The sequence below is a fragment of the Lycium barbarum genome, chromosome 7, assembly GCF_019175385.1.
Source record: "Lycium barbarum isolate Lr01 chromosome 7, ASM1917538v2, whole genome shotgun sequence".
Taxonomy (NCBI): domain Eukaryota; kingdom Viridiplantae; phylum Streptophyta; class Magnoliopsida; order Solanales; family Solanaceae; genus Lycium; species Lycium barbarum.
Window position 1 is genome coordinate 127,849,209 of NC_083343.1, and position 72,089 is coordinate 127,921,297.

General features: G+C 35.0%; 5 protein-coding genes and 1 pseudogene across 5 annotated transcripts; 3 read left to right on the forward strand and 3 right to left on the reverse strand.

The window, feature by feature from the left end:
* Positions 1 to 8,832: 8,832 nt before the first annotated feature.
* LOC132604316 (acetyl-CoA-benzylalcohol acetyltransferase-like) lies at positions 8,833 to 10,496 on the reverse strand. The gene has a single exon (XM_060317772.1). The coding sequence runs from the start codon at positions 10,355 to 10,357 to the stop codon at positions 9,026 to 9,028; it is 1,332 nt and encodes a 443-aa protein (XP_060173755.1). The 5' UTR covers positions 10,358 to 10,496; the 3' UTR covers positions 8,833 to 9,025.
* A 14,751-nt stretch (positions 10,497 to 25,247) lies between these two features.
* LOC132604317 (uncharacterized) lies at positions 25,248 to 36,742 on the forward strand. Its single transcript, XM_060317773.1, has 2 exons — positions 25,248 to 25,386; positions 35,716 to 36,742. Exon 2 carries the CDS (start codon positions 36,127 to 36,129, stop codon positions 36,736 to 36,738), a length of 612 nt encoding a protein of 203 aa, XP_060173756.1. The 5' UTR covers positions 25,248 to 25,386; positions 35,716 to 36,126; the 3' UTR covers positions 36,739 to 36,742.
* Positions 33,296 to 33,811, forward strand: LOC132601930 (uncharacterized). The gene has a single exon (XM_060314977.1). It carries the CDS (start codon positions 33,296 to 33,298, stop codon positions 33,809 to 33,811), a length of 516 nt encoding a protein of 171 aa, XP_060170960.1.
* Positions 36,743 to 41,260: 4,518 nt separating the features above from the next.
* Positions 41,261 to 41,980, reverse strand: LOC132602619 (uncharacterized). The gene is made up of 3 exons (XM_060315430.1): positions 41,613 to 41,980; positions 41,440 to 41,532; positions 41,261 to 41,360 (listed from the first exon to the last, which is right to left on the reverse strand). The coding sequence occupies exons 1-3, from the start codon at positions 41,796 to 41,798 to the stop codon at positions 41,313 to 41,315; spliced, it is 327 nt and encodes a 108-aa protein (XP_060171413.1). The 5' UTR covers positions 41,799 to 41,980; the 3' UTR covers positions 41,261 to 41,312.
* Positions 41,981 to 49,249: 7,269 nt separating this feature from the next.
* On the reverse strand, positions 49,250 to 50,895 carry LOC132602620 (acetyl-CoA-benzylalcohol acetyltransferase-like; annotated as a pseudogene).
* Positions 50,896 to 66,639: 15,744 nt separating this feature from the next.
* Positions 66,640 to 68,173, forward strand: LOC132604318 (vinorine synthase-like). Its single transcript, XM_060317774.1, has one exon. The coding sequence runs from the start codon at positions 66,726 to 66,728 to the stop codon at positions 68,058 to 68,060; it is 1,335 nt and encodes a 444-aa protein (XP_060173757.1). The 5' UTR covers positions 66,640 to 66,725; the 3' UTR covers positions 68,061 to 68,173.
* Positions 68,174 to 72,089: the final 3,916 nt, after the last annotated feature.

The following is a 72,089-nucleotide window of genomic DNA, read 5'->3' on the forward strand; positions in this document are numbered from 1 at the left end:
ACACCCCTATGAATAAATGTTTACCTTTAATTAGATAAGAATGAATTGATAAGCCCGTGGCCAAGGCAACAATGACTAGGCAAAAGGGAACTTTTTTTTTTTTAAAAATCACGACCACGAAGGCTAATTTTATCTATTCAAAAAACAGAAAGCGATCTTTCCTCGAACCCTTCTAACACGGGATGTTATGAGCTCTCCTTTTTAAATATATATAGATTTTGAATCAGTGGGTTAAGAGAATTCAAAATTCACCTTGAGGTTTCAAGTTCAAATCTCAGACACTACATTTTGAACTTTCTCCTTATTGGGTGTTGATTCCCCACTTTGTAAACTTCTTCCCCATTTTCCCTTCCGTATGTAATAATACTATTTTTTTAATACAAATTGCAAGAAAATATCTACAATCTGAGCTTCCATTTAACAATATGGGGTCAAAATTGAAAAGGGTACAAAATGAGTACTGTACTTTAAATTTGACAATGGTCAATTTTAAAAAAATGTACTTTGGTACCTTGCACTTGAGTTAATAATTTGTTAAATTAGTATTTGAAAAGAGGAAGTTTGTCGCTCGTGAGTAAATTAAAACAAGAAGTTATTTAGAAGTGTGTTATCTGATAACGTCCAAATCCACTCCTCAAAGAGAAGTGTACACGGTCGTATGCAATATAATTTACCCAACTATGAGTCGGGATCGATCCCACATGGAACAATATGCTAGGCGATTAAGAAAGTAAGGAACTTTCACCAACTAAGCTAAAGCCAAACGATGGATAATATTTTGGTATTTTGAGAAAATTATAACTAATGCGAAAATGTAAACTAACCTAGAAAGCAAGTAAAATGATCAATGACCACAAGTTTGGATACAAAGGAAATTACACTCAAGTAACGATCCAATGTATTTCATGATTTTACAACTAAGAGCGGGTTTGTGTTAATAGATAATGATTTCTAAAATCTCATTGAAAGTCTTCCAACCAAATCAATGAATTTCACTCTAAGCTTTTCCAAGCCTTAGAGTGTGATATTAGGCACAATCAATTTAACCTCAAGTAACTATCCTCTTCCGAGCTCAAGTTATTAGGTGGGTTTAATGACCCAAATTCTTGTTAATCAATCTTTCCCAACCTAGATTTCCTCTTCCGAGCTCAATCAAAGTAAATGGGCGAGTCTTAGGGTTAGCTACTCCCTTAGGAATCATTTAAAACGAGATTAATTAAAGAAACAAAGACCCACTTCATTAGAAATAAAAATCATTCAATACATAAGCAAAATAAGAGTTTCAATTCAAACTTTAATCAAGAATATTTTCATAAACAAGATTCAAGTAATGGAATAACTACTACACACTTAGATATACAATACAAAACAAGGAATTGAAGAAAGGTTTAAGAATTATCTCATTAAAGTGCTCCAATCTTCTCCTCCACTGGTGTAGGTGAAACCCTAGCCTCCAAAACTTGTAGAAAACTGCCAAAGATGTCTATTACAAACCCTAAAAGAGTATTTATATAATTCCAAAAACGGGAACAAAATCTGGACAATAATACCCTCATGCATAACATGCTACTCGCATGTTGTGTCGCAGGTGCAACATGCTAGTCGCATGTTGTGCCAAACCCGTAGCAGGTTGTGCCAATTTCTCTGTCACCATGTGCTGCACCAAGTGCTACTCGCGGGTTCAACATGCTGCACCAAGTGCTATTCGCAGATGCTGCATGCACAACATGTTGCACCAAGTGCTACTCGCGGGTTCAACATGCTGCAGCATGTGCTATTAGCAGATGCTGCCAGAAAGTGTAGATTGTTCTATTTTTGCTCCGTTATGCTCTCCGGGCATCTTATTCTACAAAACAACATAAATACACAAAAAAGTAACAACAAAAGTGCTTAAAGAGTCATAAAAGCTTAAGGAATTAGCATCGAATATCCCGTAATTTCACGACTCATCAACACCCCCAACTTAAAGCCTTTGCTTGTCCTCAAGCAAATCAAAACAAAAATCTCAATGAGGATCCACTTTAAGCACAAAAACATGACTTTGGTTGGTACCAACAATTAGGCTACAAGCATGTGAAGCTTCAACCAAATAACTCCCTCATTTCAAAATACAATTTCACAAATGCAATAGAGATTTAAATCATCAAGCAACAACACTCAAGCCTCAATAAGTGACTCAAAACCACTAGCTTACTAGATATGCTCAATTGACTTAACTTTGAATTTTTCAACATCACCAATCTATCGTAATCCATATGCCCTCACAAGAAAGAAAGTCTCAAAATCACTATATTCACAACAACGACGCAACGGACAAATACACAAAAGTCGCTCACACTCAACAAAGAAGTTCTAGTGCTAACAAATATCACACCATAAGCTTGCCATTATTTTCGTTCGTCACTAACTCAAAAACATTCGGTTGGAGATCACATAGGGACTTTTTAAGCTTGTAATGTAGGCTTAGGGAAGGGTAGGCTAAGTATTTGGGATACAAGTGACTACGTCCTCCTTGAACACTACACAATACCCTTTGTCCACTTTCCTCTTCATTTCAAAACATCACTCCTTCCTTTGCATACTAGTTTCCCCAATTATTCCACTTTTTTTTTTTGGCACAAAAAGTTTGCAACCTTTTTGTATTTTTTAAATTTTCTTCCTTTTGACTTTTCCACAACACCAACCTTCACCACTCTCCAGCAACACTAACACCCCCAACTTAGGCTTTTGGCCTCAAATTCACAATTTCATGTTCAAGGAGGGAAAGGTTCAAAAGAGAGACTTTTCATCAAAAAGGGTAAAGGCTTGTAATGTGGCAATCAAAGAAAAGGTCATAGGCTCAAATGGGGTTATTAGCGATATTATTTATGCAATGGTAGGCTAGAAAGGCTAAAGAGGTTTTTTCAAAAATCACAAAGATAGCCCAAGGTCATCTCTCCAACCAACATAATCAAAATTAGCATTGAAAGACTAACCGGGCAAGTTCTAGATGATAAAAGTAAACACAAGAATTATTCAACAAACACTCACCACACATGGCATATGAACTAGTCAAGATGGATCAATTTTACTTCCTAAGCAAGAACAACTAGTGCAATATCTCATAATCCAAAGTAAGCACAACTAGTAGGTAAAGAGTCACCAAATGAGCCAAAAAGTTGTCACAAAGATCATTCTTTCCTATGCACCTTGCTTTTTAACTTTCACAAAACAATTTGGAGGGGTAGTCGCATTTCAATTTCACATGCAAGAGACTAACTCTATTAGTACCAAACAAGCCAAGTATTTTTCCTGAAAGGAGCACCTACACCTAAACTACAAAGATTAATGAAAGAAGCTAAGAAAGAAAATAAAATAATAAGAGTGACTAATCCACAACATGCCAAAAGAACGAAATTTTTAGAAATTTGAGCAAGTTCCATTTGTAACGTTTATTCACAGCCACACCAACAGTCACACAACAAACCCGGCAAGGGCACACAATATACATATATAAGACAAAAGCCCGACAAGGGCACAATTTATGCATAACCAAAATATAATGTGCTACCACATGCCACCCCTAACTACAAACATTGCAGTGTCCTCACTGCACATAATCAAAACAAAATAACAAAATAGTTTGAGGGCAATTAAATTTTTTATTTTTATTTTCACGACCTGCGACAGTACCTGCGACTCGCAGGTGATGTCACCTGATTTTTTTTTACTGTCAGCACCTGCGACTCGCAGGCATGACCTGCGATTCGCAGGTGATGTCACCTGAAACCATCTGTGGCTGCTCTGAAAACTCGACCTGCTCAAAACAACTCCAAAAATTCTAAAACTTTGTGGATTAGTCAAAAACCATAAACTAAACTATTCTAAAAAATAAATTTTCAAAAAAGATTTAAAATTTTGAAAACGATGGGTTGCCTCCCACCAAGAGCTTAATTTAACGTCGCGGCACGACGATTGCCAACTTTACCGCTTTTCTCGTCATTTGGAGCTTATGAATTGGGCACCCAACTTGGACTCAAGTTTGTGACCACGAGCGGTGGGGGGTGGTAAGTAGATGAACAAGCCAAACGTTAATTTCTTCATTTTGCACTTCTTGGATTTCAAATGAGGAATGTCATTTTGCCTTCTTATTCTTTCGAATTGCAAGATGTAAGGCACTTGTCTTTCTTCTTCACCATCCAACATGGATGTATGTGGCTCAATTCCCATATCACCATACAAATCCAATGTTGAAAAATGCTTGGAGTGAGACTTCAACCTCCCAATTTGCAAATTTTTCGGATTTTGACATTCTCATTTTCCCCCAAACTAGAGTCAACTTCCACTATTTTTCTCAAGACAACGGTTGACTCTAATTTCTTTTCTTCTTTGGCATCTCTAGTGAAAATGGATTCGTTTGGAGGATTTTCAATTCTTGATTCCTCCTTTTCATGATTGGCCTCCAACATGGACATTCTCTCCTCATATTGAGCATTTGAGAATTCTTCTTGATTTTGTTCAAATGCCCACGGAAGATTTTTGTATTCATTCATCAAGCCATTTTGGAGACTAGTTTCCAAGTACTCCTCCAAGGCTTTTTGCTTTTCATTTCCTCCTTCAAGTAGGCATTCCATCATGAGCTTGAACTCTCCATTTTGTCCATTCTCAACTTCTTCCACTTCCATTTCCCTATCATTATCACAACAAAAAGTAGAATCATCATAGTGGGGGTTCAGGGAAGGGAAGGACACATAAGCACAATTAGCCCGATGACCATTTTGACCACCACATCTATCACATATGCTCCACTCATGGGTTCGAGATTGTGCGCACAATCCTACCCCGGGAGACTTTAAACAATTTTGCCAAGAGTGGGGTCCTCCACAATAGGGACAAGGGTCATCAAAGTATGAACAACTTCCATCCGACCCATTTTCATGGAATGATGCCATTTTTTTTTTAATTTTTTTTTATATATATAAGAATCAAATAAAACATTGAAACAACAACACAAATATTCACAAGTTTGGACCAAAGCAAGTAAGCTAAAATCCCAAACTAACTCAAATACGCCAAATTGTTCCCGGCAACGGCGCCATTTTTGATAACGTCCAAATCCACTCCTCAAAGAGAAGTGTACACGGTCGTATGCAATATAATTTACCCAACTATGAGTCGGGGTCGATCCCACAGGGAACAATATGCTAGGCGATTAAGAAAGTAAGGAACTTTTACCAACTAAGCTAAAGCCAAACGATGGATAATATTTTGGTATTTTGAGAAAATTATAACTAATGCGAAAATGTAAACTAACCTAGAAAGCAAGTAAAATGATCAATGGCCACAATTTTGGATACAAAGGAAATTACACTCAAGTAACGATCCAATGTATTTCATGATTTTACAACTAAGAGAGGGTTTGTGTTAATAGATAATGATTTCTAAAATCTCATTGAAAGTCTTCCAACCAAATCAATGAATTTCACTCTAAGCTTTTCCAAGCCTTAGAGTGTGATATTAGGCACAATCAATTTAACCTCAAGTAACTATCCTCTTCCGAGCTCAAGTTATTAGATGGGTTTAATGACCCAAATTCTTGTTAATCAATCTTTCCCAACCTAGATTTCCTCTTCCGAGCTCAATCAAAGTAAATGGGTGAGTCTTAGGGTTAGCTACTCCCTTAGGAATCATTTAAAACGAGATTAATTAAAGAAACAAAGACCCATTTCATTAGAAATAAAAATCATTCAATACATAAGCAAAACAAAAGTTTCAATCCAAACTTTAATCAAGAATATTTTCATAAACAAGATTCAAGTAATGGAATAACTACTACACACTTAGATATACAATACAAAACAAGGAATTGAAGAAAGGTTTAAGAATTATCTCATTAAAGTGCTCCAATCTTCTCCTCCAATGGTGTAGGTGAAACCCTAGCCTCCAAAACTTGTAGAAAACTGCCAAAGATGTCTATTACAAACCCTAAAAGAGTATTTATATCATTCCAAAAACGGGAATAAAATCTGGACAATAATACCCTCATGCATAACATGCTACTCGCATGTTGTGTCGCAGGTGCAACATGCTAGTCGCATGTTGTGCCAAAACCGTAGCAGGTTGTGCCAATTTCTCTGTCACCATGTGCTGCACCAAGTGTTATTCGCAGATGCTGCATGTACAACATGCTGCACCAAGTGCTACTCGCGGGTTCAACATGCTGCAGCATGTGCTATTAGCAGATGCTGCCAGAAAGTGTAGATTGTTCTATTTTTGCTCCGTTTTGCTCCGTTTTGCTCTCCGGGCATCTTATCCTACAAAACAACATAAATACACAGAAAATTAACAACAAAAGTGCTTAAAGAGTCACAAAAGCTTAAGGAATTAGCATCGAATATCCCGTAATTTCACGACTCATCATTATCTTACTTGCTTTGAATAATTTGAGAGAAATTTAGGAGGGAAATCAAAGTTCGACTATCTTATTAAATATTCAAATAAATAGTGCCCATTTATATATTTCAGTCATCTTTTAAATCTATATTTACTTTTAATAAAATGTTTTTATTATTCAAGCGAAACAAATTTAATAGTTTTAAATTTAAAACACATGACTATTATTTTAAAAAGAATTGAATTAGTTACGAACTTTGTCGCTAATTCGTTGTTAAATTGCTCGTGGCTAACATAATTTTTTTGATAATCTATCGTTAATCCGTCGCTAAATAGGATTAGCAACGGATTTTGTTGTTTCCCTCCAAAAAATTCTCTCTTACTACTTACTACAAATCCCCAAATTTTATTTTTATGAAAAATTCCGATTAATTGCTGAAACTCAAATTTCGTTGGTTTTGTAAGATTCAGGAGAGATTCTACCACAATTTTTGTAGCAATCTTCTGGAATACTTAAATTCCTTAAGAACGGTGAATACACTATCAAAGTCAGTTTATTACTTCCTAAATATTTTGCAACTATATTTTCTAACATAATATATGTATACGTACAAACGATTTCAACAGAAGAGAGTCGCATTGTTATTTTTTGCTCGAAGCATCCAATATCCGAAACCCAATGGCCCGACTATTGATAATAATTTGCACTAAATAGGTGCATTTGGTGTGGGGATAGATCAATGTCTTGTTCATATATAATTTTAATATGTTAGGCATAGTTAGTTTGCTTGCATGTCCATCATAGGTCGTATTAATCATAAAATAAGTGTATCTAAGTCAGTTCAAGTCTTTTAATAATTTCAAACTTCCTTTCCTCCTTTCTTTCTAATGAACTCGTTTATTCTACTCGCTCCCTACCTCTAAGACTTGAGAACAGAATAAAAAACAGGGAAACATAACAATCTCCCGAAGAGAGATATATATGCAGCTATATATGTTGGAAAGACAATGAAAGAGTATTTATTTATTTAATAATGTCTTCAGTTAACATGTACTTTCGCATGCTGTCCTAATTCTTTTCTTTTATATGTCGAACACATGGAATTGTTTTTCAATAATAGGTAGTAAGACTTGTACCTAGAACCTCTATCTTCTCCGTAATCACTATTATATTAAAAAATATGATCTAAAAATTTAAATTATCAAAGAAAATTATATTTATTTAATTATGTCTTAGCAATTTGACACTTTGTTTGAAAAGACTTTGGAAATTATAAACGTTAGTCCCACATTACAACTCAGCCGACCCTTCATTTGAAAGAAACTTGACAATGATAGTACGTACAATCCAATCTAAGTGGGGATGTGCTAGTTTATGTACGTACCCAAACATATATAACTCAAAGAAAAATTCTCATGTAGTTGTTCTTTTGTAGTCCTGGTCCCAATACCATAAAAATGAGTGGCATTAATATTGTACGAGTTTAAGTTATATGCATGGTATTGTTAAGTTATTCAAATGATATTTATAGGTAAATCTTCTTGAAATGTGGGATTTACAACCTTGAAAATAAACCATGTTACCTGCTATAACAAGTAAAAGCATATGCATATGATAGTGTAAAAATTACTTATACTGACGGTATATATAACTTATACTGGATTGTTAATAGTTGAAAGTTGTAGTAGCAGCAAAAGAAAAGTTTTTCGTTGTTACTCTACCCTAATTGCAACGTAGAGAATATCATAATCGCAGCAAGTCTTTACCACCAGAACATCAACTTACATATCAGAACTTACATATGTTATTCATAATTCGGTTTCATTTTATGTGACAACGTTTCTTATTAGTCTGTTATTAAAAGAATTATATCTTTTTATATTTGAAAATGATTTAAGTTTAAGGTACCACCGGCAACTTCCATGTCAGCCGTGAAGGATATGATAGTCAAGGAAAATTGAGGAGGCGAAGGGCCAGGAGGCAGTGGGTTTGAAAGAGGTGGGGGGAGGAAGAAAAGGGTGAAAACGGGATTATAGGGTAAAATACTTACCTGCATGATTGTTTACACTTATCTAAACAATTGACCTTCACCTATGTCCTTGGAGGTTAAGGTTTATGTCCTCCTTCGTGTGTACTCTTGGGATTAATCTATGGATGGGCACGTAAGGGTCATGGATGGCAAACCCCCAACTGTCTCCGGTTAATATCGCTTGGATGATGGATTGAATAAAAAGAACAATTGACCTTAAGAATCAGTAAATCAGAATGAAAATGCTTATTATTTCACCATGGCTAAGTATTTAAGTGTATATGTAAGAATGTTATACTATTGACGAAGATAGAAAATTTGGTGGTAGAAATATGAACCAAATTGTAAGAAACTGCAAAATGTACTAGAACAATGGCTATATTCCATTTGATCAAATTTAAACTCTATTTTCTAGGAGATCAGCATAATATGAACAAAATTAAATACCTTTATTAATCTGAATTATCCTTTTTCTTGAAATGATAAATTACACCAATCTTTGCTGATGTTTGTTTTATCAGGACAAAAAATAGTACTCTCAAAACAAATGAAGTTGTAACAAGATATATAACAGATGCAACTCATTACCAAAAATACCAAATAGAAAAAAGTACTTTACGAATCTAAAACTCAAAGAAAGCCTTGATATCACTGTCACGCTCAAATAAATGCATGTTAGTTTCCTTCAAGTCCGCTTGCACACAAATCCCATTTCCACATTCTGCATCATACAACCAGCAATACTGATTATGCCTCGACCCAAAATGCATCAAACATGGTTTTCCCCAACCAAAATCAGCTTCTTGTATGGGAAATCTACACAAACTTGAACTTGTGTACATATCAACTTCTTCATTTCCTCCCCATTCTTGTGCTACAAAACTTGCATTATATATATTTGCCACTGCGGACACTACGTCCTCCGTTGAAGTCTTGTCACAAGCAATAATAGTTTCCTTCACCGTGTCACGAATCAACGTTACAAAGTTGTGCAATTCCATCTTGTTCTCCCCAGGTATGAATTTTACAGGGGCGTCAATTACAAGATTCCCGAAAGATTTTTCTACTTGAGGTAAAGAAATCAACTTAGGTCGCAAGTTTATTGGGACGCCTATCAGGGAGCGTCTCAGATGCCCGTGCTTCTTCTCTGAAGCACGGATCAAAGCCCTCCATAGTAGGGCTATGATCATCTCAACTCTTGAGGGCTTAAAACATAAATCTCCGACTTCTTTTCTGAGACTTGAAATAGAATCCTCATCGATGTATAGCCTTTTGGCTACTAATTTAGTGTCCTTACGATTATCCTGGGGGAGACGAGGCAAGAGAAGTTTCGATAAATCTCTTGGTGGGAAAACGTCAGCCAAATTAAATCTCAGAAAATCGATCTTCTCTTTAGGAATCTCCAATCTGCACACTTTGGACCACTCGTGAACAAAAGTGAAAGTTGTGAAACCATCCATCGCAGTGTGCGTGTGGCTCATAGATAGAGCTAAGCCACCACACTCGAATTCCGTGATTTGCACAATGACAATTGGCATGATGAGTATGTTAGTATCATCCACATTCCAAGTATCTTCAGGCCAACAAAGCATAGCAAGGTTGACATCCTTGTGTGCTTTCTCAAGAAATTCATTGAGCTTACTATTTACCTTGGCCTTTACAAATTTAACCCCTTGGTCCTGGCAGTAAATCGAGTCATCCTCGGTAAATCTACCAGCAATTGGATATACATGAGTTAGAATTCGAGATAAGGATTGCTCAAGTTGTTCTTCATTATAAGTGTTGGTGTCGTTGGTAGGAGGATAGAAAAGAACAAGAGGCAAATGTGCTTCATCAGCTATTTGATCAAAGAATGATAACTTGTAATTTTGGAGGTGATTTGGAGTTGGTGAAGATGGTTTTATGAACTTTGTGGACAAGATTTTAACTTTCATGTTTTCTTTTTCAAAAGCCATATGGTATATAGATGTGGTGAAATTGCAAAAGAGAAATTAAACAAAGAACTGAAAGAAGATATGTAGAGGCAATACTTCACAATAGCTCATCAACAGCTTGAGTCTTACCCTCTATATATATAGGAAAAATTTATGGGTTCCACGAAATTATGGGGTATTGGATAATTATCATACAAAACTTTCGGTGTCGAGTTGGATAACAGTTTGTGTGTAACTAATCAGTTTGAAAACTTATTCATCAATATTAGAAAAACAATTTGTGCTTGGCCAAGATTCAGGAAAAATTACTTTTTTTCAATTTCTGAAGCATAAGTTCTGCTTTACTCAAAATACTTTTTTTTTTTAAAAAAAACTTGACCGAACACCTTAGCTCTTCAAATAAACACGTTTAACTTCCTAGAAGCTTGACAAGATGGGCTATTACTCACTATTGCACAATCCAAAATGCAAAAAACATGTTTATTGACATCTATTTTAACAAATAAATCCTATTAAATTGTGGACGAAAATCATATATAAAAAGGTATCCGAGTAGAGGAAGATTTAAAAGTTAATGGCATGAAATGATATTTGTCTCCACTTGGGTTCTGGGGACCCAAAAAGAAGACGAGCAAGTGGCCAATATAATTCCAATTTCCAACATTAGGGCTAGCTCACAGCTCTAATTTGTAATCTAACGTAAAAGCTCTAATTTGTAATGTAATGTAAAGTCCCTCTTGATTACTCCAGATTAGATACACTCACCTAAAACGTGAATAATTTATTTACACCACCAAAGGATGTGGTGCAGTGGATGAGGCTGCTCCTCGCTTAATCAGAGGTTTCGGATTCGAGCACTGGGTATGGAAAAATCCTTGCTAGAGAGCGCTCCCCCTGAACGGGCCCTACATGGTGCGAATCCAGATATAATCGAGCTCCAATGCAAGTATCGAACACCGGGCGGTAAATAAAAAAAGAATAATTTATTTAGATTCTAAAACTTGCTCTCTTCTTTGGTAAGTAGTTTTCACGGCCAATTTAAAACGTGAGTCATATATATTAGATTATCCAGAACCTGAATATCGCTTATATTGACTCTTTTTCCATGGTAAGTAATTTTCATAATCAACTTAACACGTGATTAATCTATATCTATATAATTGCAAGATATACGTCCAGCGACGTGGCACTCTCCTAAGCCAGGATCTCTATTTATCATTATTACCACCTACCATCTTTAATAGCGACCAACGTGTAAAATATGCCTGCACAATAGTACTACTACTTTGAGAATTGGTCGTGGGATTCACATGCATGCCTAATATACGTACTATGCCTAATATCATGTCCCCCATTTTCTTCGTGCATTAACATTTTTAATTAATGGACAAGGTAGGGTCAAGCCAAAGCCGAACAATGCTAGTGAAAGTAGACCACTGGAGATGACTTTAAAAAAAGAAAAAAAGAAAAAAAAAAGCAATTCTATGTTTGAGAGTCTCTTCTCATTTATAGTGAAGTTACATAAAATTGAGCTTACAAAAAGATAACAATTGAATTATTGAAGTCACATACTAGCTCCCTCCGTCTCAAAATACTTCTCATTTTTTATTTTTCGAAAGTCAGGCTGCATAAATTTTGACCAACATTGTAATTTTTTCATCATATTGATATGAGAAAAATGCAACTTATTACTCCCTCCGTATCATTTTATATGAGGGTGCTTGACCGGACACGAAATTTAAGAAATATAGGAAGACTTTTGAAACTTGTGGTCAAAATAAGTCAGATATTTGTGTGGCTACAATCATCTCATTAAGGGTAAAATGAGAAGTTTAAAGTTAACTTGTTATTAAATATAGAAATGTGTCATTCTTTTTTAGACTGACTAAAACGGAAAGAATGTCACATAAATTGAGACAGGGGGAGTAGTACTCTTCGTATAGTTTTTGAATATCTAAATTTTAATTTAAAATTAGTAAGTTCATAACTCAATTTAGCTCCAAGAATCAAATTGATTCTCAAGAAACGAAAACATGACACGTATTCTAGAATGGAGGGAATAAAATTTACCTCTTCGTTCAACACCTTTAACTCCCAGATGTATAGCTTGTTCCTTACCCAACCGGCTAAAACTATTTACCCGACGTACCCCCTCACCCAAAACCCTTCCTCCATGATATCATCGTAGTATATTTATATATCATGATGGTATCATTGAGGACTAAGAGAAGGACTGAAGCAGTCCTCCATGATACCATCTCAATTTATTTATATACCACGATGGTACCATGGTCCTAAGGAGTGTCTCATTGAAGGACTGAAGCAGTCCTCCATGATACCATCACAGTTTCTGTGTATAAGATGATGGTATCATAGAGGTTTTTTTCGAGAAAAGTGTGTCTTTTTTATTAAATGCACATGATCATCCATAATACCATCTCAGTATATTTATATACCATGATGGTATCATGGAGGACTAAGAGAAGGACTGAAGCAGTCTTCTATGATACCGCCTCATTATATTTATATTTCATGTTGGTATTATAATTTTGGGAACATCTTAGGTAAGTAGTTTTAATTTTTTCTGGGGGTACGAAAGTATGAGGGTATGAACGGGTAATTATTTTGAGTTAAGAGGGCACGCGTGTTCTTTCCTTTTTTTTTTTTTGTTTGAAAAAGAAGCCCAACTATGACAAGTCCAAAAAATAATCGAACCGTACCTTGAGAAAGCCTAATCGAACTGAAAATACGTTGATTCGGTTTGAATTTAATATTACAAAAACAAAAAATCGAATCAAATTTTGAAAAATGGGACTGAACCTTCCGACACCTGCCCCTAGAATTTAAGAAATGCAAAAATATAGTGCTAATCACATATGAGGAGGAATGAGGGAATAAAGTAAGAACTAATGGTAAAAAATAGACCCGACCTATCACTTTTTCGCGAGTTTTATACCCTAACTATTAATTACTCTCTTTTTCTACCTAAACGATCATCATCTATGTATTACTCCTTCTACCTCAATTTATTTGACTTTTTTTGCTTTTCGAGAGTCAATTTTGACTAAGTTTTAAAGCTAAATTGAATTAGATTAACTCAATATTTTAAGATTAAATTTTATATATTTTGAAAACTACATGAAAAGTAGTATAAGTTGCAACTTTTCTCATATCAATTTGATGAAAAAATACATCTTAAAATGTTATCAAAGTTCATGCAGTTTGAATCTTAAGAAGTGAAAAGTGTCACATAAATTAGGACAGAGGGAGTAAAACACACATAAGCCAATTATGAATTGTTCCCTTTTCTTACCTGAAATGTCACCCTCTACTCAATTAGATGTTTTTAATAGTGATAGTTAAGGTAGGAAAAAGAAACCATTGATAGTTAGTGTGAAATTAGAGTGATGTGTGCATTGCGCCGAGAATCGGTTCCAGGGTTTTCTCGTGCTTTCAGCGGAAAAAATGGACCCCCCTCTAAAATATTAAAGTGCTATCATTATTGGCATCTTAATCATGTCCTGATATGGAACATTAAAATAAAGAGAAAAAACATCATTTAACCCTTGAACTTGGCATGAAAATTCACTTTAGCAACTAAACTTAAGTTGTATTTATATGTCCCTTAACAACTTTCATCTTAATTAAATACAATCTCAAATGTTGACGTGGCAAAAATAAAAAAATTAAGAGAGTAAACAACACAAAAAGTGAATTCGCCTTTTTATTTTTTCTTTTCTTTAGTTATTGTCATTTTCAATAGAGAAGTCACCATTGTTGTCTCAGCAAGAAGAAAGAAAGAAAAAGAAAAGAAAACTAATTGGCTAAAATTGATCTCTTCAACATTCACGTATGAACAACATCCAAAATTAACACCAAATTGAAATACAACCATTTCTTCAATACCATCCCAATTCATAGCACAACTCATCACTAACCCACCCTATTCTTTTTTCATGGATTAATGACAGAGCAAGATAGTCACAGTCCTTCACCGGAAATACGAGATAGGAATGGTGGAAATGCTGAAGCACAGTAGCATGGATTTTAAATCTATGTGTCAAATCAAATCCATAAATTAAATCTATATACAAAGAAACAAAGAAGAAAAATGGTGTGAAGGGCCGAAACCCCTTCTATATTTGGATAGCTTGGTTTTTTTTGTCTTTTTTTTTTTTTTTTGGGGTATGATTTTTGAATTTGAGTCTTGCAGATTTTAAAATCTGAGATCAATCAAGCTCCTTGTGCTGAAGGAGATAGAAAGAAGCTCAAAAGTAGGTTTAGTGGGTTAGGGAGTTTAATTTATCATTGTTTTGGATTTTTACCAAATCCAGCAATAATCATTGTGTCAGGATGCACCTACAAGTAGACTAAGGAGGAGGAAGGAGAAGATATTTGGAGTTGGGTTCACTGGACGGCTGAAGTCAAATCGGGTAGCAAAATGGGAGAGAAGTGTAGGAATGGAGAAGGTGGGTTTGGTTGAGGGTGCGGGGTGTGAAGAAGAAGGTGGGTTTAATTAATTTTTTTAGTTTAAATTTGACCAAAACAATCAACTTGGACGAATTTGAGTGTAAGTGAGACTAATTTGAGAATGAATTGGATGAAATTTGGTGGGGGAGATAATGATGGTGGTGGTGGGTGTGGGTTAAAGACGATAGTGATGATTTTTTTTTTTTTGAAGGGCAGTTCATTCAATTTGGACTGATAATAATAATAATTTTTTTTTTTTGTGGCAGCAGCAACGACATAGTGGTTGCTACAAGTAGGGTGAGGATAGGGCTGTTCACAGTTTTGGTTAAAACCAAAATCAAACCGAAAATTTAACCAAACCGAATAAAATAATCGACATTTGGTTTAGTTTGGTTTGGTTTGGTTTGGTTTTAAATTTGAAAAACCGATAATATTTGGTTTGGTTATGGTTATAGTAAAAAATAACCGAATAAATAACCGAACCAAACCGATAATTATATACATAAAATTTATAATTATTTATATGTATAATATTAGCTTTTCATAAATAATTAAAGATATTTTATACCTTTTAATTATTAATTTAATTTTGGTCTACTTATTTTTAAGGCCCATGTCTTAAAAGAATATGTCCAACAATCCAAGCCCAACTCTAATAAGTCGTAAGCATAAGGGTTGTTTGTATTTTGAAACCTCTGTTTGACTTGTTCTTTTGAATCTAAACTGCGTTGCAAGTTTGGTCCACCTGATTCACCCTTGTGGGCTATGAGGAAAAAAGAGTTTCATAAGAAATTTGAAGAATGTAGAGAGAGAATATTTGAATTGTCACGGCTAGTCATAAACCGAAAAACCGAACCAAACTGACAATAACCAAACCGGTGATTATTATTTTACTTGGTTTGGTTATGGTTTTAGACATTTAAAAACCGACTAAATTGGTTTGGTTATGATTTTAACCAATAACCGACCCAAACCGAACCATGAACACCCCTACGTGAGGATGAGGAGAAAGAAGAAGAAAGAGAAAGAAAAAATAATAAAGGAAAAATAAAAAATAAAGTGTTGGTAATTTTTTACATAGCAATGACATGGCGCGAGTGTAATATACCTCACATTGTGAGAGTGGTATTATTTTTTTAAGGTGAAAAATAATTGAAATAAAAATTATTAAGGGGTATATAAATACAACTTAAGCTTAGTTACTAAAATAAAATTGTGCTAAATTTAAAAATTAAATAATGTCTTTTCTCTAAAATAAAACTCATCGTGTTTAGTGATATAAAAGGCTTTGTCATACTGTATTAAAATATCCCATGCCTTTCAGGCTTTGTCATATTAAAATATCCCATCACTTCTTAAGATAATACTCGCAGAGGGCGGAGCCAAGTTTACAGTTTTATAAGTTCTGAAATTTAACTTTCATAATCACTGAGTTCTAAATTTAATATTTATGTATATTAAATATTATTTTAAACACAAATATAAAATTTGATCAGAAAAAGCAACAATATTAAATTTGGTCGAACACATATTCAGGTTTCTAGCGCTCTCGAATCTCGTCATAATGGCGCTCTCTCTCTACCCCTACGTCCCAATTTATGTGGCATCGGGAAAAAAAATTATTTTCTTATTTTTGTTTTTATCTTCCTTCTTTTAGGGCCTGTTTGGCCATGAAATTTTTCAATTTTTTTCGTATAACGTTTTCACTTTATTTGGAAATCAACGTTTGGTCATGGAAATTCTAAATACAACTTCAAGTTGTATTTGGAATTTGAAAAACACCAAAAAACTAATTTTCACTTTCAATACATTCAAACAACCAAATATTGTTTGCAAAAACTATAACCAAACACAACTCCATCTTCAACTCCAACTCCAAAATACCAAATAAAGTGAAAAATATTTGATTTTCATGGCCAAACGCCTACTTATTTTCATTCATTCCTTACCTATATGCCTGTCAACCGGTTCCGTGTAACCGGTTTTAACCGGTAACCGGACCGGTTAAACCGGAACCGGAACCGGAACCGGTATAACCGGTTAACCGGTTCCGGTTAACCGGATATTAGTTAACCGGTCCGGTTTCAAATTTTTCTTAACCGGAACCGGACCGGTTAAACCGGTTAAACCGGTTAAAATAAAAAAAAATAAAAAAAAGAAAAGAGCCGTTGGACTTGGGCCTCGGTAATGGACCGTTGGCAACGGTCCATTTGCAAAAATGGCCGTTGCCAAACGGTCATTTTCTTAATTTTTGGCCCCCAATTTTTTTTTTTAACACTTTAACCCCTCCCCCACCCCTATATAAACCCTTCTTCATTTTCATTTCAATTCACTCTTCTTCATCTTTCTCTCAAATCTCAATCTCTCAATTATAGTTACTTTGCAATAATTAGCCACAAAGTCTTATTATAGTTTGAACTTTCAATTATTAATTTTGCAATTATAATATTGTTGGTGGAGTTGGTGATTTTGCAACAATCCGAAGTAGCTTTGGTGGATTTGCAATTCTAGCCGCCTTCGCTTTGTTGGAAATTATTCCGGCAATTTGGTACCTTCGTTCCAACTCTATCTTTAATTTTTGCAATTTAATTCTAGCAATTTATTTTTCGAAATTTAATTTACGCAATTTAATTCTAGCAATTTATTTTTTGAAATTTAATTTACGCAATTTAATTCTAGCAATTTAATTTGTTGTAATTTATTTTATTGTGATTTAAATTATTTCTATTTAATAATGTCAAAGAGATTAAGACGTGGTGCCGGTAGTAGTAGTCGTACTGTTAGGGGTGCGCTTAATGAGGAAACATTTGTGGAAGAAACACCTAATTTAGGTATTGATGTTGGTGGAAATAATCCACTTTTAGGTCATGAGGCAATGCAACAACATTTTACCGACACTTTTAATGAAGACTTAGATGATGATGATGATGATGAAACACAACCCCCCGAAAATCCTATAGGAGATACAGGTCCTGCACAATCACATACACAAGACAAACCGCCTAGAACTCGTAGGCCAACAGCTAAAGTTTGGAAATTTATGACTAAGGATAGGGAAAATCAATCAGTTACATGTACCCTATGTGGACAAGTATTTAGTTTTAAGCAAGGAACTGGTAAGGATGGTGGAACGGGTACACTAAATGCTCATATGAGAACCAAACATATGGATGTTTGGGGAGAGCAAACGGGTTCAAATGTGGGGGGGATTCAAATGACGATAGACCCACGAACTGGTAGAAATTTTAAGTATGACAAGAAAAAAGAACGCGTAGAAGTAGCTAAAATGGTAGCTTATGATTGTTTACCATTTTCCTTTCCCTCGGGTTTAGGGTTTGTTACTTACATTCAACGTTGTTATAACCCGTTATTTGAGGGTATTCCTAGAAGTACTTGTAGAGCCGATGTTATAGATTTGTTTAAAAAATATAGATTTTATTTGCGTCATGTATTTAATTCTTTAAATTGTAATGTTTGTCTTACCGCTGATTTGGGTCTTAGTATTAACCATTTAGATTTCTTTGCTATTACATGTCATTGGGTTGATGACAACTGGGTTATGCAAAAAAGAATTATAGCTTTTTTATACGACGAAGGAAAAGGTCGTCACGATGGAAAATTTTTAGCCGATTCAATGTCTACTATAATGAGATTTTTTAACATTTATAGAAAAACACTTTGTATTGCTTTAGATAATGCTTCTAATAATACAAAGGCAATTGGTCTTTTAAAAAGAGAAATAAACCCTCCTCTAAGAAATATTTTTCATGTAAGATGTAGTTGTCACATTTTAAATTTAATTGTTAAAGATGGTCTTATGCATTTTGATGATTCTGTTCAAAAAGTTAGAAATGCTGTTGCGTTTCTTTTTTGTAATGCTAATAGGGGAAGAATTAGAGATTTTAAAAATGCTTGTGTGGAAAATAACCTTAGACCTAGGAAAATTCAAGTAGAAATTGAGACTAGGTGGAACTACACTTACATTATGCTACAACAAGCATATGAGTATAGGATTCCCATACAACAAGTTCACAACAAATATAATATTGATAGTGAGGATTGGTTAACTTATAGGCATTGGGAAGATGTTAAAGAATGTATTGAACTCTTAGAAAATTTTTATAATGCAACTCTTGCTTTTTCTAGACAATTCTATCCCACGGTAACCGGAATTTTAGCCTACTTAGCGGAAATAGCTAGAGTTTTACAAGAGTATAAATATAAACCCGATTATCAAGTGGCTATTTTTGAAATGATAATCAAATTTAAGAAGTATTTTTTTCTCATCCCAACTTTATTTATATTGGGTTCTCTTTTAAATCCTTGTTTAAAAGTGTCTTATACTAAAAATTTGGTTAGTCAAATTTATACATTTTTAGAAATTGAAGAGGGAGTTCAACCATCTTTAGCTGAAGCCGATCTCGCTATTGATGATGAGTTTAGAAGAGTTTTTACTCATTATTCTAGTTTGGAAGAACGTGCTACACCAGTTGCTCCACGCCCTACTACTTCTCATAGTAGCAAAAAGGGCTTGTCGGGTTTAAAAGTTTTACATTCACAGCCTATATCTTCTTCTACTGCAAACTTTGATGAATTTAACTTTTATTTGATGCAGCCAAATGTGGATATCAGCCAACTGGATGAGGTGGACGTCTTAACATGGTGGAAGAAGTACAAGGCAAGCTATCCGATACTTTCAAGAATGGCTCGAGATATCCTTACGGTTCAAGTATCAACCGTGGCTTCGGAGAGCGCATTTAGCCAAGGAAGACAGCAAATTGGAGACCATAGACATTCATTATCCGGCTTTAGCTTGCAAGTACTAGTGTGCATTCGAGATTGGATTAGATCGGAGCGACGCAACCAAAACTCAGAAGCGGAGCAAGGCGAAGACGAAGAAATTGAAGATTTGATAGCTAGTGGACCGGACCAAATGGAAGACTTTGAAGATATTTCCATGACCGAATATGATGTGGGGGAAATTAACGAAATGGTTCAAAATTGGTGATTTTATTATTCTACTATTTTTGTATAACTCATGTATTATTTGCAAGTTAAAAAAAATACAACTTGCAAATAAATGTTATCCAAGAATGAATAAAATATATGGCTCATTGAGCTTTCTTCTATTTATTTGTGTTTATATTTTTACTTTTATTAAGTTAGGAATATACCTAAAATATACTAAGAATATACTTAAGTTATATAGTATACTTAAACATATATAAGTATATATAGTATATATAGTATATAAGTATATATAGAAAAAATAGTATATATAGTATATATAGTATATTCTTAGTATATTTTAAGTATATATAGAAAAAATAGTATATATAGTATATAAGTAAGTATATATAGTATATAGTATATAAGTAAGTATATAGTATATAGTACATATATACAAGTATATATACTATATATATTAAGTTATACACATATATAAGTAAGTAAGTATACTATATATACTTACTATATATACTTACTTATATATAGTATATAGTACATATATAGTATATAAGTAAGTATATATAGTATATAAGTAAGTATATATAGTATATATAGTATATAAGTAAGTATATATAGTATATATAATAAGTAAGTATATATAGTAAGTATATATAGTATATATATTAAGTTATACACATATATAAGTATATATAGTATATAAGTATATATATTATATAAATATATATAGTATATATTGTATATATAGTAGATATGTATATATAGTATATATATTAAGTTATACCTATATATCTATTAAGCTATCCTATATATAGTATATAGTACATATATATAGTATATATATTAAGTTATACATATATATAAGTATATATAGTATATATATTAAGTTATACACATATATAAGTATATATAGTATATAAGTATATATATTATATAAATATATATAGTATATATTGTATATATAGTAGATATGTATATATAGTATATATATTAAGTTATACCTATATATCTATTAAGCTATCCTATATATAGTATATAGTACATATATATAGTATATATATTAAGTTATACATATATTTAGTATATATATTAAGTTATACATATATATAAGTATATATAGTATATATATTAAGTTATACATATATATAAGTATATAGAGTATATAGTACATATATATAAGTACATATAGTATATATATATATATATATATATTAAGTTATACATATATATAAGTATATAGTACATATATATAAGTATATGTAAGTTATACATATATATGTGTATGAAAAGCATTATTCTGTATTGCTGACTTGCTGTTAGGCTGTTAGTCAGTAAATATTTAAACTTTAATTATAAAATTGTATAACATATGTAAATATACCTACAATATACAAATAAATACTATAATATATATATATAATACAAAAAAAAAAAAAAAAAAAAAAAAATTTAACGAGTCCAAACCGGACCGGTTCCGGTTTGGACCTTCAAACCGGTTAACCGGAACCGGTTAGGCGGTTCCGGTTTTGGAACCGGAACCGGCCGGTTTCCTAACCGGTTACCGGTCCGGTTCCGGTTGGAACCGGTTGACAGGCATACCTGCCACTATCCTGAAAGAAAAGCAAAAGGGAAATCTAAAGAAACTAGATTATGATTTGGTCTCTGTTTAATGTGGTGCAAGTATTTTTGATTGTTTCTAATTATTTGAGTTGTTTGATAAGACTAACTGATATTTTGTACTGATTTGGGTGGTCTGATGAGTCCTGTATTTTAGGTTTTTTTACATCCAATGCTTATACTTTTTTGGAGTCTTTTTAAGTATTTTTTTTGTATTTCTATTAGGTTGTGGTGTGTTTTCAGGTTGTGTGAGTCAAGGGCACAAAAGGGACAAAATGACAGAAAAAGAAGGAAAAAAGCTGAATATGTACTAAAGACAGAGAATTTTCAGAGAGGTTGTTAAAATACAGCAGTATGCAACGGGTATGCGGTACCGCAAACTCAGTTATGCGGTCGCATACTCCACCTCAGGACAACCAGTGATTGGAGCAAAATGCACAAGGTTGCGAAGAATATGCAGCATGATAAGTTGGTATTTTCCAACTTATTTCTTCTTTAATCTTGGACTTTTGACTTGTTTGATTGAGAAAATAGTGCATTTAATATTGTTTGCTTCAATTTTATAGGTTTTACATGCTTGAGAAGTGATCGGAAAGAAATCAAGTCAAAAAGAAGTCAAATTGAAGAAAATGAGAAAATTGACTAAAAGTGCAAAAAAGAGCTGGAAATGCAAATCCGAAAATCTGAAATTTGAAGGCCATTTTCGTCACTTTTTATTGGGGAATTCTTGGGAACTATAAAAGCAACACTTACGAGATTTTATGATCATCTTTGGCCATTTCAACACAACTTTTGGAGACTAGGGTTCTTACACCCATACTTGGGGATTGAAGATTTGAAGATTTGAAGACTTTGATGAGAAATTCTTACTCTTTTACTCATTTCTTCAATCCTTTGCTATGTATTGAGTATCTAAGTGTGTAGTATTTCATTTCTATACTTGAACCTTGTTTATGGAAGTATACATTGTTGAAGTTTGGATTGAAACTCTTGTTTTGCTTATATATTGAATGATTTTTATTCCTAATGAAGTGAGTTAATGTTGTTTTAATTATTCTTGTTCTTTAATGTTTCTCAAGGGAATTGCTAACCCTAGCACTCGCCCATTTATTTCGGTTTAAACTCGAAAGAGGCAAACTCGGGATTGAGAAAGAATAATTAACAAGAATTTGGGGTGTTAACCCTCATCTAATGGAAATCGACCTAGGGATAGGCGACACCACTTGTAGCCAAATTCGGGTGTTCTTAATGCTCCTAATTGCTTTAGGGGTATTCAATAGGTAGTCTAGTTAGTCTTCGGAAGAAGCTAATTTAGAGTCATTATCCGTGGCTAAGTAATATAACCGTGGCTAAGTAATATAAACTCACCATTATTTGTAAATCATGAAATACATTGGATCGTTACTTGAGAGTAGTTTCCTTTGTATCCATTCTTGTGGCCATTGATCGTTTTACTTGCTTTCTAGATTAGTTTACGTTTTCACAATTAGTTATAATTTTCTCTCTAAATAACCTTTAAGTGTTTGACATAGCTATTGTTGGTGATAATTCCTACTTTTCCTAATCGCCTATATATTATTCTCTGTGGGATCGACCCCGACTCATAGTTGGGTAAATTATATTTGCAACGACCGTGCTTATTCTAATTAATAGGGTGGATTTGGACGTTATCAAAAATGGGGCCGCTGCCGGGGAACAATTTGGAGTATTTGGGTTAGTTTGGAATTTAAGCTTACTTGCTTTTATCCAAATTTGTGAATATGTGTTTGTGATTTTTCCTGTTTCTTTGTGTTAGTTGTTATTTTTGTGATAATTTTTTTTTTACTTGTGTCATTATGACATCTTGGAATGAAAATGGGTTTGATGGTTGCAATCCATATTTTGATGACCCATGTCCATATTATGGAGGACCCCACTTTTGGCAAGATTGTGAAAATGCTCCCGGGAGAGATGTGTGCACCGTCTCAATCCTATGACGGGAATATTTGTAATATATGTGGTGGTCAAAATGGACATTGGAGTGATTGTCCTAATTATTTTCATTCCCCTCCCCGAAGTTGTTCTAACGAAAATACTTGTTGTGCTTTTGAGTTTGATAGGAACAATGGTATGGCAAACGAAGGGCAGAGTACCAGATATGAAGGTGTCATAGGATTGCTCCAAGCATACTTTGACCGGGAAAGGGAGAAAGAGCGAGAACTCGTCCGGCAATCCATTTTGGAAATGAACAAATCACTTGAGGATGAAATTTTTTCAATTTCCATGGATGTGCCTATTCCTCAAAATGAAGTAGTTGAAGAAGAGATTTCAAATTTACAAGATGAGCCCGAAAATTCTTGTGACCACAACAAGAGTTGTGAAATTGAAGAAGTGGTTCAACTTGAAGAAAATGAGCCAAGTCATAAAGAAGAAATCTCCAACAATCGAAAAGAGGAAATTGAGGAAATGTTATGGGGAGAAATGAAAAATATTGGAAAATTGTGGCCAAATGGTGGGAAGTAGTTCAATATAGAGATGATGAAACTATCCAAAACATGGATTTCACCATCTTAGGATTTTTACAAGCTTTGGACGATTCTCATAATGAAGAAAACTTGACGAAATGGAAATTTTGAGCAAAGATTAGCTAATGAATCAAGCTCAACAACTTGAAGTCTATGGGGATCACCGTGAAGACTTTTCACAGATGATGGAAGAATTTCTAAAATTGCATGTTGAGCAAAGTCAAGAAGTGGAGCTACTTGAAATTGCTATTCGGAAATTGGAGGCCGAATTGAATGCAAAAATTGAAGCATGTGATGCTCAATATCAAGGGGCCATGGATTATAGTTTTGAGTTGATTTCCAATGAAGAAGAGGTCAAGGTTGATTTTCAATGAAGAAGAGGTCAAGGTTGATTTTCAAGAGGCAATGGTGGATTGCCAACCGACCAACAAAAACAATAATGCAAGGTGCTGAAGTTGAAGAAACGATACTAGAGTTGCATAAAAAGGTCCACAAAATAGTTTTTGAAGACTCTAGTTCATTTTTGGGCGAGGATGTCAAAATTCATGCAAGTTTGGAATTTGAGCGCATTAGACCACATTCTAACCATTTTTCAACATTGTGCTTGGCGGGTGATATAGAAATTGAACCAGCCAAGCATGTGGAAGATTTTGGAGATGAAGAACAAGACGTTTTCATTTTGGAATTTGTCATGCCAAAACGACAAAATGACATCCCTCTCCCTCACTTGAAGGTCAAAAAGTGTAAATACGATACCCGAGAATTGGCCTTTTTGCTTTATTACCACCGCCCATGAGCGTCATCGTAATCTTGATTCAAAGTTGAGACGACAATTCATATCCTCAAAGTGGAGAGAAAAGTGGTAAGGTTGACATACGTCGTGCCACGACGTTAAATACGATGCTCTATGGGAGGCAACCCATATTTGCTTTATTTTTAATTTTAATTTACATTTTTAATTGTTAGATAATTTTCTTTTATTATTTTTAGTCAATCAACCAAGTTTCACAATTTTTGAAATTATTTGGACATGAGTTGGGGTGTTAGAGTGGAAGCATACTTTATGTTACCAGAGTGCAAACATTCTCTTAAAATACACATGCTCCAATTCCACAAAGTGCAGAGTCCAATTCTCTTTTGGTAGCATAAATTTTGATACAATTCCACAATGTGCACTGTTCAAATAAGTTAAGAGTGGTGTAACCCTTCATTTTGGTGCCATGATTATTAAGTTTCAGATGTGGAAGATTTTTGTAGTGCACAGTTTGTGCTAAAAGCCTAAAACTGCTGGAGACTTTGTCTAAATATAAAAGATCCTAAGGCTTGTGCAAATATTAAAGGCAATGGTCCTGCTGAGGACTTAAAGCCCCAGCCCCAGGCAAGTGTTTCACTTTTGCAGTTAAAAAAAATCGTTCCCTTATTTTCCCCTTCTTTCAACAAAAGCAGCGTGTCAAGACTCCCCTGCATCTCTCGCACCGTCTCAGCATTCAGGTAAGTTCTTCTCTATTTCTTTCTCCTCGTCTATCTCTCCCCGCCTTTTCTCCATCTCTCCGATCGTCTGCTTGTCTATCTATGACCCATTCTCCCATTCCCCAAGTATAGATTGTCTCTTAATAGGGCAGAAGTGTGTTTGATTTTGATTTCGAAATCTGAATTGCCTCATGAATTGGTATCTTTTGCTGTGTTAGTATGTTGAAGTATAATTCCCATTAAATTGGGAGGGTAATTCTATTGTGTAAGTGTCACAAACAGCTTGGTTAAAGTGATGCACGCAACTGTTGGATGAATTGTCGGAGAGTGAATTTCATTCGTCGGTGAAGTCTGAGTAACCGACCGATATTAGGAAATGCATATAAGTAATTGCGGGGTAGTTCTAGTTGGTTTTATAGTTTTTTTGTTCAGATTACGTGATGATTTCGTCGGGAGAGTAATTTGAAATGAGATTAAGCAGCAACGTCATTCATGAGTTTTATACTTGTTTGAACTCTTGTTTCAATAAATTCCTACAATGTTTCAGTTCTTGTTGAGATTTTGAGCTGCTAAATTCTTATTTGGGGTTCGAAATCAGTTTCATTGGGGAGTAAAGTTGTAGGGATTGAGTCTTTTTGCTCGTGAACTTGTGGGATCCTAACTTACTGGTTGTTTGTCATTGGACCTTTGCTCTAAATAGCTTGAAACAATGAGGGAGTTTAGTGATGTGAAGTTTGGTTTGGTGAATTATGGTTCTGATTTTGTTACCAATTCATGGGTTACAAAAATCTTCTTTGAGATGCTTTTTAGTGCTTTGAATGTTAAAATGTAGAATTTTCTGTGGGTTGCACTTTTGCATCATCTTTTGTGGAGCGTTCATGAACACTTTAAGATAGGATTGAGTTTGCTATTTGCTGATGTAAACTCTCCTTTGCTGTAATACTAAATTATTTGGTGATGTTAGTCTTACATTGGTATTTTCTGGTGAAAAATGAAATCTTGGAGTAAGTAGAAGCTTGTTATCATGCTAGAACTCAAAGGAGCTCGAAGCCAAGAATGTTGTGAGTAGTCACTAGTTTGGATTCTATCTTAATTGAGTATAACTTCTTTGGGGGCTGTTTTGTGTACTTGTTGACGGAGAAGTGGATTCTAGTTCATCCAAAATGGTTCGAGGAGCAGAAACGCGATAATATCTCGGTGATACATCTTTTCAGGAAGACCCTCTACTTTGCTTTAATTGTATAGTTACATTGAGGACAATGCAACATTTTTAAGTAGGGGAGGTTTTATTTTGATAGATATTTTATGATGGGATGCAATATGCCATGATGGATGATAATTTGGTAGATTGACTTTATTTTGTTTTTTTTTTTCTTTTCTATTACATATTTATATTAGTATGATTTTTTTTTTTTAAGTACTAGCTTCTTTAGTTTTTCTTAGGAATAAAAGTGGTGTGGGGTGTGAATTGCCCCTTGGCCAATTTTCGGCTTGCTTGATACCAACATATTTAAACCTTGGCATATTGAATTCTTGAATTTTGAAAAAGAAAAATGATTGAAGTAAGGATTCTTGTTGTGACTTTTAGACTCAATGTTTGGCTCTTTTGTTCACTAAATAGTCTCTTTAGACTAGAAGTAACTTTTTGAGTGCATTTGTTTCAATTGTGTTTTGGATACATATTCTACTTGGGTTTTCATGTGCCATGTGTGGTGAGGTTTATTTGTGAGTTCTTTTGCATAACTTGTGGTCTAGAACTTGCCCGGAATGTGTTTTAAGGCGAAATCCTAGATTAACTTGGTTTGAAAAATTATATTAGGCCTTGCTTGGATCGTTTTTGTGCCCTTAATTTCTTACCCTTGCATATTTTCCCTAGTCAATCCCTTTTGAGCCTTTAACCTTTTCTTTGGCAACCATGTTACAAGCTTTACCCTTTTGTTCTTCATTGACCTATCTTTTGGCATCCTATCTCCCTAAATGTTTTGAAAGTGCAAACATAGGCTAAAAGCTTAAGTTTGGAGGTGATGGTTGGTAAAGTGTGATGTGGAAGTAGCTTGAAAGGTGAAAATAAAAAAAATAGTGTTCTTCCTTGAAATTTTGAAGGAAAAAAAAAAAAAGAACAAACAACAACAAAAAGAATGAAGAAAAAGGAAAGGAAGAATAAAGAGTTGTGAATAATGGGAAAACTAGGTGGTGAAATGAAAAGATGTAGAAAAGGGTGGAAAGGTTTTAAAGGAAGTGTGCTTTGATTGTTGAAAATTGTAGTGCTTAGGGAGGTTTTGAGTCACTATTTTCAAATTATGTCCCTACCTTAACCAAAAGCCTACATTACAACCCTTTAAGTCCTAATTGATTTTGAACCAAGTATGTCTATATTAGTGGAGAAATACATGAAGGGCAAGCTTATGGTACTACTTGTGCACATTTGAACATTTTTGGGTGAGAGAGAGTTAATTCTTTTCATATCATATCCCATTTTTGTTTTGAATTGCATTTTATAAGCGTGGGATTCTCTCTTGAGTGTGAGGGCACATGAGAATTTGAGTTGTGAATTTGTTCCATTTTCCAATTGAGAGGAATGAACAAAAAAAAGTTGTTTTGTGATAATGAGATAAATTTTGAAGTTTTAGTGTCATGGCTTGATTGCTACTTTGATTAAATTGGTGTTTAAGCTCTTGAAATGAACGAATTTTTTGAGAAGTTATGGTGATTCATATGTCTTGGATTAATTGTTGGTACTAAACAAAGTCATGTTTTTGTGCTTAAAGTGGACCTTCTTGACTTGGTATAATATTGGTGCACTATTGAGTACATTGGATCAATAGTGCACTATTGGTATAATATTTGTAAATCATGAAATACATTGGATCGTTACTTGAGAGTAGTTTCCTTTGTATCCATTCTTGTGGTCATTGATCATTTTACTTGCTTTCTAGATTAGTTTGCGTTTTCACAATTAGTTATAATTTTCTCTCTAAATAACCTTTAAGTGTTTGGCATAGCTATTGTTAGTGATAATTCCTACTTTTCATAATCGCCTATATATTGTTCTCTGTGGGATCGACCTCGATTCATAGTTGGATAAACTATATTTGCATACGACTGTGCTCATTCTAATTAATAGGGTGGATTTGGACGTTATCACGACACCACAAACTCAACTTGCGGCCGCATGACGAAGTTTCACAGAAGAGGATGCGATCATTATGCGGTCGCATACTCCTGTTGGGACCGCATACTAGGTCCGCATCGCGTCATTTAATGCCAAACGTGCACTTTTTATCCCTCTTCTATAAATACTTGTTCTAGGTTTTTGTGCACGAACATTGAATATTCTCTCCACTTTCACTTTTTGTCTTCCACTAGCATTAAAGGCAAACTTTGTTGGGTAGTGAACATTCTCACACTCATTTTTGTCATCTTCTACATTAAATCATCATAAGTATTATGAATGCTTTCTTTATCTTTGTTTTGCATTTAATGAAGATGAGTAGTTAAATCATTTAGCTAAGGTTGTGGGACCAAATATGTTAATTATGTGATTAGGTTTCATATTCATACTCTATTTTATGTATTAAAGATGTTTTCTATTAACTTCAATCTTTAATGTCTTTTAATGTTTGCAAACATTATTCGTGCCTATTTACTTACACTTTGTTTGGAAAAGAGAGTGTAAGTTAGGAAAAGAGTTAATGGCAATAATTTGGGATTTTACACTCATCTAATAGCTTGAGTTAGGAATAGGAAAGCTAATTGAGACTAAATGAGCGTTGTCATGTGCAACATTCTAAGGCTTGAAAAAGCTTAGTGATGACTGATGAAATTTGCTAATTTGATTGGAAGACTTTTAGTAAGAATTTAGTAACCCATGGTCTATTATATCTACGCATATAAATAAGTTGATTTGATACCCAAGTGCATTACTTTCCATTGGAACTATAACCTTAGTCTCTTTATCAATAGTTTGTATTTTATAACAACAACTCTTAGACATTAATGATCAAACTTCAAACCAATCATTATTATATTCCCATGTCCCTTGAAATATAGACTAATAGTCGAGTGTTACACTTAACAAGTATATTTCTTCATTATATTCTCGGGATTCGACCCCAACCTTGTTGGCTTCTATATTTGACAACGACCGCTTACTTCTAATATTAAAGGTATAATTTGAGTGTATCAAATTTTGGCGTTGTTGCCGGGGAATACAATCTAGAAATTTACCAGTTAGTGTAAAACTCTACTTTTAGTCTTTATTTCTCTTCTTATTTTCGTTTGTTGTTGTTGTGTTGACTCAAGTGCAATGGGGGATAATAACTCTAATGATGAAATGATTGTGGATCCAGGTGGTGCAGTTGCGATTCACCCACCTCCAGTTCAAGGAAACGGGAGTTTCCATGTGAACAATACTATGTTGCACGTGCTCAACACTAAGGGCTTATTCGGGGGTTTACCAACGGATGACCCGAATAGGCACTTAAAGAACTTTCATAGGGTTTGCACTATTAATGTGCATCCAAATATCTCCATCGAGACGGTTAGGTTAAGACTCTTCCTGTTCTCTCTTACGAGCGAGGCCACCGCATGGTTGGATGATCTTCCAGCCGGGTCTATTACAACTTGGGCGGAGTTGACTCAAGCGTTCCTCAAGAAGTTCTTCCCTCATTCCCGGATGTTACAACTCCGTGACGAAATTAAAAACTTTTGTCAACTTCCGGTTGAGGCTCTACACGAGGCTTGGACTCGTTTCCAAAAGAAAGTTAAGAGTTGTCCAAAGCACGGGTTGCCTGATAGCGTTCTTCTCCAAACATTCTATCGGTCACTTGATACGGTCAAAAAATCGATGGCGAATAATATGCGTGTGGGTCCGTGATGAAAAAAGTGCTCTCCTAGATAAATTGACTGAGACCAACGAAGCTTGGCACACTAGGGAGTCGAAAGTGGTTGAAGGAGGTCCTTCCAAAATTGTATTGTCTCGGGAAGCAATCAAGAAGGAAGAAGAGAGAGATGAGGGCATGGCAAAACTGGTTACTCAAATGGATCATCTCACGAAACATGTGTTGGGTGGAGGCTCCAAGCGAGTTAATGCGGTAGGATCTTGTGAAGGGATTCTATAGATGAGCAATGCTTCCAAGTGTGTGAGGAGGAATCCAACTTTATAAACAATCAAGTGGGGGGTTCCGATCCGAATTACCAAGGTCCTAATCAAGGATCTTGGCGGCAAGGTCAAGGGAATCAAGGTTGGAACAAAGATATGGGAATTCTCATTGTCGGGACAACAATCAAAGTGGTTACAACAACAATCAAAGTGGCTACAACAACCACCGAAGCTCAAATCTTTATGTCCCACCTAAGGGGAACCAAACTATTCAAGCCAACCATCCACTAGCGACCCCGCTAGTTCTAAAATGGAAGATATGCTATCAAGAGTTTTGAAAAAAGTGGAGTCAACCGATTCTTTTTGTAAAGAAATGGTGCAAGTGGTGAATTTTCATTCCACTTCCATTAAACAAATTGAGTCACAACTAAGCCAAATCTCGGCTCAACTCAATCAAAGGCAAAAGGGCACACTCCCTAGTGACACGGCTGCAAATCTGGCAAATGATGAACACAAATGCCTTGCAATCACTACTAGGAGTGGGACAACAATCGGTCAAGAAGAGTTGGTGACGAAAAAGGGGTTGGTTGATGAAGCGAAAATTGTTGAAGAGCCCAGGGTCAATGAGGATGAAGTAGAAATAAAGAAGAAACGGGCTACTATTGAGGAGCCCATTGTTATTTAATATGTTCCCGAAGGTGATGAAGTACCGGAAGGCGAGAAAGTGGTAGAGAAGGGTTCCTAAAACTTTAAAGCCCATTCCTAAACCTCCTCCTCCATTTCCTCAAAGATTGGCTAACAACCACCTTGATCTCACTTGTAAAGATAACCTTTTGGATAGAACTAGATACTTAGTCTCAACTCAACGATCATGTAGAAAGCTTGGGATGCCAAGCTCAAATTGTAACTTTTTGCACATCAATGATCAATGGAGGCAAGGTTTAAATTAAATAAAAAAAAGATTGGCTAAGAAAGTGTATAATGGAAAATTTCTCAAGTTCATAGAGAAGTTGAAACAACTTTCAATCGATATCCCATTGGTGGAGGCACTTGAACAAATGTTCGGGTATGCGAAATTCATTAAAGATCTAGTAACCAAGCGGAGGCATTCTAGTTTTGAAACAATGGGAGTTACACATCATTGTAGCTCTATTGTAACAAAAGCTTTGGTTCAAAAGAAAGAAGACCCGGGAGCTTTCACCATTCCTTGCACAATTGGGATGTACAAATTTGCAAAGGCCTTATGTGATATTGGAGCAAGCATCAACTTGATGCCTCTTGCTATCTTTAACAAATTGGGTTTAGGCACTCCCCGACCCACAACTATGAGGTTAATAATGACGGATAGAACCGTAAAGAAACCGGTGGGTATTATTTATGATGTGCTTGTGAGAGTCGACTGATTCATCTTTCCGGCTGACTTTATGATTTTAGATTATGAAGTTGATTTCGAAGTGCCTATAATCTTGGGAATACCTTTCTTATCTATGGGGTGTGCTCTTGTAGATGTGGAGAGGGGTGATTTAAAATTTAGAATGAATGATGAAGAGATCACTTTTCATATTTGCAAATCAATGAAACAACCGGAGGACATGAGTGTCATGTCGGTTATTGATGCAATTGATGAAGATATGGAGACAACCGTTGACCATGAACATATGGGTGAGATGTTGGCGGCGGTTATAATGAACTATGAGGGGGGAAATAAACAAGAATTCGAGGAAACGGTTAATGCATTGGTGGGGTTGGGTACACACAAATACAATCCCAAAAATCTAGATCTTGATCTAGAAAACCGTGAGAAACCTCCCGCAAAGCCCTCTATCATTGAGCCTCCCACCTTGGAACTCAAACCTCTTCCTTCACACTTGAGGTATTAATTCCTTGGACCAAACAACATGTTACCGGTGATAATCTCCGCCCAGTTGACGGATAAACAAATAGAGTGACTAATGGTGATCTTGAGGAAGTACAAAAAGGCAAATGGGTGGTGTATTGCTGATATTCAAGGAATTCCTCCCAGAATTTTCACCCATAAAATTCAACTTGATGAAGATTGTGAACTGAGTGTTGAGCACCAAAGAAGGTTGAATCCTCATATGCAAGAAGTGGTTAAAGTGAAAATCATCAAGTGGTTAGATGCCGGTGTTGTGTACCCGATAGCAGATAGCCTATGGGTTAGTCCGGTTCAATGTGTACCCAAAAAGGATGGGATCACCATTGTGCCCAATGAGAAAGTGGGTTTGCAATGGGGGTCGTGCTTGACCAAAATTTTGAAAAGATCTTTCATCCAATTTACTATGCAATCAAGACTCTTAATGGTGCCCAATTGAACTATACAGTCACCAAGCAAGAGTTGCTTGCCATTGTCTTTGCGTTTGAGAAATTTCGTGCTTACTTTTTGAGAACCCATGTGGTTGTACACACCGATCATGCGGCTCTACGTTACCTCATTACAAAGAAAGATGCAAAGCCGAGGTTGATGTCCTTCTCTTGCAAGAATTTGACTTTGAAGTCAAGGATAGAAAGGGGTGTGAAAATCAAGTGGCGGACCATTTGTCTCGTCTTGAAAAAGGTGGGAGACCATCAGATGGCCTTGAAATCAATGGATCGTTTCCGGATAAGCAAGTGATGGCGGGGTCATATGATATGATTCCATGGTACGCTGACTTTGCAAATTATCATGCTAGTGATATCATGCCGGAGGATTTGAATTTCCACCAAAAGAAAAAGTTCTTGAGTGACGTCCGAAAATCTTATTAGGATGAACCATATCTATTCCGGATTTGTGCCTACAACATCATAAGGAGGTACATACCCGAAGTAAAAATGATTCTCATCATTGAGGCTTATCACTTATCACCGGTTGGTGGACACCATAGTAGCTCAAGGACGACGGCTAAGGTTCTTCAAAGTGACTTTTATTGGCCAACAATCTATCAAGATGCCTATGACTTTGTGAAAGCTTATGATCAATGTCAAAGGCATGAGGGCATCTTAAGAAGGCATGAGCTACCAATGATACCGATTTTTGAAGTTGAATTGTTCGATGTTTGGGGAATTGATTTTATGGGTCCATTTGTGAGTTCCTACAATAACAAGTACATTCTTGTGGCGGTGGACTATGTGTCCAAATGGGTGGAAACCGTCGCGCTTCCTAATAATGAAGGAAGAAGTTTCACTGCATTCTTGAAGAAGTATGTTTTCTCAAGGTTTGGGACTCCAAGGGCAATCATTAGTGATGGGGGATTTCATTTTTGTAATCGGTTATTCAAGAATCTTCTTGAGAAATATGGAGTCAAGCACAAAGTTGCCACCCCTTATCATCCCCAAACGAGTGGGTAAGTAGAGGTATCAAATCAGAAGATCAAGAGCATCCTCTCCAAAACCGTGAATGCTAACTGGACCGATTGGTCAAGAAAGTTGGATAATGCATTGTGGGCCTATCGGACGGCTTACAAGACGCCAATAGGTATGTCTCCTTACCAATTGGTGTTTGGGAAAACTTGCCATCTCCCGATAGAGCTTGAGCATAAGGCATTGTGGGCCTTAAAGAAGTTGAATCTAGATTAGGGTGATGCCTCAAAGTTGAGGATGGATCAACTAAATGAGTTGGATTAATTCCGTTTTAGAGCATATGTTAGTTATTCCCTCTATAAGGCCCGCATGAAGCACCACCATGACAAGAAGAGCTGTTTAATTCAAGACTCCGGTTGTTTCCCGAAAAGTTGAAGTCAAAGTGGTCGGGTCCATTTGAAGTCACCCGAGTGTTCCCACATAGAGCAATTGAACTTGTGTGCCCAAGTGGTAATAGAATCAAGGTGAACGGGCAAAGGGTGAAGCATTACTTGGGCTCCCCCAATGAAGCAAAAATTATTGAGGTCATCTTCCTCAATGAGCCATGAAATGGTTAATACCGTTGTGCCGCGATGTTAAATCAAGTGCTTCTTGGGAGGCAACCCAAGTCTTTGATTTTGCATTTTTCATTTTCTTAACGTTTGTTGAAGTGTGTAGGATGCAATGTTGCAAGGAAATAGAGTTGAAACACCCAAGAAAAATGAGAATTTAAAGTTAGTTGGAGTTGGGGCCCATATGCGGGACCGCATCTGAGTTTACGGCCACAAACTTCAGCCCAGGATTGGGCAGTGAGCAATGCAAAAACATCGAGTATGCGGGCCTGATGCGGCTCCGCATATCTCACATGCGGTCACATGTAGGTTTGCATCGCCAAATGATTGACACGTCAGGTAAAACAACTTGCTGAGAGTTTGCGGGGCCGTAAACTGTGAATGCGACCGCAAGTTGCGAGAGTATAAAAAGGGCTTTAGAACTTCTCATTCTCGCTTTCCCCCTCTTCAATTTCAAATGTTGCACTTCCCCCATTATCATTAATCGTCGGTTTCAAGCATATTTCACGCTCAACCGACCTCTTAAAATCACAACCCCCCTCCAAGTCTTGGTAGTTTTGCTTTGATTGGATTTCAAAACCATCTTTTGTGCACACACCTTCACTCTCCTAATCTCTAAGGTATGACTAAGTCTCTTCGATTTTAATGTGAAAATGGGTTTGAATAATCATGACAAGAGCTTATAGCATATCCTTAGGGCTTAGTTGGTGTGTTGATTGCTTGAAATAAACCCTAGGTTTATATGAAATTGTGTATATATAGGACTGTTGATTTTTCATGCTTAATCCTTGAAATTGTGGGTTGTTAGGGGTTTGTTTGACATATGGGGTAGTTCAATCATGCTTTAGGGGGAAGATTTGAGTGTCTTTTCACTTAAAACGTGAAAAATGGGAGTTGGGGTGAAAATTGGGGAAAATGATGGAGATGCGACCGCATATTGAGTTTGCGGAGTCGCATCTTCGTCGTATCTAGTGCTTTTGGTTGATAGTGGTGATAGTACAAACTATGAGTATGCGATCGAGATGCGTGACCACATCTTGATCCGCATACTCAAAGCAAGAAATTGGCAGTGAGGTCCATATTTTATGCTAGTTTGCGGGTCCGCAAACTGCATATGCGGTCGCATACTTGAAAATGCGGCGCCGCATACTCTCTTTGCAGCCACAAACTTCCCAAATTCACCCCTAGTTTTCTTCAATTCACCTGGCATCGTTGATAGTTTAATGCTTTCTTTTTACACCAAAAACTCAAAAAAAAAAAAATTAGCTAATTGCTTTCCTTTAATAAAAAACAACAAAAATATTTTCATTTTCGTTTTCCTAATAGGTGTTGCTTGTACAGTATGACTCGTGGCAAGTCCATTGCTCAGAAAAACCCAGCGGACATCAGCAACAGATCCGAAAGAAAAAGGAGGCTGGACAGATCAACCTCAGCTGAGGGACCGTTATCCACTCCTTCGGACCTCAGCCTGTCACCCTAGCCTCGCGCAGTTCATCTGAATTGGCTCGACAATTGGCGGTAAGAATTAAATATGAAGATGGCCTCAGGTTCAAAGACCCAGGGGTGATGGAGCGTTATGACAACAAACGCACCTTCAACCTGGAAAAGCAAATAAGTTTGAAGGGGCTGCCTGAGAATTTCCCCAGGATCATGGAACAACTCCGAATAAGGAACTGGATGATTTTCACATAATCACCCGGGACTTTCGCGCCACAAATTGTCCAAGAGTTCTATACAAATCTGGGGGCGGCTATGGGAAAGAAGAAGGTGATGATGACTGGGCGTATGGTTCGGCGGGTGGTGGTGCCCATATTCCATGAGGGAATCAATCGAGAATATTTTGGGAATAATGACACACCTTATCGGGAGTACGAGGATAAGATAAGAAAGGATATTGTCCAGGGTCAACAGGATTGGTTGGCTGAGGTTCTTGCGGCTCCGGGTACTAGTCCTCCATGGATACACCCGAAGGTTGGGATTATGAAGGCTACCCTCAACATTGAGGCAAACTTTTGGTTATCTTTCATCAGCAGCAGATTCTGGCCTTCCCAAAATGAGACTTTGGTGGGTATTAACAAGGCGGTGTTGATAGCGTGTATCATGACAGGGGTGCACATCAATGTGGGTCGGATCATGTACTATCACATTATGGACAAAGCATGGCAGACTACTAGGTCCATCCCATTCCCTTGCTTAATTACTGCCTTATGCCGTCAGTTTCAGGTAGCCGTGTTCAAACGGGTTGACAGAGAGTTCCAGACTACCGGGTTCGTGGATATTTTAAGGACTGAGGATGATGAGAGCTTGGAGAGACAGAGAAAGAGAGCGAGAGCCCAGGTACACTACAAGAGAAAAGATCTTTAGCGAGGGGAAATGCAGTCATTAAAAGTCCAAATCCGGTTGTTAAAAGTCAATAACCACCGGATTTTATCCGGTTGTCGCCGGTCGTTAAAAGCCTCGACGTTAAAAGTTAACGACCGGATTTCAGTCCGGTCGTTAAAAGAACATTAACGACGGCCAAAAATCCGATCGCTATATGTCCTTTTTAGCGACCAGATTTTACCTTCGCTAATATGTCAGCCGGTCGTTAAATGTTTTTCACAACAACTACTAATCCATTAATACAAGTACTTTAAACGACCGAAATTCCTTTCGTTAATTGTGTGTTACATTCAACACTAATACTTTTAACGGCCAAATTTCCCGTCGCTAATGGCCATTTCACCATCTTATAAACTAATAGTAAAAGAGCTGCAAAGACCACATTTCTATTTACTGTTGTAAAAAAAAATTATACAACTGAATAATACACAGACACATCCAAAAATATACTAAATAATTAATATTCATATAAAAATCCATTGTTAATACAAAGAATTAATAAAAGATATACCATCCAAGTTTTATGATACCATTTTTATCAACTCCTAAAAAATAAAAATTGCAGTATTTATACATAAGATATTGTCTGTAAACCACCCCTAATACCATAAAAGTCGCCTTGTACTTCAACTTGCTCCTTTCTTGAACGATAGACTCTTCATCCTTCAAATTCTTGAGCTGTAAAAAAAAACAAGTTCAGTGTACGAAATAGAAAAGAATAAACTCCAAAGAAGAAACATAAGACCAGTGTTTTAAAAGGCGTTTTTGAGGCGAGCCTCGGGGCGAGCCCCGGGGCGGGGCGTACCAAAAATGCCTCGGGGCGATGGGTCGGGGCGCAAGTCCCCAAAGGCGTACGCCCAGCAATTTGGGGCGTACGCCCAGGCGTTTGGGGCGAGTTTTTTTTTGTTGGGGCGTAAGCCTAGGCGTTTGGGGCGAGTTTTTTTTTGTTGGGGCGTAAGTCCAGAAAACTTCTTCAAAATAAAACGAAATTTGTTAAATAAGTCCTTAGTATAATGCCCAAATTTTCAAAAGTCAACATGTAATTACTCAAATATTTTAAAAAGGAACTGAAACATTAAATTTAAAAGTCAAGACCTTTTTTTATTGCTAGAATGCCTAATATATGTTCTTTTCCAATTATTTATCTTGTCTTCTACTATCTCAAAAAAGTAACGAGCAGTCACTTATACTTGTAAGTACGTATAATAGATTGTTCTAATTAGTTTTTTTGTGGGGGTGGAGTATGTATATGTGTGTGTGTATATATATATATATATATATATATATATATATATATATATATATATCACTTATTTATTGTTTTCTTCAAATTTTTACGTTATTTAACCAATTTAAAAGTATTTATTATAATTATATCATTTTATAAAATACTAAAAATTAAAGTCTCATGAGGCTTACGCCTCGCTGAGGCAGACATAAAACGCCTCGCCTTACGCCCCCGCCTTTTAAAACACTGCATAAGACCTCAATATATTTACCGGAAAGGCTGCAAAACATTAAATTTTTTAAAAAGCACATGAACAATAACTTATATTTCCTCCGGATAGTTCAACAAAATTTTCCTAAAATAAAGACAGAGAAATGTGTCCTACACAGTGCCGGAAAAATGAGCCCATATTTATCCAATCCCCTCATGTTTTAATAGCTTGGGGAGTGATATTTTAAATGGATAAAATTTGGCTTCAGTTTAAATTTGACCTGTTAAGAATATGGATAAATATGGGTAAATATAGGTAAAATATGGAAACTGAGAGAAGGACCTCCGAATATCTAAATTTCTCTAAAAGTGAAAGAACAAAAATTTAATCTCCTAGTACAAGTTAGTAATTCTAGCTTCAAGAGAATATGAATTAATACATGTGAATTTCAATAGGCAGATGCAACAACAGTGACATGGAAGCAACAATCTAAAGACAGAAAACAAAATTTCTTGTGATGAGATATTTTGAAGATAGGAGAAAACTACTTTTGATAAATCCAATATATCATCTTCTTTTAGCTCCCTCATTTGAGCTTTTCCTAAAATTGGTCCTAAAAGAACAAGAAAATAAATAAATATGCTAAGTGGATTTGTTCCATACTGAATTGAGCTAGTGCATCCAGACATAACTTGCATATGATGGTTTTTGTGATATAATGTACTCTCAAAAGGAAAAGAACACCAATGCGATATGTGTACTCTCAAAAGGAAAAGAACATCAAAACTATCATATGTGATATGGATACCAAAGGAATCATCAAAACTATCATATGCAATCAGGATACTGCAATCGAATCATCAAAATGATATGTCTATGGCTTTGACACAAGCAAATAAAGTAACTCGATACTACAGCATTGGACTGAATGATGCAATATACTATACACAAATTCTTGAGACGGCTCAAGCCTCAAAGCGTCATGCAAAATACAGCAAAAGTGTTTACTGCATCTAGATTGAACCACTGTCAAATTCACTTCCCTATATCAGTGTGCTACACCTAGAAACAATACCTACAATTCTCCCACAAACTTTTGTAATTCCAAATTGACATTGCCACAGGCTGTACATTTAGAGGTCCGAAAAGAAAAGAGCATTGGAGCAGAACACTTCATGATAGACTATTCATCTGCTTTCCACCAAATAAATGCGAGAGTAACCACTACAGATACAGAGCAATCGAAAAATAACCACTACAGATACAAAGCACCAAAATGCCTAGCGGACTTTATTAAATAAAAATCTATCCAACTAAGCCTTTGGTTTTCATTGTTCAGAATATTTCTCTGTTTTGGTCAATATGAGAGTTTGTATTTTCTACAAAAAGATATGTATCAGGATAATAAGTAGTTGGATGCTGCTGAACTGATTTGGAGCACAACCTAAACATAGGTTTATTGTGTGGTCGACTGTTAAAGGAAGATTGCTAAAGTTGCACATTCCAGTGGATGACTTAAACTGCTGCTTGTGTAATTCTGCTACTTCGGAGACTTCACAACACTTGTTTGTTGAGTGTGTTTGGTTCAAGACTATTAGGTAGGCTTTGTTACAATGGGCTGGCATTCAACTGTAGCATGGACCTGTTAATCAAAGTTTTTGCCAGTATAAAAAGGAAGCATTGGAAGCAAATGCAGATGGAAGTTGTTGCTGCTGTTTGGGGGGCAATGATTTACCATACTTGGATGGCTCGGAATGGGAAATTTTTTCAAGGATCACATGTACATACAGAGGGAGTGGTAACACAGATAAAGAAGGAAATAGTTGATAGATTAACTTTACCTTACTTGTATAAGAAATTGCATAGATGTAGAGGAATTATGCATAAAATACTTGTGTAATTAGTTTGCTAGTTCTGCTGGAGGCTTAAGGTCACTACCAAGTGGGGCTGATTTTAGGTGCTCTTTAGGTTTTCAGTCTTTTTGTTTAGTCAATGGTAATATTTACAGTGTTAAAAAAAGGATAATAAGTAGTTAATTCCTGTCTATTGTGATAGGCATCAGTGGTTGAGAAGTATGATAGACCCTTACCTAAGTTAAGGAATACAACACAAGAGCCTAGCAGATATGAGGAAAGGCCTGCTCCTACAAGTACGCTGAATGAGCACAGTTAAGAGAAATTATACCCTTGCATCAAGGCAGATCCGGTGATCATAAAGAGCCTATAGATATCAACTTGCCCAGGTTCACCAGAGAGGCTAAGTGTGTACTTTCTCAGAAAACTCTACAAGGGGTAATATCACCAGAGTTTGAACCTAAAAGCAATAGACCTTCTATGATTTCCGAACAAATTATGTGTCTCGCTGAAATAAACAGGACTCCTACATACATTTACTTGCACCTAGTGTTTACACCAAACTGATAACTGCAAGCCGTGTGTCTTGCACACATACACACATACACACATGTATTCTCACTTTAGTTTTTAATGGCTAAGGTTATATTGCTTGGTTTGGAATCATTCTGAAGCATAGGCAACATAAGTGTTAGTTATAACTAGCAGAAGATTTAGCTACAACTAATGAAATTTCCCTAAAAATTTCTAACTAATGAAAAGAATTTCATATAGCATTGCAATAATTTCATCACACAGAAAAAAAACATTCAATCTACTAACCTGTTAAATGATTCAATCTATTGATCATTTGAAGATGATGGTGATGAAGGCTGACCAAACACTGCACTGGCAAGCCGTTCATATTTACTCTCTAGCTCATCCATGCGTTCACATTTATTCTCTAACTCATCCACGCGTCTTTTTAGTGATTCATTTTCTTTTTCACTTGCATTCAACTTATCTAACAAGGCAGCCTTTGAAGAGTTACCACCTTTCAACTCTTTAGCGGTTATCCCACCACCAAATCCAACTACATGACTCTTACGTTGAGGTCCAAAACACTTTTCTACGAATCAGATTGAACCAATTTTTGGATTTCAGCCTATAACATAAAAGAAAAATTAAAATAATACATCACATCAAGTAAAATGAAATTTATCACTAAACATACATATTTTGCAATTGTTTCAGGTTCGACAAGCTTGTTATCCTTCTTACGAGTCTAGAAGAACATAGTATTCATGCTTGGTGGTTTACCATCTTTACCTCCCTTCGCATATAAACAAACAGGTAAAAGCAATCATTTTAACAAAGAAGGAGCTTCTTAAAGGATTTCAAGATTTACTTACCAATTCATATGTTATCTGTCTAATAGGCTTACTACCCGTACGATGAGGCATTCTCAACTTAGACCTATTGACGGAGTTTCTTGTACTTGTTTCCTATATTAACAACACACCATCAAAATTATAGTCAGCCACTAAAAATAGCATGTTAATAAATAGCAGCTATGAAGCCATACCTTAAACTTGTCACTTAAGAAATGCTCCTTAACCAGCCATTCCCAATCACTCTCGTTTATCTCCCTTGGCACATCTTTTAGAGCATCGCGGAATGGCTTAGACTTCATATTATTGTGCAGTGATCCTCTCCAGTTATTCCATAACCTTCTCATATGTTGTAAGACATGTTCTTTTTGATCATTCATGTTGTCACAAACAAATTTATCCTAAAATATTTCACAAGTATCATTTCCATGCTATCATGAAGGATGGATTACGAGGTTCAAGTAGTTTTCATGAAAATTAAAAGTATTAAAGCATGACATGTAGGACATTTAGGAATGAAATAACAAATACATATTTAATATGAGCACAAAAGGTGACCTTTTTAAGGGCATCTGGAAGAATTACAAGTTTCCCAATGGAAAAGAATATGGTAAAGAAAAGATATGACATGATGATAAAACCCTCTATTGAAATATTTCAATTAGCGATCACAATTGCTAGAGTTTCTGGAACCTACCGGTACAATTTAGTTGACAATGCTACCAATGATTAACCATGGAAGCTTACAAGTAAAGCTAAGGAAGAAGTCTCTATAAAAGGATGAGTTCAAGAATGACTGATGCGAATTTGTCTTAACATCGCAAACAGGTAGCTGAACAAACTGGAGCGGTGGGTTTGCAGTATCAGGCTATGTTTTGTAAATCATGAATCAAAATCAAAATTTCAAGTAAAATAGAAATATACAATTTAACCAACCGTGTGCATCCAGTTCAACCACTACCCACGACATTGTCTATAGACGGTCAGGGTACTTAGCTATAATGTCTGTCACGGCACAATTGGATAACTATGTCTGTCACAGTTCATTTGATAAAATTTCACCTTATGTGCAGAACCAAATAGTCAATATATTACCATCATCTAGCTTGAAAAAATTAAAAAAAAAGTAATGCTCTAAATTCTTACAGTAATAGCATTCCACATGTGTTCTAGCTTATCTTCTTCGATGTCCTACCAGGAGTGTACCCGCAATGGGCACATATTACGATCACGAACTAAAATACCCAAGTGTCTCACAAACGAGGTAGCATGCTTCCCAACAGCTCGATTCTGGTAAAAAGTGACGCTCAACTACGTAGTTGATCTGACTGCCGAGCTAGAGGACCTTGAGAGGCCTGCCGCTTCTGCTATTCCTACGCCATCTGGCACAGCTTTTGGGGCTGCCTCCACGAGCACTGCTGTGGGGTCCACATCTAGTGGAACCCCACCATCCACTACTGCTGCTCCTCCACCTACCACAGGTGTCCCATCACCTCAAGGCATGCGTCCACCTTCAGTGGCTGATTTCTGGACCGTTGCTCGTACAGTGAGCTCAGTGGACTTCAAGGTTACCAGGTTCATCCAGAATATGCCGAAGATGATCCGGAAGGCAGTAGAGGAGTCCTAAAAGCAGTTAGAGGGTCAGGTTGTGAACCTCGAGAAAAGGATGGAGAAGGTCGAGGCGGGCGAGACTGAGCATATACGTTGTATGAGGAGTGGTCTCGCTCAGATGAGGATGGACTTCTTTGCATCCCGGACTCCATTATTTGAGGCCATGGGTAATGAGGGTGCGATGGGTGTTGAGGAGGCCGGGAGAGGCCAGACAGAGGCAGAGGTCGCCGAGAGTTCGTCTGACCACACTACGGCTACAGCCGACTCACAAGGTGTTGGAGATGACAAGTATGAGGAGCTGGCAGACTTTGAGGAGCTTCCTGATGCCTCTGAGGATATGCTCCAGACTACCTTAGCAGCTACTTATCAGCATGGGAATCATGTGGCTTGCACTGATGAGGAGCTTGAGCACGATTTGCAGGTCGCTAGAGAGCAGTCCATCATGGACCTTATGTCCCGGCAGGGAAAGGGCACTTATGCCACGGTCCCACTAGCGGATGGAGCGACTTCTTCACAGCCCCCGGTTCCAGACTCTTCACAGGTCACCACCATTGTTGGGACCGGCGTTCCATCCACTGAGCCTGTTATAGCTCCTTCTGATGCGGCTCGACCCAACGCTTGATACGTCGCAGGGAGTTCTCACCTCTTTTGATTATATCTGATGCACTGGGGACAATGCAATGTTTTTAGTGGGGGGTGGGTAGTGTTGACACCCAATTTTGTCCCTCTTTTATTTAATTTACTCGGGTTTATAAATTTACTAACGAGCTAAATACTTTATTTTTCACAATATTTTATTGCTACTACTATTAATATCACTACTTTTATTTTCAACATTATGAGCATTACTTTATCATAAATTTTAAACAGTTAGTCATCGTTTCGTTTTCAGGTTCGGATTCGTTAAATTAATTACTAGACAACACTTTCTAAAATCCTTATTTTTCTACATATTAATTACTATTTATCTTCACATAATAAATATTGTACTAGTTACTGAATTAGAAGTCTGAAAATAATTAAAATAGCGGAGGAAGGACCAACAATTTTCAGCCAAATTAATGGCCCAAAATACCAATACAATATTATTCCCTACCCAAATAAATAACCCATATTTTAATACCCAACCCACATTTTCAGCCCACTATTCGTTCAACATCAGCGGCCCATTTTTCTTTATACCGACCCGACCCAATTCCTAAAACCTAACCCTTCACCCCATTCCTCTTCAGCTCACTCTTTCTCCTCTCTCCACTCTCGCCGCCGCTCCCCTTCCCTCTCTCTTTCCCGCTTCTCTCTCTTCGTCATCCACGCCTCTGCACACCCACGTTCTCTCCACTTCGCTCGACATCTCACTGCCTCTCACGTTCCACACACCTCTCCTTGTCTCCCTCACGTGCTCCCTCTGCACCTCCACACTCCCACTCGTCGCTGTTCCCCACGCCGCTCCTCTCTCTCGTACGCTCCTCGCTTTCTTCAATACCAATGAAACCCTATAAATATAATCCGAGTTACTCAGTTGAAGGAGGGGGATTTTTGGATTTTAGGAATTGATTCAGTGTTTAGGGACACTCACCATTTTCCAACCATAGTTCTCACTTTTCCGGTGAACTTTAGCCGAATTACTCTAAATCACCATATTTTCACACAATCAATTCTGGGTTTTAATCGAAAGCATCGTTTGTTCGTTCGAGTTCGAGCGTAGATTCGACGATGTCGACGCCCCACTTCACTGTACCCACAAAAGGTCGGTAAATCTCCCTTCGTTATCTGTTTATTAGCAGCTTCAGTACTTTCTGTTTGTTTCATATGTCGAAGTGTTTCGTTGGTTTGATAGTTAGTTGTTACGTTGGTTTGATATTTGTTAATATCAATAGATGATTGTGTCAGTTTTTTTTTTAATTAGTGAAGCAGTGGTGTTTGCAAATTTGTTTAGTTTGAGCATTGTTTGATTATGTGTTTGTAGATGTTGTCCAGCACCTTATTTGAATGATATTCGTGTTTTAATATGGTTTATTTTTCCAGCCTAGCTACTAGCAGAATCTGTCTGCTCATTCCTTAATTCAGTTCAGCTAATTTTAAGTTTTATTAGCATGTTTGGGTCAGATGTTGTACAACCTTGAATCTGTTCAGTTTTATTGTGACCTAGCATGTGTTTGCTTAGTGTGTCCTAATGGTAGCATCATATTATGTCCGCTTGTTTATTTTCTAGGCCTAATTTCATTATGTGATAGTTTTATACAAATTGGTTTCAGTTACCACATTAGTCTATTTAAACTAGTTTCATGCTCCTCTTGAACCTACAACCATGGATGCAATGTCATTATTGGTGTTAACTCCTTGATAAGTCTGCTGCTGTGCCTTCCCATTTTGAGATATTCCCTCTGTGTTTTTACTGAATGAAAACATTCCACTTAGCCCTGCATCAATGTTTTAAGTTGGTGTCAATCTGATTTGCCTTTAGCCATCCCTGAGATGCCATACTATGAAATGCTATCTTATTGTGCTTATCTACCTTGTCCAACTTGTTTGATTTCGTGATCATGATTGATATTTACACTCTTCTGAAATAAGTCTTTTTTTTATGCCTTTCTCATCTTAGTATGCACACTTGACATATCTACCTAAAGTTTAGTTATACTTAGCTTAACTGATTAGGACTGATTTACTATTTACTAGATAGGTCATTATGTATCATCAAGTGAATTTTGCACCTACTTCTCAAACATATTGTAACCTGTCTGTCCTCTTTCATCTTGACTGTTACATATCCATGTTATCTTGTGTTATTGTTTCCTTCTGATTTCAGCATGACCCTCCAGCTCTCTTCTGATTTGCTTTCTTGTGTTTGTTAAGTGCTCTTTCTCTTTCTTGGTATGTTATAAAAGGCTAAAAGGAACTGAAATTAGGAGACAAATTGGAGGAATAGAGTATCTAAATCAGTGGGGAATAAATATTGGTTAAATGAGATACAAGTTGATCTATAAACTGACCCTGACCCTTGGGATGCTCCCTCTTTGGTGATTTGGTTCGAAAACTGTATGGCTGGTACCTTTAATTTGCTGTTGGTTCTGGTGCTATAAAAATCAGAATGGATTCAAAGCGACTAAACATTTAAAAGCCTAGTTTAGCAATTTTGAATCTATCCACGTGACCTGTTGAGTCGTGAGAAGATGTTCGAAATTTCTTTGTTGGTAAAACACATTAGCTGAGCATTATTTCATCATTTCTTGAATTTGAATCAGGTTAGGCTTACTAAAAAGAGTGATAAGATTAGAAGGGTATACATCCTCATATGTTGTTTGTTGGATTTGTAAGAATGTTGAGGATTGCCATGCCCAGTTAACATGTGAAAGGAAACTGCCAAATCCTGTTTATGTAATCAACGTTGTGCCGACTATCTATCTTATACTTACGCTTAGAGTGTTCATATTGGTTTATCTTTGCCTGTTTTTTCTATCGGATTTTCTGTTTGTTGTATGGCATACCTCGAAGTATACATGAATATATGAACCTTAGTATGCACTTGGTGTATATAGGGGTCGTATATCAGTGCATATCCTTCAGTTACGCTAGATATACTCTGGATACTGCGCATATATCAGTCGTTGCATAAGTCCGAACCCTCCCATGTCTAATGCACAGTAAATATCATACGATTCGATTCATCTATGTTTGGTTGTTGCCTTGTTTATATGTGGCGCATGGCGGCTGAATTTATATACGCATGAGATATGCTTAGATATACATATGGCCTACTGATTTGCTATTTTTCTTGAATTTGTATTTTACCTATTTAATCTTATTTATTGACCACATCCTAATCCTTTTTCTTCTCATCTTTTATGCATGATCATCTCGCACACGAGTCCGAGGGATTCGTTTTCATCCGTATTTGGCGTTGGGTTAAAAGCCCAACATGATTCCATTCTCTATCCAGCCGCAACAGTCCAAAATGACTGGGCCAAAGCCCAACAGCAGCCTAGTCAAAGCAATCCTAAAATGGGCTGAGCCCATTTAACTTATTTGCCCTTCCATTTCGTTTTCTTTTGTGTATTTAATTTGTGTTGTATGACTAACACTTTTATTTGTTAATTTGAATGAACTTTAGCAAATTAGTGAAGTTTAGTTTAACAATGGGTAGTTAATTCAAAGAGAAAACTAACAATTAGCTTCATTAGTTTATGTCGAAATTATTTATTATCCACAATATTTATCTTTAGAATAATTGATTTTCAAATAATATGACTATATTTTCTTTTTTTTTAAGTTAAGTGAATCATATTTTATTCTTATTATCTCATGAACTTCAAAACATCGTTAAATAGGAATTCAATCATATTTTATAAACATTTACAAGATTTATCCAATTATACATATTTTTAGCCGAAATTGTTTAAATAAAGAGTGATAAAAAAAAAATAGAAAGAAACTTACGGACTTTTCATCGTATTTAAGAACATAAGTCTAGGCATTTCTACACCACCATATTCATATAACATCATTTCATCTAAAGATAACAATTAACAAATCATCTTTTAAAAGGCTATTATTCATAGGCAAATTACCCTATTTTCTACAAAATCTTATTTTTTGAATAACATTACTATATTTTTCATTTAAGGCCTTAGCAATATCTTTAAGTCTCATTTAACATTTAGATTCTTCTTTTACGCGAATTGCTATGTTTTCCTACAAGTATTATTTTAAACAACACTATTATACTTTCGTTTAAAGTCTTAACAATATTTATAGGTCGTATTTCGAAATAGCATTAAAAGTACTCTTTTATACAAATTATTATTTTCTACAAGTTTTATTTTAAATAGTATTCTTACATGTCTATCTATAACTTTAGTCATACTTACAAAGCTACTTTCTTTTTTCTATAATACCATATTTACACTTAGCCTAATTAAATTTTATTCCGGTCGGTTAACCATTGTTAATGGGTCTTAAAGGGTGCCTAATACCTTCCCTTTAGACTAATTGAACCCTTACCTAGAATCTTAAGTTTAGCAGACCTTAAACAGAGTTAACTTTTAACATAACTTTAATAAACTTTAGGTGTCCTAATTCACCATAAATAATTAGGTGGCGACTCCTTAAAATAAACAAAACAGGAATCTCCAATATGTTATACTTCTACTTTAACCTCCGGGGTAAAAATGGGGTGTGACAGGTAGTCCTAGTCTTTTGTGGATGGATATTTTTGGGATGATGATGTACATATGATACTATGGATGTTTTGTTTTTGTACTTGTTTTATTTCACTATTTTTGTTAATAGTCAAGTGTTATTAGTGCCCATGTTTCTTTTGTTGTGTAGTATTAGCTATATCCTTGGCTTTTCTTAGCCGTGGTTCTTTTTCCAAGGATGCTAATGGTCTTTTGAACCCGGTCTTTGTAGGTAGTTTTGAGTCGGTTTGTCCCAATGATAGATATTTGGGCGTTATCTTAAGGGAATTAAGCCTCATAGTGTCGGGATGTCAACATGACTTGTTTGGTACCAATACATTTAGATTAGCCTTGATTTTTGTGTACTCTTACCCCATTTTTTATTATGAACTGATGAGTTGTGACAACAAATGCCTCACTTCGTGACTTTTTGAATATTCTTGGTGGAATGCATAAATTGTGTCTTAGAAGTTATTGATCCATCTTGAACATAAATTGTGACGGTTCGTATAATAACTCTTGTGATTGCTTGTGTCAACTAGAACTTGCCTGGCTTGTCCTTCTAAGCTAGTCTTGATTGTGCTTGTTGGAGAAGTGACATTAGGCAATCTTTGAATACCCTAATTTAACCTCTTTAGCTTTGTTGGACCACCAAAAGCATAAATGTATCGCTAGTCACCCCTTTTGAGTCTTTAAACCATTTTTGTTGTTCACCACATTACAAGTCATCACACTTCTTAACGTTTACCTCTTTTAAACCCATCCTTCCTTGAAACTTTAAGTCCCAACATAGGTTCTTAGCCTAAGTTGGGGGTGAGAGGCCATATGAGTGAGGTTGACCTAAGTTGGAAATGATCGGTGGTGGATGAAGCTCGAAGTGTAGCCCTTGCACGTACTAAAAAAAAAAGGACATATAGTTATAAATAAGAGCATGTTTTAATACCGCATAAGTGCAAAAAGGGCCCGAGGAGAAAGAAGGCAATAAAAAGGTGGAACTAACTAGAAAAAAGTGAAGGAGGAAGTTAGATCATGGTGAATAAATATTAGGGAAATAATTATACTACATATAGAAATAGAAATTAAAGAAAATGATTGACGAAAATAACAAAATTTATTACACTAAGAACTAGTAAAATTCTCGTTATCCTGCATTAAGAAAAAATTTAAAACTTGGTAAAAGCAAGAAAATCTTGGTCACGTTCTATAAAGTGCATGTAATTTTCCTTGAGATCCATTTGCACAACAATACTATTACCACATTGTGTAGAATACAACCAAAACACGTGATTATGTCTCGATCCAAAATGCATTAAATTTGGATTTCCCCATCCAAAATCAGATTCTTGCACATGAAATCCACACAAACTTGAGCAAGTAAATTCCTCAACATTATCACTAGTTCCCCATTCTGTTCCCCCATAATTTTTGTTATATAAATTAGCCACCATTGCAACTACATCATCTGCTGTAGCTTCACCACAATAGTCAACAGTTTTTTGCACTGTTTCTCTTATCAATCTAATAAAATCTTGTAACCCCATATTGATCCCTTTAGGTTCATATGCTACAGGAACTTCAATGATAAAACTCCCAAAAGGATTAGCTGTTTCAGGATATTTAAGCTTACCGCGTAAATTCAGGGCAAATGACATTAACGAAGGCTTCACTTTCCCTGTTATTGCCTGTGAAGCGCGGAGTTGAGCTCTCCATAAAATCGCTGTAATAATCTCAACTCTTGAGGGCTTAAAGCATAAAGCTTTTGAATCGTTACAGTTTGTTAATTTGTCTCTGAGCTTTGATATAGAGGCTTCATCCATAACAAATTTTTTGGCCACTAATTTAGTGTCGGTACGTTTCCCAGCGAAAATAGCAGAAGCATCAAAAATCGTGGCTACGTCTCTTGGTTCGAACCTGTTAGCCAAATCAAAACTCGTGAAATTAATCTTTTCAGTAGGAATTCCCAATTTACACATTTTGGACCACTCGTAAATGAACGTAAAACTTGTCCATCCGTCAATTGCAGGGTGTGCAATACTCATAGATAAAGCGAACCCCCCACATTGGAAAATCGTAATTTGGACAATCATAAGTGGCATGTCGAACAAAATAGTCGCGTCCACATCCTTAATGCCACGTGGCCAAAAATTCAAGGCTAGGTCAAAATCGTGCTGGCTTTTTGGAGAAAATCGTCCATTAGGAAATTGACCTTGGCTTTTATTAGTTGCACACCTTGATCTTGACAAATAATTGAACATTTGTCTTGTGAAAATCTACCAGCAGCTGGATAAACATGAGTCAAAATCCTAGAAAGTGATTCTTCAAGTTGTTGTACTATAGAATCAGCGGTAGAAGAGTTGCTGGGGTTATGTGGATAAAACACAATAAAAGGTATATGTGTTTTCTCAGCAATTTGGTCGAAGAAAGATAATTTGTAATTTTGAAGGTGATTAGGAGTTGGTGAGGATGGTTTAATGAGTTTCTTGGACAAGATTTCAACTTGGATTTGGTCATTAGAATCAACACAAAGGCTGCCCATTTTTGATGTGGCAAACAATATGGAACTAAGGCAAAGAGAAAGAAATAAGAGTATAAGAAGTTCACAACACAAGTCTATATGTCTTGGACTGAAGATCTATGGTTCCTATTTATATTGGAAAAGCTGGTACTCCTAAGTTCTTCAGTGATTAAGAATTGAGGAAATAATCTCGTACTGACACTTGCAATATTAAGACAAAAATGATTAGTCAAAGATATAATGTGTTTTATTTATCGGTTTCAGCGTTATTCTTTACTGGTGTTTTATTTAAAAAAAAATCATATATATCAAAAGCAATATTCTCTCAGTTTTAATTTACGTGAAACTGTTAATTTGACATGAAATTTAAAAAAAAAATGAAGATTTTTGAAAGATTTGGTCTAAACATAACCTCTAGCATTTATGGCTATGAATCATCTAGTAAAATGAAATTTTTAAAATTAATCGTTTTTAAATACAAAAGTGTAACATTCTTTTGAAATAAAAATATTTGTTACCGATCACAAAATCAAATCTCCCCAGGAATATTTTAACTCAAGAATCACGCGCATTTCTTACATTGGAATTGGCAGGTAATAAAAATGGGTTTTTTGGTGACTTTATGTGCTGGTTAAACTTAAACAATTCCTTCTTAAATTTGATAGTGCGATGAACTTTAAGATACATTATTTAATTTAAAGGTTTTCACATAGTGCTTTACTTTTCCTCTAATTTTATATTTGAAAAACAAAATATATGGTGAGGTTGCGTGAGGAATGTCCAATTGACCAATAAACTTTCCACCTACCGGAATTTTATTGAGTTGGTTGAATTATTATGGACTAGTAAATATTTCCGCGCTTTGCGCAGTATAAACGATCTCATTGAATTTATGAAACGAGCTTTTCTAAATATCTGATTATTATAGATAAAAACAAAAAAAAAAAGTAGGTTTTGAAAAAAAAGTTGATAATCCGAACGTTAATTAATTGAGCCGGAACACCTCATAAAGTAGAGTATAGAAAAGATAGCATGGTGACACATGTCATGGAAAAAGTGGAAGTAGTAATCTTTGATAAATTTTCTCTCTATGTTCTCCAACGTAAACTTTGTTAATTTTTCATTGATATAATTACCTTCTCAAGGTTGATTGCTCCTTCTAAAGTACTTGAGCATTTTTATTTTATTTTTGTGTTGATAAAGTTTATAACCTTCATCTATATAATACTCATCTCAAGAACTTCATTAATCGAAATGAGTGCTTGAATCGCACCCCGATATCTTCTTGAATATGTAAGAAAAAATAGATGATCAGTTAATTAGGGTAAAAGTTTTTTTAATGAAAACTATTAATATAGGTACCTTGATGTGCCATTTATTAAAGTTATACGTCACACCAACAAAATAACGTTAATTATCACAATTAAACATTCATTGGAAAAAAAATGGTACTCAAATGAGCATACTTGTGGTGTTAGGTAATTGCAATGTTCATGTAATCTTTATTTCTTCATTAGAGTTGACAAAAATAATTCCAAAGATGATACAATAAGAAGGTGCAATCATGCAAACGGCTACGAAGCTACATATGCAGAACTTAGCCGAAATCCTTTGGTAGCTGCTAGTTCACTTTGTGGCACTTGCTGGTACAACGATTCATATAAAATACTTAACAGGTCTCTCTGGAAATTCGGAATATAACAGTACCATCTACAGTGGCGGACCTACGTTTGGGATATGAGTGCTTCAGCACCCATTGACTTTGGCCAACTCAGTATGTGTATGCTTAGATAATACTTAAAAAGTCTATAAAATGGTCATGAGCACCCATTATAACTGTGATATTTATACTAAAATTATTTAAGCTCCCACGACCTGTAAATTCTGGATTCTCCCCTGACCATCAGATTCCGAACCTAGGAAAAATGTATTCACAAGAATCACAATGATAAGATAAAGGAACATACTTCCTCAGGAGGGTCTCTCTTCTGACCAGGCAAGTCACAAACCTTCTTTTCCCTCATTTTCACAGTGTCGCCTGCATTGTTGGTTCCTTTCTTGTTATCTTCTTCATCTTCATTTACAACTTTCTGCACAACAAACCCACTTAAAAAGGGAACAAATCAAACAGTCAAATAACAAACACAACAAAAGCGTCAAAGGTTTAGGTCTATCGCCGCTCGATAAGCAAATGTCAATCCAGTGATGTATTGAAATATTCAAATATATTTCTTTATGATTGTTCTGAACTAGTCTCTAAAAGTTGTGCATTTTGTGAATTTCATAACATCTCAATAAAAAATGAACGAAAAAGTAGAAAAGAGAATAAATTAAATATCATAAGTAGAACATGGGTAATTAGAAGATGGATAGATTGTATACACTGAACAGCGGGTGATGAATTCTCCAACGTCTTTTCAAAATCTCAATACTCCAAAATGCCCAAATTATGAGAAAGAATAATGAAGTAGTCATTAACTTTCTCATTCTAACATGATGAAGGACCAAAATATTGAAAAACCATTTTTCAGAAAAATTAGTTGCCATATCAAACGCTATTATATGATGACAAAATGTATATTGCAAATACAAAATACAAGAAGCCAGTCGTTCAGATAGAAAAGAAAACTGAAAGTGAAACATGCATTTGCAGCAATATGAAGTTGTTAATATTCTTGACAAGTTGTACAGAGGAGTAGAGGGTCTTCCTCACCCTTTTCGAACTCCCATGGGAAACAATATGATAGGAATTGAAGATCTAATTATTTGCACGTTTTCAAGCTTAAGCGACGTGACCCTTAGATTTCTACAGGTTCATGATCAGTTAAAATAAGCATCTCGTATTCTTTTTTCCCACGATTAAGTTGGGAACCAATTGTACATGTAGTTCCTCTTCACTGTTACTTTCTTACATGCAAGAAAATATTCCAAATGCAGAATCTGTACTACTGCAATGAGGTAATAAAAGCAGTCTAATTTACCCTTGTTAAAATCGTCAACCAAGAAATTTGAAGACTTATGAACAACGAATACCAATAAACTGCTCAAATAACTCAAAACACTGACAATCTAACAAAAAAGAAAATGATGCGGTGCTCCTCATGTTTTATGGGTATTTTGTTATGCTATCCACAAAATACTGTAACACTTGACAACTACTTCCAATTTTGCTTGGCAAACAATGCCACCAGAACTGACAATAACCAACATAATTCATAGGAAATGCTAGACCAGAGCATATTTTTTGGTCAATAATATATAATACATGACAATGTTTATCAAGTATGGGATAGAGTAACAACGGATGGCTAATCAAAACAGAGGAAGATTGTAGACGCTAATTCATCATTTGGGTAGCATTAGTCTTGCAACAAACAGGTAGAGCATACTTGTTAGACTAAAAAAGGTTTTCAACTTCAAGCTTATCACGTAGATCCATCTTTGATTAAAAAAAAAAAGAGCGAACTAAATCAGGAACATTAACAAGAAATGAAACAACAACTTGACAACATCCTACCACACAAAAATACTACGTAACTGAATTTTATAGTTGGAGAATGGATGGCTCTCGTTACAGAGCTTAAGACCTTTTCTTTCTTCCTTTGGAAATAGGGAATGTAGAGTGTGATTAGTCATTAAGAAGGAGTTAACAACTCCATATCCATAGCAATGTAAGAAGGATAATCGTAGAAGATTTATCGAATCAAGGAAAACTGTTCTTTCAACAAATTTCTCGAATTTGAGCAGCTTTCCAGAAAATTAACCCAACAAAATTCTACTCAAATGGTAATTTTCTTCACCAAATCCAAAAATACAAAATTGCAAACCTCAAACTTCAAAAGATCTGTAACAAAAACTAATAATCTCCATATATAAATGAAAATATAATGTTCACATTAATTAAATTGAAAATACACCAATTGATCTCAAATCTTACCTTCTAACACATATAGATTCAAACTTTCTGTCATAATCCAATCGGAAAATTTTAAGAAGATCAGTAACAATAAGAAAATGAAGCTCAATTGCGTATTTGACCTGGTCACGGATAAATAAACAAGTTTTCCTTAGGTTTCTTTGTTTAATACGTTTTTGTGTTAAGACGTCCCTTCAGTCGAAGTTCGATAAGGCGGTCGGTGATAATTCCCTATAAAGACTTTTGATTAAGGGCAGGAGAAAATTCATGAATCATGAAGGGCACTGCCCACATTGATCAACCTTTTTATTTACTGAGCACAGTAAGATATATTATATATATATATATATATGATTTAAGAGGCATTGAATTGAGATCTCCTCCAGTATTAATTTGCTCTGGTATCCTCCAATACCTTTTCTATTTAATTAATGTTGTCATATCTAAAATATTGAATTTAATGGATGATATTATCATCATTCCATTTTACATGACATTGTTTTATTGAGAATAAAATTTAATTAAAAAAAGAAGATTTTTACAACTTGCGAATGAGAACAAGATCTAAATATTTGTGCAATTATAAATTATCTTATCAAACGTACAAAATTTTAAAGTTAAATTATACTCTCTCCGTTCACTTTACTTGTCCACTTTGGATTTTTCTCGTTGTTTAAGATATAATAAATGAAGTGCATAATTTACCAATGTATCCATATTAATTGATGCATATTTTTATTGGATTTTAAAAATGATTTGAAGTGAGTAATTAATACCATGGGTAAAATATAAAAAAATAAATTATCTTATCTTGATATACTAAAAGTGACAAGTAAAAGTGAAAATTTATTTTAAAAATACTAGACAAGTAAAAGTGAACAGATGGAGTATTCGTATATAAAAAATTACAACATTTCGTTAAGACATAAATAAATTTGTCAGAAGAGTATTCAATTACTCACTCTGCATACCATGTGCTCTCCTTCTCTCACCAAATTGAAGTAGGTCCTGTCTAATTGGCTAAGAAATGTGAGGTGGGAGACCAATACTAGATAAAAGTCTATCTTATAAATATTTATATTAAATTAGTAATAAAATTCATGATGTATTTTTATATGTAAAACTTCTATTACTTAATTATAGTTAATTAATTCATATTTCTATATTACTAAATTATTTAATCTCGGAGAAATTGACTAAGCAAACAAAGTTAGGTTTGGGACTTATGATATACCTCAAGGTTTACAAATAAGATCCGATTTGAGTTTCATCCTCTCTTTAGAGACAAAAATTAACTAAAGCTTGCTATTTTTTCAACACCTTAATTTTTGAAGTTAAAACCACTAATGGTTGGTGCGGTAGGTATTAGAGTCCAGAACTTTTTTAACCCAAAAAATAACTTTTGGAACCAAACTAACCTTTTAAAAAAAAAAACTTGGCTTCACACACAAATTCTGTGTGTGAAGTCCTCTTTCCCCCGACCCCAACATTTATTCTTTGAAAATCAAACTCAAAATAAAGCTTTTTTCCGTACTTTGACTGAAGATTAGTCACGTTTCAAAATACCGGAATATAAATATTTTATATAGAACTTAATATTTTTTTAGCGTAAAATAATGTCGGCTCATTACATCAAGTATACATATATGTTTGGATCGTCGTTTTAGGGGTTGTAAAGTGCCTCGAAGTAACTTTGGAAACTTGTTATCTTTAAGTTTTTTTCGTACTTTGACTGAAGATTAGTCACGTTTCAAAACGTCGGAATATAAATATTTTATATAGAACTTAATATTTTTTTAGCGTACAATAATATCGGCTCATTACATCAAGTATACATATACATTTGGATCGTCGTTTTAGGGGTTGTAAATTGCTCCGAAATAAGTTTGAAAACTTATTATATCTAGGTTTAAGTGTCATATTTTATAGGGTTTTGATTAATCTCTTTTGTTTTACTCCCAAAGCTATGAAAGTACTTTTCTAGTTCAAGAAAGATAGAAAAGAAAAAATTACTCTGCTTTGTATTAGGTTGTTTTTTTTTTTTTTTTTTGTCTTTTTTTTTTGTTGTTGTATTGTGTAATCCGTACCTTTTGAATGTGCAAAAATAAATATAGTATTAAAAAATAATTCATCCAATACGAGAGGTTCATAATAATTGAAAAATATTTCATTCCATTAGGAACGAAATACATTGTTAAATTACAATATACTTTAAAAAAAATTAAGTTTTAGACACTCTTCTACTTCTAGATGTGCTGCCACCATGGTAGTTTTGCCCACATGAACGCTTATCATGCCAAATTGCTTACATGTCGAGCACTTGCGAGAGTAAGTCTTTTCTCTAACATCCATTTGATTGTGATAACGAGTTAGCTTGTTTTTTCCCAATTTACGAATATGCTGCTTGTTCGCAACCATAGAAAACAACGCGGCAAGGGGATGGAAGTGGCCGGAATATGCTTTAAGGTAATTTACGACCTTATATTCCCTGCCACATAATCAGTTACATTTCTGGTTATTCTCTCAAAGCACTTGACTGTATGAGAACATGGCATGTGGTACGTTTGTCACTTACCACAAGTGCATGATCTTGTACGCTCAGTAACGATATGTTTGTTTCCTCCTTTACCATCGTAATAACCCATTCTAACTTCATACACTCGTTGAACGACGTCATACTCGGTCATGCGGTGACCCTTTGCTTTTTTTCTATGGTGCCCATCTTTTTGTAGGGCTTTGGCATCCATGTTCCGTCCTCGGCTAATATGGCTCTGGCCTGCCTTGTCCTATCCGCAAACCGCTCTACGACCTGCTTGAAAGTTAGTCTTACCATTGCGGTGACAGGTAGTCCCCGAGCAGATTTGAGGAGTCCATTGAAACACTCCGAGTTGTTCGTTGTGAGCATGCCCCATCTCCTTCCTCCATCAGCATAAAGCGTCCATTTTTTAACTTCTAATTTCATCAATCAAACATATGCCTCTTCACTCACTTCCCTTAGCAGCTCCATTTTTGCAGCCCATTTTCTTTGTTGATGCTGCATCGCAGCCCCCCATATCAATTTATTTACAGTGTTTTTTCCAAACTTTAGTTGCAAATTAGCCTTTAAGTACCTTAAAAAATATCGATGGTAAGCATGTGGAGGCTGCCACCCTTCCAGAGTACGCATATTGTGCAATATGCCTTTATGACGATCTGATAGGACACATATGCCCTGACGACCCCTAATAACATAAGTCTTCAGATGCCTCTAGAATATCCCCCATGTCTCGTTGCTCTCGTTGGCGGCAATTACGAAAGCAAGAGGGAATATTGACCCATTGACATCCATACCTACTGCAATTAGGAGCTTGATGTCATATCGGCTATATACATGTGTCACATCTATCCATATCACATTCTGGCAGTGAGTAAAACCATCAATACTTGGTTTGAATGCCCAAAAGATGAAGTCAAAAATTTTGCCCTCTAAAAGCCGCTACTGTACAACAGTGCCAGGATTAGAATATTGTAAAGCCGCCATATACCCCGGCAACGCCCGAAAAGAGGATTCCCAAGTTCCAAAGATCATTTCAAAATCACGTCTACGCCCGAGAAATCCCTTTCTCTTGCTTATGGTTTTACCATATTTGGAGTGGACCATGCTAATACAAGTTTTGATGTGCATCCTACATAAGCTTAAACAAACAACATTTAGCAATGATACTTTAATTGCTATAGGATATATAATGTACTAGGTCAGATAAGTTACCTTGGAGTTTCCTCAATGTCTTTAAGTAACACATGAGCAATCAGTTTTATATCTAAATTAAAATGATCTGCTCGACTTTGTCCCATATCACAAGTGTGCTTTGGGTGGAAATTTCTTATTTCCAACAGACCATCAGGCTTAACAATTCCCCGAAGCAACCACCGACAACCTTGAGTCTTTCGCTTACAAACCAGCCTCCATACCGATTTGTTTGAGTCATCAACCTTAAACTCCCTCATATCCTTTATACAATAAATTTTGACAGCCCGTTGTAACGCCTTTTTTGATGCGAACATCATTCCCTTTGCAAGGACGCATTCATCAGTCATGAGATTTTTGGTTCAATCCATGTTTTTGGCGACTTTGATCATCATCTCTTGTGAAGACAAATGCATCCTCACGACCTTGTAGACTGTCACGATATGGAATATAGTCAGAATGCCACTGCATTGGGCTGTCAGGAATTGGGTTTTCCGCCATCGGAGGTGGTACGTGGTGGTGAGTTGGTTTTGGTTGGTTCGGGGGATTAAAATGCGTATCTTCTTCATCCCCTTCACTATCTTCATCATCGGTTACCTCTGCATTATTAGCAGGTTCATCGCCATCACTCTCTGATCTATCCACATAACTTGGACAATCAGCGCCATCTAAGAAAGGCCTCCTCCTACACGATAAAAAGCATATGTTAAATTCCAAATTCAAATATATATATATATATATATATATATATATATATATATATATATATATATATATATTACTTAACATTAAGGTGATGAACCTACACATATTGAGAATGAGCATGGTGTGGAGAATGATCAACTCCACCAAAATGAGAGGACTGCCCAACATCCACAGTTGGTACTACTGGCGAGTTTTGATAATAAGCAGTTGCACCGAACTGAAAATTATTAAAATAATCAGCTCCACTGAACTGAGAGTTTTGATAATAATGAGCTGCTCCACTAAATTGAGATGATTGCCCAATATTACTCGTATCAGGTCTATAACCCCTACAAAGATTTAAAAATGGTTATTTATCAATACATACAATAAACACGTGCCACTACACAAAATAATAATATAAGAATGCATATTTACCAAGTTTGATTAAATTGTTGGGTTAGATTTTCCAGCGGCACCTGGCCATTCAAAATGCCCCCGTAAGAACTAATATCCCCATAAGTGTTAACTTGACTGGGCTGTTCTTGAGGGACCTCTCGGGGTATCTTTTCAACATACATCTCAAGAACATTAATGGCAACTAAATGTTTATATTCTTCTGGTGCATTCAAATAATCCCTCAAAGAATCATCATCATTGATATAATGCATACCATAAAGCACTCTACCATGAGAAACTGATTGTAGATATGTGCCTGTTATAGAGATTTTATACTCATCTGGACTAATGTTCATTTTTTCATGTATGTAAATGACCAGTGATTCATAAGACATTTCAAGTGGACATTTAACATGAACTTTTGGTCTTTTATTGTAACGAACTGTACTATTGTCATCAAGGATAATACCATCCCAATATAGTGAAACCCTAACTGATGGAATATCTTGAGCCATTTTTTGTATGAAGTTTGATTTTTTTTTTTAATGACTTAAGAGAGGTTTTTTTGAATGACTTAAAAGACTTAAACTTATGAAATTGATGAGTTTTTACATCGTCCAATATTTTTCTTAAATAGATTCATATTGACCCCTATTGCGCATTGAAATGTTGCGCAATAGTCACTATTTTCGTCATTTCATACATTGTATTGTCAAATCGGTCATTTATGTATGATAAAAAAAACTGAAATTGGCATGCATGACGTGTAGTCAAATCAAGCATGGGGTGTAAATACACTTGTATTGCGCATTGAAATGTTGCGCAATATGAATTAATGTCTAATAAAACGGTCAAATAATGCAGCATTGTATTGTCAAATCGGGCCTTTATGTGTGATAAAACAACTAAAATTGGCATGCATGGCGTGTTGTCAAATCAAGCATGGGGTGTAAATACACTTGTATTGCGCAATATGAATTAATGTCTAATAAAACGGTCAAATAATGCAGCATTGTATTGTCAAATCGGTCATTTATGTGTCATAAAAAAACTGAAATTGGCATGCATGATGTATTGTCAAATCGGTCCTTTATGTGTGATAAAAAAAGCTGAAATTGGCATGCATGGTGTGTTGTCAAATTGGTCCTTTATGTGTAATAACTGCATTCACAAATATCGGGTTGTATAACAAACTTTGAAGGGATGCAAAAGTGTGTTGAAAGGGTGAAAATGGAGAAAATGAAGGAGAAGAGTATGCTGGAAATGAGAGGCTTCTGATCGGTTTTATTTACCCTCTTTCACGCATAGATCTGTGCGTGAAACCTAGTTTAATTTTTTTTTAAAGGGTTAATTTGCTTCCCAAAATTATTTTTTAGATTAAAAAAGTTCCGTAATTTAGGTATTAGCACCTACCCTCTTTAATAGCAACCTACGTGGATAATATGGAGAAGGGTACAGATAATAGTACTACTACTTTTTGAGAATTGGTCATGAGATTCACATGCCTAATGTACGTACTATGCCTAATATTATGTCCCCCATTTTCTCCGTACATTAATATTTTTAATTAATGGACAACGCCTCTACCCACGACCGGTAGGTCTTGGGTTCGAGTCACACTGGAGGGGAAGTGTGGAAACACTATAAATCCTCCTAAATGGGGTGGGGGAAAAAAAATAAAAATAATGGACAAGGTAGCGTGTTGTCAAATTGGTCATTTATGTGTAATAACTGCATTCACAAATATCTGGTTGTATAACAAATTTTGAAGGGGTGCAAAAGTGTATTGAAAGAGTAAAAATGAACGAAATGAAGGAGAAGAGTATGCTGGAAATGAGAGGCTTCTGGTCTGTTTTATTTACCCTCTTTCATGCACAGATCGGTGCGTGAAACCTAATTTGATTCTTTTTTTTAATGAGTTAATTTGATTCCCAAAATTATTTTTTAGATTAAAAAAAATTTGGACTTTAGGTATTACCACCTACCCTCTTTAATAGCAACCAACGTGTATAAGATGGAGAAGGGTACAGATAATAGTACTACTACTTTTTGAGAATTGGTCATGAGATTCACATGCCTAATGTACGTACTATGCCTAATATCATGTCCCCCATTTTCTCCGTACATTAATATTTTTAATTAATGGACAAGGTAGCGTGTTGTCAAATTGGTCCTTTATGTGTAATAAGTGCATTTACAAATATCGGATTGTATAATAAACTTTGAAAGGATGCAAACGTGTGTTGAAAGAGTGAAAATGAAGGAGAAGAGTATGCTGGAAATGGGAGGCTTCTGGTAGGTTTTATTTACCCTCTTTCACGCACAGATCTGTGCGTGAAGCCTAATTTAATTTTTTTTTAAAGGATTAGTTTGGTTCCCAAAATTATTTTAGATTAAAAAAGTTCCGGACTTTAGGTATTACCACCTACCCTCTTTAATAGCAACCAACGTGTATAATATGGAGAAGGGTACAGAGATTCACATGCCTAATGTACGTACTATGCCTAATATCATGTCCCCCCTTTTCTTCGTACATTAATATTTTTAATTAATGGACAAGGTAGGGTCAAGGCAAACCCCGCGCTCCTAGTGAAATAGACCACTGGAGATGACTTAAAAAAAAAAACAGTTCTATGTTTGAGAGGTCTCTTCTCATTTATTGAAGTTACTAGTTACACGAGGCCCGTGCTAAGCTCGGGCCCAAACTCTTATCAAAATTTCTTAGTCGGCTAATTAAATAAATTTTAACCAAAAGATTATAGAAGAATTAGCAAATCCGAAAGGGAAACAAGTAACTCGACATTTTTTAACGTAATGTGATTTAAATTATGTAAAATAATTACAACTTGGTGAAAATTATAAATTGAAAATATTGGTATTTTTCTGAATGTGTGAGCATGTGATCTCTTTATTTACGGAAATAAATTATTATTTTTCTTGCATTTATGCTTTAATTTCACTGGTGATATTTCATGTGGTAAGAGTTTATGCTAGTTAAATATGGTGATTTAAGCTTAGTAATTTAGACGAAATTAAGAAAGAAACTAACATTAAATGAATCTCAAGAATCAATTTTGCCTTCATATATAGTTTACGCTTAAAAATAATAATTATCAGCTAAATTTCAATTTATATTACATTTTGTTAGTTTTTAATTATCAAAATATCAATTTAAAATATTAAGTTGATCTAATTCAATTTAACTTCAAAGTTTAGTTAGATTGACTATTGTGAAACGAAAAGCGCCACATAAATTGAAACGACGGAGAATAATTAGTGAGATCTAATAAATGCTCCAGTTGGAAATGTAAATGTGACTCCAAAGTTGCCTAAATTTTGCCAAAACTTATAATGACAAATAACGTAAAGGGCAATCTAATATCTTCTTCGGTCTATATTATATGGTGTTTTAGCTTGGACACACCCTTAAGAAATCACTTATATCCCTATAAAGGAAGAAGTGTTTTCACTAAATACCCTTAATTAAATACAGTCAGACTTCTCTATAACAACATCCGCATATAACAACACCTCTCTATAACAGTCAAGTTTTTTTGGAACCGATTTTTTATGTTATATTTTACTTTTACATAACAACATTTCGCTTATAACAACAACAACCAACTTTATAACAGTGCGCTCTTTATAAAATTACCGGCATATAATAGCTATCCTTTTTTTTCTTTTGGTAATATAATAATTAACCCTCTTATAAAAATAGAATATCGATGATTACCAATAATAAGTGTAGAGATTTTGACAAAATATTTGATCATTTAATACAGTATTTATGACTAAAAATGTCACATGTATATTCTTAATTTCATCATTAAAAAAAATTCCTTCGTTATACAAAGTGTAATTAAGCTTAGAATTTGAGAATTAAAAATAAAAAATTAGATTTTATGCATCTTTTCATCATAAATAGTTACTAACAATCAGAGGCGGATCTAGGATTTAAATTTTAGGGGTTCAATATCTTAAATTTTTAGTACTAAATCATTTTATTTCTAAAGTTATGAATTTATATCTACTATTTATTGTAAATTTGGGGTTCAATTGAACCCCAAGTTATAGTGCTTCATCTGTCTCTGTTAATAAATAAAACAATAACTAATTCCAGATGTCCACGGAGGAATGGACTCAGGAGTGCAAAATTAATTAGCAATAACCACGTGTGTACCACAATCACCATATGAAGAAGTTATTATAGTACATATATCACGTCACCCGCAAAAATTGGACTAAGTGCCCAAGTATTACCACAAACGACTTGAGAGTGCTTTGATTTTTGTACTAACACTCTCTAATAAATGAAGTAATAAAGAACAAAAATTGGGGCCAATTTGAAAAAGGATGCCTTCTGATTGCTGAGCCTTAGTTGAATTTCAACTAAGGACGACAAAAACTTTTGATTGCCCCTTATTACATATAGTAATATACTACCTCCCTTCGTTCCAAAATACTTTGTCACATTCCATTTTTCAAAAGTCAAGCTGCATAAATTTTTGACCAACTTTGTATCTTTTTTTACCATATTGATATAAGAAAAATTACAATTTATATGAGTAATACTTTTTGTGTAGTTTTTCAATATCTAAATTTTTATTATAAATTAGTAATTTAATCTAATTAAATTTAGCTCCAAAGATTAGTTAAATTGACTCTCGAGAGGTGAAACATGACAAGTATCTTGGAACAAGGAAATAAAATTTGCCTAAATGCATAGCCTATTCCGCCAAACTTTCAAAATCTGTTTATTTTGGATTATTTTTTTTTGTTAGAAGTGTTTTTTTTAAAACAAGAAAATATTTTTAGAGAGCAGCAGTTTGTTTTTGGACAAACAATTCGAAAAACATTTTTGCCAATATTAGAGCACCAATTTGTGTTTAATCAAAGGTTCGAAAGGGTTTCCGGGGAAAAACTACCTTTAATTTTCAGCTTTTGCTACTACTTAAAAACACTTATTTCTATCCTAAAAAAGCTTCGCTAAACACCTCAACTCTCTAAAATAAATATTTTAAAATTAAAATAAGCACTTTTGACTTGCAAAAGTTTGGCCAAATAGGCTAGCAATCTCATTGTCTATGATTTTCTGTATCTCCTTTAATCTACATAAACACGTTCTCAAGACGCAGGGTGGATTCATAGTGTAAGATATTGGTTCAGTCGAACTCAGTAATTTTGACCTCAACCTTACATATGTGTTAAAAAATCCATCAAATAAGTACAAGTATCAAATTTCGAAATCAATCATTAGCACTTAGAGGTCATTATCCTAGAATCTGAACTCATAAAATTCAAATACGCCTCTATCGCAAAGGATATATATATATAGCCTTGGAGTTGTGGTTCAAAACCAATTCAACCTTCCATATATGGCTAGCGTTAGCCTCAAGGTGATGGTGAAATTCAAATGATAGTTTCATGTTAAAGAAAATTACAGTTGATCAATTTTCCAAGGACATGAGTTGAGCATCAGAAACTTCGTAAAAATTTAGTGTTGAGGCTCATTTTATTTTGTTTGAGAAAGAAGCTCAACTATGACAAGTCCAAAAAATAATCGAACCGTACCTTGAGAAAACCTAATCGAACTAAAAATACTTTGGTTCAGGTTCGATTACTGATATTATAAAAACAAAAGAGTTGAATCAAATTTTGTAAAATCGAGCCGCCCGACCGACATCCAACCATTAAAATTTTAAAAATCCAAAAGTATAGTGCTAATCACATATGACAAGAATGAGTGAATAAAGTAAGAATTAATGGTCAAAAATACACCTAAACTATCATTCTTTCACGATTTTCACACTCTAACTATCAATTGTTCTCTTTTCCAACCAAACTATCATCATCTATGTATTAAAACACATACCTAGGCCAATTATGAGTTGTTTTCTTTTCCTACCAGTCACCATTTACTCAACTAGATACATTTTAATACATAGATAGTGTCTTTCAGGCTTTGTCATATTAAAGTATCCCATCCTTTTTTATGATACTCGCCCCGGAGCCAAGTTTATAGTTTTATAAGTTCTGAATTTTAAATTATACTTTCAAGTGATAATAACTGAGTTTCTAAATTTAATATTTGAGTATCTTAAATATTATTTTAAACACAAATATACACAATTTGAGAAAAAACGATAAAATTCGGTCGACCTCGTATTCAGGCTTCTAGCGCTCTTGAATCTTGTCATAATGGCTCTCTCTCTCACACACACATATAGTGGTGTGAACGTAAAGTCTCTTACTCCCGACGTCCCAATTTATGTGGCACCAGAAAAAAACTATTTCTTATATTTTTTCGTCTTCTTTCCTTTATTTTGTTTTTTATTGTTTAAAGGATTTCCTTTATTTTCTTCTTTATATTTTAAAGGATTTCCTTTATTTTTTTCATTCCTTACCTACCACTCTTCTGAAAGAACAGCAAAAGGGAAATCTAAAGAAACTAGATTATGATTTGGTCACTTTTTTATGTGGTGCAATTTTTTTTGATTGTTTCTAATTATTTGAGTTGTTTGATAAGAATATTTTGTACTGATTTGGGTGGTCCAAAAATTAAAACAACAGGGGCCAAGATTTAATTGTTCATATGTAAAATGGAAGCCATTCCAATTTATTGGTTACTCTTTTGAATAGAGACAAAGGGGTTGGTGGAATTCGGGGTATCAGATGAGTGGGTTGAGTTAAATTTGAACAGGTTAAAATGGACTGAATAAAAGTTACTTGGTTGAACTGTGCTAAAAAGTGGGTCGTAACTCAATCAATCTAATTCTTATTAAGTTTTAATTTTTTTTATTTTTCACCCCGTGTCTGGTATCCGCATTAAAGCCCGACTATATCTGAATTCGCGCCGTGTAGGCCCCATTTCTGGCGGAAGCGCTCCTAACTGAGTTTTAGTTTCAATGTTTGTTCTTTTATAATTTTTTTAAGTAACAAAAAGAAAATTATTATAGCTATATATATAACATTTCAAAAAAAAAAATCCTTTGAAAAATATTTTAATAAAAATTTTCGTGAGTTAATATGAGCTATGTATCATCCCAATTTTAGATGACTGAATTTGAAGTGTCAATAGGCTTGAGCCAATAAATTGGTGGGCCTAAACGTGAATGGATTGGACATATCATATTTTCATGGGCTAAGTTTCCTCCCAAGTGGAACCCATAATTTTCCCTATATAAAAGTTGTAAGATTCAAGCTGTTCATGAGATATACTATTCAAGTGCCCCGATATTTATTTTCTCTTTTGTTTTCACCAATTCTATATACCATATGGCTTTTCCAAAAGAAAACATGGAAGTTGAAATCTTGTCCACAAAGTTAATAAAACCATCTTCACCAACTCCAAATCACCTCCAAAATTACAAGTTATCATTCTTTGATCAAATAGCTGATGAAGCACATTTGCCTCTTGTTCTTTTCTATCCTCCTACCAACAACACTAATTATGCAGCTCATGAACAAAAATTTGAACAATCCCTTTCTAGAATTTTAACCCATGTTTACCCAATTGCTGGCAGATTTACCGAGGATGACTCGATAAACTGCCAGGACCAAGGGGTTAAATTTGTAAAAGCCAAGGTAAATAGTAAGCTCAATGAATTTCTTGAGAAAGCACACAAAGATGTCAACCTTGCATTGCTTTGTTGGCCTAAAGATACTTGGAATGTGGATGAGAGTAACATACTCAACATGCCAATTGTCATTGTGCAAATCACGGAATTCGAGTGTGGTGGCTTGGCTCTATCTATGAGCCACGCACACACCGCGATGGATGGTTTCACAACTTTCACTTTTATTAACGAGTGGACGAAAGTGTGCAAATTGGAGATTCCTGCAGAGAAGATCGATTTCTTGAGCTTTAATTTGCCTGACGTTTTCCCATCGAGAGATTTATCGAAACTTCTCTTGCCTCGTTGTCCCCAGGAAGATCGTGTGGACGCTAAATTAGTGGCCAAAAGGCTATACATCAATGAGGATTCCATTTCAAGGCTCAGAAAAGAAGTCGGAGATATATGCTTTAAGCCCTCAAGAGTTGAAATGATCATAGCACTCCTATGGAGGTCTTTGATCCGTGCTTCAGAAAAGAAACATGGGCATCTCAGACGTTCCCTAATAGGTGTCCCAATAAACATGCGCCCTAAGCTGATTTCGTTACCTCAAGTAGAAAAATCTTTTGGGAATCTTGTAATTGACGCCCCTGTAAAATTTGTACCCGGAGAGAACAACATGGAGTTGAAGACTTTTGTAACGTTGATTCGTGATACGGTGAAGCAAACTATAAGCGCGTGTGACAAGACTTCACCAGACGATGTCGTGGCTGCAGTGGCAAATTTATATAATGGAAGTTTCATATCACCCGAATGGGGAGGAAGTGATGAAGTTGACATGTACACAAGTTCAAGTTTGTGTAGGTTTCCTATACAAGAGGCTGATTTTGGTTGGGGAAAACCATGTTTGATGCATTTTGGGTCGAGGCATAATCAGTGTTGCTGGTTGTATGATGCAGAATGTGGCAATGGGATTTGTGTGCAAATGGACTTGAAGGAAGCCAATGTGCAATTATTTGAATGTGAAGATGATATCAAGGCTTTCTTTGAGTTTTAGCTTCCAAGTGTTCTTTTTTTAAAATTTGTGTTGCTTTTTGTTTTTGAATTTGGTCCAATAAATGGCATTTGAAAGTGCTGTATTGGCAGCAGAATTAAAAAGTTTTGGCCAAAGTTGGACCCCTGAACTTGTCATGATTTTCCATCTACACTCCCAAACTGAAACGTTGACCATCTGAACCCCCGAACATAAGATAAAATGTGTCATTTGAACCCCTCGTGCCAGCTGGGCACACGCGTGAAGCTCACTTGTTGTGACATGGAAAAATAGACCAGTGACATGGAGCCATGTCATGTTACCTGTTTTTTTTTTTTTTTTTTAAATAAGCCATGTCAACAAAAATAATTAATTTTAACAAAAACTCTATTTTAAAATTTATTTAAAAAATTAAAAAAAATTGAAAAACCCAACCCATCCTCTCCGATAGCCCACCTTGCCACCGCCACTGTCTCCTCCGCCGCCGCCGCTTTCTTTTTTAAAATTTTTAATCATTAAAAATTAATTTTAACAAAAACTCTATTTTAAAATCTATTTAAATAATTAAAAAATTTTAAAAACCCAACCCATCCTCTCCGATAGCCCACTTCACCGCCGCCACTGCTCCCGCCGCCGCCGCTTCAAAATATATTTAAATAGCGGTTTTGTTAAAATTAATTTTTAATGATTAAAAAAAGATTTAAAAAAAAGAAAGCGGCGACGGTGGCGGAGGCGGAGGCGGAGGCAGAGGAGGAAGCGGCGGCAGTGATGGCGGTGAAGTGGGCTATCGGAGAGGATGGGTTGAGTTTTTTAAATTTTTTTAATTATTTAAATAGATTTTTTGTTAAAATTAATTTTTAATGATTAAAAATTCAAAAAAAAGAAAAAAATTGGTCTCTCACGCTCTGTTTAAAGCAGTGAGTTTCACGCGTGTGCCAGCTGGCACGAGGGGGTTCAAATGGCACAGTTTATCTTATGTTCGGGGGTTCAGATGGTCAACGTTTCAGTTGGGGGATCTAGTTGAAAAATTAGGACAAGTTCAGGGGTCCATCTATGACTTTGGCCAAAAGTTTTTCTTGTTATTAGTAATATTTTGTTAGCAGAAATTGTGATTTCACCGATTTTGTATTAGTAGCATATAATAAAAAAGTTTCCCTTGTTACTAGAGAATCGTGATTTCTCCCGAGAATCGATGATCTTTGCAACTGTCATTATTGTTACCTAATGTTAGGGTATATAGCATTAACCTTGCGTTTAGACATTATATATTTTAACAATATCATTGTTAAAAATTTAAGTGTGAGATTATTGGGATATATATTATTAACCATGTGTTTGGATATAGTATTTATAATAGAACAATTATTTATTCATTTTTTTAATAAAGAGTTAAATAGATCATGTACTAGTGTCTAGTATGTGTATCTTTTACTTATATAGTAGATGATTTAGTGTATATAGTTTAGCTTATACACGGAAGATTAAATCATCAGTTCTTATAAGTATAAAATTTATGTTCACAATTTAAAATGAAAATTGGACAAAGCCATCGGTATGATTGTAGCACAAGATTAAACATAATGTATCTTCATTATCGGAACAGTATAGTTCTGTCTTCTTGTGATAGTACATTTTGTATGTATTGAACGGACCGAGTAGAGATAAGTGTTTTTGTACTGAATATATAAACAACCTCTCTATCTCATTAAATGTACTTATACTCTTAATCTTATTATGATTATTATGATCAGTGTGATGTATTCATTATTTTGATTTATTAAAAGGTACAAATCAATTAGGGGTCTATGTATTCCTGGTAAATTGGATAGTGGCAAAATACATTTGTGAAATAATAATTAGTTGATAGAATCCATGTCTCGACTTTAAGATTGAGATTCGGATTTGTTACAGTCCATGAGAACCACCGAACAAAAAGTCATTTAATTAAATTTGACTATTCCCTCCATTCTATATTAAGTGGCCTTTTATATTTTTTATTTTGTTTCAAAATAAGTGACACGTTAAGATTTCAAGAAGAAATTATTCTTCCAAACTTACCCTTATTTATAATTAAAAATCATTAAATAACTTTTCTTTTTCTAAGCTTTAATTAGGGATAAGTTAGCAGAAATATTCATAATTTTTTAGGAGTAAGTAATTTCTTCAAAGGATAATTTCGGAGACCTCCCCTCAGGTTTGGCCTTATCACACTCACCTTTCTTGTGGTTTACGATATTACGCTAACCTCCCTTATTTTGATTTATTTGGAATAATTCTTTTAATATCATTTTATTAATATAAAAAGGTCGACCCTGTTGCAGTAGGTAATCTCACTAGCAAAGATACAATACAGGGTGCGAATTTGAAGGAATCCATTAGCTTTTCATGGCTCTGCCTCTGGCCAACTTGCCTTATTTTCTAAACAAATTATTAATCTTATTTTTTGTGAACATAGTGTGAAAATCGTTTATAGTGTAAAAGTTAAACTATTAGCACTATATATTGTACTATTAATTTGGTACAGTAACATTACATTGCTAAAGGAATATCAAGACCTTTTTTCCAAGCACTATAATATATACAGTAACTTAGTTAAAAAAACAGATTCAGGATTATAGTTTATAGGTTCTGATTATAATTTTTTTATGGCGTAATACATAAATAAGCCCTCAAACTTGGCTTCAGCTGGCAAGTACGTGCTTCAACTTTGGGTGTGCACAAGTAGGCACTTCAACTTGTCTCTACTTCTTCAGTGGAACACTCTAACTTACAAAATAATCATCCAGACACCTCAACTTGTGTAAAGTACACCTCAAAAATTTATGTGCCCCGTCAACATTTGTATTTAGATGTTCAACTTTATACAAGTTGAGGTGCCTACTTATGCACTCCTAAAGTTAGAGGACATGTTTGTTAGCTGAAGTCAAATTTGAGAGTCTGTTTATGTATTATGTATTTGTTTATTGGATTCAAAATAAACTATTTATATATATTAAGAATTATGAGCGGAAACTATTGAATTTTACCGAATTCATAACTTCAAATCTTGCTCCGCCACTATTAAAATATAAGGATTTAAGGCATTCCCCTACATTTTTTAATTCGTCCTTTTTCCTATAAATTACCAATCATACCATACTTGAAGGGTTCACATGCTGCTGTACTTTCGCATGGAGGGTTTCACATGGTGTTGTCTTAGTGCATGTTGTGATCATTTCCATAGGTTCACTGACTTGGTCTTTTGGGTTGAATAAATTAGGAAAGATGGTCCAATTCTCTATAAATGGAAAAAGACAAATTAGTATTCTTGAAATTACCTTCTGTATATTTTTTTCTTTTTCGTTTGGGGTTTTCCACCCACTGTTTTGTACCGTATTGCGGCGAGACAAAATTTGTATTAACTCAAAATTGTTGATTAAAAATAAAGGATACTTAATAATGATCACTTAATCACAATTCTTGTTAGTTTTTTTTTCCCTTTTCTTTTACTAGTTAGAGTCCGTTTGAATTGGCGTATAAGCTGATCAAATCAGCTTATAAATCATTTTTAACTTTTTTTGAGTATTTAAAAAATAGAAAAGTACTTAAAATAAGTTAAAAATGCTTAAAATAAGCTAAAAATAAGAAGTTGGGGAACCCCAATTTTTTTTATTTGGCTTAAAAGTCATTTTGCTTTGACCAACGATTTTACTCTTTTATCACTTATATTTTCTTTTAGTTCCAATATTACCCTCACTACTAAAAAAAGTGCCTAACAACACTTGTGTACCAAACACATCAACAACTTATTTTCAGCTTCAACATTTTTATCCAAACACATAACTGCTTATTTATAAAATAATTTTCAACACTTAAAAGGTGTTTTAAGCACTTATGCTTAAAAACTGCTTCTTCTTTTTTCAGTTAATCCAAACAGTCTCTTAGTAACCTGCTGTAATTCTATATGTCTAGTCTAATTTTTCTAGAGGTACTTTTGGAAGTGGCTAGAAAGCTTTATTTAGATGCATAAACCTAAAAATGGAAAGGAAGGAAGAAAAAGGAAAAAAGGAAAAA

Bases quoted from the DNA above. Each gene is read 5' to 3' on its own strand.
- LOC132604316 (XM_060317772.1), bottom strand. From the start codon at position 10,357: ATGGCTTTTGAAAAAGAAAACATGAAAGTTAAAATCTTGTCCACAAAG.
- LOC132601930 (XM_060314977.1), top strand. From the start codon at position 33,296: ATGATTCTCATCATTGAGGCTTATCACTTATCACCGGTTGGTGGACAC.
- LOC132604317 (XM_060317773.1), top strand. From the start codon at position 36,127: ATGGGAAAGAAGAAGGTGATGATGACTGGGCGTATGGTTCGGCGGGTG.
- LOC132602619 (XM_060315430.1), bottom strand. From the start codon at position 41,798: ATGAATGATCAAAAAGAACATGTCTTACAACATATGAGAAGGTTATGG. The intron at 41,533-41,612 runs GTATGGCTTCAT...TTGTTAATATAG, and splicing joins TCTTAAGTGACAAGTTTAAG to GAAACAAGTACAAGAAACTC. The intron at 41,361-41,439 runs GTAAGTAAATCT...TTATATGCGAAG, and splicing joins GACAGATAACATATGAATTG to GGAGGTAAAGATGGTAAACC.
- LOC132604318 (XM_060317774.1), top strand. From the start codon at position 66,726: ATGGCTTTTCCAAAAGAAAACATGGAAGTTGAAATCTTGTCCACAAAG.